The sequence below is a fragment of the Cupressus sempervirens genome, chromosome 2 (assembly GCF_028749045.1).
Source record: "Cupressus sempervirens isolate cs-2001-9-10 chromosome 2, ASM2874904v1, whole genome shotgun sequence".
Taxonomy (NCBI): Eukaryota; Viridiplantae; Streptophyta; class Pinopsida; order Cupressales; family Cupressaceae; genus Cupressus; species Cupressus sempervirens.
The window spans coordinates 173,667,017-173,739,105 of NC_143119.1; the positions used below are offsets into that span (position 1 = coordinate 173,667,017).

At 35.4% G+C, this 72,089-nt stretch overlaps 2 pseudogenes; both read right to left on the reverse strand.

Moving 5' to 3' along the window:
• Positions 1-18,982: 18,982 nt before the first annotated feature.
• Positions 18,983-27,094, reverse strand: LOC149571615 (uncharacterized; annotated as a pseudogene).
• A 17,949-nt stretch (positions 27,095-45,043) lies between these two features.
• On the reverse strand, positions 45,044-55,118 carry LOC149571616 (LEAF RUST 10 DISEASE-RESISTANCE LOCUS RECEPTOR-LIKE PROTEIN KINASE-like 1.2; annotated as a pseudogene).
• Positions 55,119-72,089: the final 16,971 nt, after the last annotated feature.

Consider the following 72,089-nt stretch of genomic DNA (forward strand, 5'->3'; position numbering starts at 1 on the left):
ATCAATTTATGGTTGAAGAGAAATCAAAACTCTTGCATTGAGATGAGGAAGAGTCTATGGACTCTTGAACTTGCAAAACCGATCCAATAGTTTTAAGAATCAATGGGAGAAAAGGACAAAATTTAGGTTAAGGTTTTTTGACCTCCAAGTAGGTTGAAGAATACCTAGCCAAAACTTGCTCAAAGTCTCCCTTAGGATTCCATAGGGAAGCCCTAACCAATGCATGCCCCACATTTTAAAAGCCCTTCTTAAGATTTTTTTTCCCTACATAGAATGGTTTTCAAGAAACACAACAAACAAACCCTTTTGAATCATTTAGCTAAAACTCACATGAATTCCTAACTTACAACCCCAAGCATTGTTTATCCAATCATCTAAAAATTTATGTGAAAGAAGAATGCATAAAGAAAATATAAACACTTTTCAATCTAGATTGCCCATTCTTAATAGCTCTTACCATATCATTGTAGGGAGAGAGTTTTTAGACCAATAGGGTGAGCCTTACCCTCTTCTTGTTCTCCAAGACTTGCATCTTTGATGTTGTACTTAACTCCCACTCCACATCTATTGGTTATGGCACCCAACTATGCACTTGGTTCCAAATTTGTATCTCTATAGATTCTACCATCAGAGGAATCCATAGGTGGGCACACTAGGATGGAAATATCAGAAACAACTAGCTTATAAGAAAGTTTCTCTTCTACATAAATATTTGAAATATTTTCTATAGCTGGATTGGAATTAATACCTAGCCTTTCTGAATTTTTTAATGGTGTCATAGCCTTCTAAGGAACATAAAGGATTAAACATGGGGGAGAACTAGAAAGTATTTAATAAAGAAATATTAAAGCCATACAATGATCTACTTACTCTATAAAATCAACCTAGTAAAAATATTAAAGCCAATCAAGGGTACCAATATAGATACCTATGAATTGACTTTTTTTAATGAACACTGAGCTTAAATGGAAGGGTCTTTTACTCATAGATAATAAATAAAAACAAAAATGAACCTAAAAATTATTCTTCTAATGGTTATATCTCATTAAGTTTAAAACTATTAGGATAATATAGAAAGTATCTTCGAAGAATTTTAACTTACTAATATTGATCTATATGTTTTAATAAACTGATTTCCATATTTATGTTTTCAAGGAAACTAAAAAATGACCTTGGCCAAAATGATAGAAATGAAGGTTCAATGTTACAAAAAACAACACCTTTCACCACACACTTGGGGAACAAAGAGACATGAAGCCAAAAAAATTTCTAATTGTAAATTACAAACAAATTTAACATGTATTCTCCCTCCATAGGAGAAAGTTATATAAACTATTGATGTAATAGAGTTAGAAGGAATGCCTTCTCAAAGTCCTTTGAATACAAAGGGGCAATTATATACCTTAGATAGGATGCTTACATCATAAGGCTAGATTGGGGGTTTTCTTCCTCATTCTTTTGCCCCATTGCTTGCACATGAATAGGGGAAAAAAGACTTATTTAAAAAAATTATAAGAAATTTAATGAAAAAAATAGACAAATAAAAAAAAGTGCACTTGAAATTTCAAGTGCCAAATAGAAACAAATCCAAAGTTACAAACACAAATAACTTCATTGGTTTCTCTTGATAGGAAAGTAGCAATGAAATGTGGGAGGTAGGTTGAACACAAATATATTTTAATTTAAAATTCCAACATCTATATCTCCTTTTTTGGATGGGGATATAGATCAAAGAGTAACTTATACTTTTGTGCAAATACATTATTTTCTCATATTGTAGGCATCCCCATTCATTTCTTTGATACCATGTTAGAGTTTGCAACTACCTAAGCCCCCTTTCATTGCTTTGATACCATATTAGAGTTTGCAACCACCTAAGCTATGATTGATGGATGTTATACCATACACAAATAGAGATAACTATTGTATCATAAACAAATGAAAATTGATATTTACATGATAGATCAAACAATGACCATTTAATCTCTACTTATTTTGTCAAGATCATATAGGTATAAACACCAAATAGAATTATTTAAAAATATAGATAGTAAAATATTAATAAACTATACTTACTCAACTAGAAGATACAAATCAGAACACATGCCTTGAGTCAAACTTAAGCGAGAGTAAATAATAATTTACTCCAATAATAAGTTCTAATTTGTAAGTAGAAATACATAGTTTTTAAATGATAAATAGATTGTTTAGTACATTTTTATAAAAATGTTGATGTAAGCTCAAAGTTACATAGGATTTAACATTAAAAGATTTGATTAAAAAATTTAATTATTTGATCAAAAATATTAATGTGCAAATTTTTCTAGAATACAATATTTTTTGTTTGATTTAAACTATTCATAAATACAAGATAATAAGTAATATTAATATTCACTGAAGACTTAATTTTCAAAAATAGAAATCTAATTTTAAATAAGAAGTATCAATGAACAATTCTAACTCAATAGTAAAATGAAATATACAATTTTTTAATAAAACTATTATAATAAATATTGATCTAAACAAAATGAAATAAGAAAATAATGATAGTTAACTCTAACTATTCCAATTGTATAAGTCCAATAACCTGATGTAGATGCCTTTACTGCAAGATGATACCGAAAGATGCCCAGTTCCCGGGGTAGACATCCTTGAACTCAATACCAAATTAATGAAATCCTAAGGTCTTTATGAAGAATAATAATAATAGGGACACCCAACTATATTATAAGTTGACATTAGCTTGCTAGCCCTTTAGTAGGGTGGCTTGCTCGTCGATTTTGTTAGGTAGGTGGGGACCTCATGCTCATGTCGAGACCCCCTCGCCTATCAATAAGGGGACAGGTTGTGGCAAGTTGAGACAACTCCTATGGTATATAAAAGATAAAAAATGAAGAGTACATATGTTTCACCTACCTCGACTACACCCTCTTCAATGCTAAAAGGAATATTAATTTTAATATTTCACAAATCTATTTGTCAATATAGATTTTAATATTAAACGTTAAGAACAACTCTCATGAGACTCAGGTTCCTACTTTCATTGAAATGTTTCATCCTTGAATGATACTATAGGTATGCAAGCCACTTGGAAATCCACAAGCTACATTTTTGTGTATTAGCTTGCAGCCTTACAATATAAAACTTTCTTCTATCACATTCGATACCATTAATTTGCAGTCACACATGATACAGGCAATCATGTTTGCAAACGTTATCGTTAAAAATAAATTATTTCATACAAATCAGGCACTTGTTGATTAGACTCCACCAAAGTTGATTTTTCTAACGCATGTTTACAATAAAAATTGGTTTTCATATTCTGTTTGTCTGACAATGGATGTGGACATTGTAGAGCCACACAATATTTATCATACCTACAGATGATCCAAAGACAACTCTTATGTTAGTCTCCCTTTGGTTTCAAGATTCCCCTATGTGTGCCTAAATTATTCAATACATAAATTTTTAAAAGAAGTATATTGTCTAAGTGCTCCATTTGCAAATACATCATTAAAAGGAACTCATGTTTCCCTATCCAAACACCACTGCAAAGCTCTAATTTTGGCCTGGCAAAGATTGTGCAAGTTTAAATTCACAACTGCCAATAACATTTGATTGAGAGTTGTAAAATTATTTTTAGAAAACATGTTTTTTGTGCATATCCTGCAATGAAAGAAATACAAACAGATTTATTTTTGACAGATTCTGTCAAGTAGTTCATGTGCTTTATCTTCACTTCCATGGTTTGTGTAGATGAGTGCGGGAGACTTTCGAACTATAATGTTCACAAAAGTATGATTCAATGAATGCTCGTACCCATTTCTAAATCTCTCATTATTTCCACTGCAATAATGAATCGCCATTCTATGAGAAAAAAAAAAACACCCACATCTCATAATGTTGTACAAAGTGATAGCAGATATAACCTTCATGGAAGCTCTATTTTGAATGAGAGGGTCGATATTGTGTGCATAGACATTATTGATGCAAAATAAAATGAAGGTATAGGGACATCGTCCACCTACTTTCACACGGAAGGAGCTTCAATTTGAAAAGTTAAGGGAGATAATGTTTGGAATGAAAATGGACAGCAAAAGGAAGGAACCCACTTTCACACTCAAAGTGGTCAAATCATGGAGTGTGCTGGTTAAGCCTATTGACCATATCTTTGAAGATGGTAAAGGTGGTAGGAAAGTTTGAAAAAAATAACATGTGGCTTGGAAAAGGTAAATAAAATAGAAAGAAAAGATGACATGGCAATTTTGGTCATTTTGAAAAAGTGGCAAAGAAAATATTTTTGTGTGGTAAGTTAAAAGATAAGGAGAACATATTTGTGTGGTATTAATAGCAAGCACAATTATAATATATGTAGCATTTAATAGAGAATGTTGCATGAAAAAGGGAACTCGCCAAGTGTAAGGATCTGACAACGGATTTGAAACAAAAGTTAAAACAAGTATTGATTGTGGGTGTCTTCTATCCTGCAAATATTATTTTAATTTTGTTTTGTGAAGGATTGTTGAACAATGATTTACCACTATAAAAGGTTTGCTATGAATAATCTTTGGCATACAAATATGGGTTGTTTTGTAAAGGAGTTGTTCTTTTCCTACGAAGGTACAAAAAATTCCGTCGTGTAAGAGGCTTTCCTTTCTACAAACATGAAAAGGTTTGTGATTTGAAAAGATTTTGCTTGAATGTGGGTTGAGCAAAGAATTTCTTGTTGTTTCTTACTTACTTTTTATGCTCCTCTTGTGATAGCATGGCTGGGGGTTTTTGAGGCATAATGAAAGTCTTCAAAATGTGAAAGGTTTTTCAGAAACAATGGAGGTAAATGAACAATTGCAGGTATGTGTGTTTCGGTAAAGATTGATATTCTTTCTTTCAATGACAAAATTTGAAAGTATTGTTATTTAAAGTCTAGTTCCAATTTTCTTAAAAGAAGATGAATATTTTCTCTTCTAGTTCTAAAAAAGGAATACAGTTAGTCTTTGAAAAAGAAAAGGTAAAAAGGAATAAGGGTTTCGAAGACAATTTTTTGTTGTGAAAAATATATGGTAGTTTTTAAAAATCTAGTATTAGTTCTTTAAAAATGGTTTTCGTATTTGGTTTCAAAATAAAATTTTGAATAATCTTCAGAGGCAATTTTTTATATTATAGAAGTTTGATTAAAACCCTAGTGGTTTCAAAATATAAGTTTAGAATAACGAAGGGTTACTAGTTGAACCTTAAATGGCAAACTTTGAAGGGTTCATTTATTTTCAAAGGAAATTTTTTTTAAAGGATTTTATCTATTTCAAATGGCAATTGTTTTCTGAAAAACTTGAAAGGAAAGTGTGAAGTTCTACTTGCACAGTTTTTTGTTTATATGATTGCTGCTTTAAAGGGCATGAAGAAATCCGAGACATAACTAATAGAAGTTGGTTTTTAAAATAGTATTTCATAAGGGAATTTTTGTTGAATGGCCCTAACTAGTTTAGTTTGTTTTGTATAATTGATTCATTTCGAATTCTATCTCTATTTAAAGAAATAATTGTAAAATCTGATATGTGTGAAAAGATCATTGAAAAAGAGACACAAACACATCTAAGAAAATTTGTGAAGATTTGTAATCTGGAAGCTATATTATAAGCTTACCTACATGTATAGATGTAACATATACATGTATATGTGTATGTGAGATTTAAAAATAGCAAAAGATATAAAGGGTTGAACACCTTGAGTAGTTATTGTTGTTGATTGTGAAGGAGTTGAGCTCAATAAAGATTATAGGATCATGGAGTGGTTTTTCTCCCTATGACGAATTCTTTTTGAGGAATTTTGAGGGTTTCCCACTTAGCAAAATATGTGTCTCTATATTTTGTGAGTTGATATTTCTTTCTGTTCATGGTGAATGTTTATATTTTTTAGTACAGTTTTACATTCAGTTATCAATTGTTAAAGGATTGCAATCATTTTTTTGAATTAAATTCATATAGTTCTAATTCACCACCCCTCCTCCCCCCACACCCCCCCCCCCCTTTATAAAAACTCTAATACTTCCAACAAGTGGTATCAGAGCATAGGATTCCTCGTAGGAATTGTTTGGAAGTTATGGCACAAGTTGAAGGGGCTTCCCTTAATAGGGTTCCACTATTTGATGGAAATGATTGTCTTTTAGAAAGTAATGATGGAGGCATTTATACATTATTTAGATGTAAGAATGTGGGATGTTGTTATTACAAATTATACTGTCCCACCAATAGTACCTACTGATGCAAATGATAAATTGACATTTGAGTTGGATAAGAAGGCAAGATATGCCCTTATTTGTAGTCTCACAAAAGACATTTTTATTAAAGTTGTCTATTGCAAATCAAGAAATGACATTTGGGTCAAACTTGAAACAATCTATAAGGGAGATGAAAAAGTAAAAGAATCCAAACTGCTAACTCTCAAAACACAGTTTGATAATCTAAAAATGAATGAAGATGAAACCATTCTTGCATACTTCTTAAGAATTGATGAGGTAGTAAATGCTAGAAAGGGTCCAGGTGAACATATTGAAGAACGCAATATAGTTTCAAAAGTTATTAAGTCAGTATTACCTAAATTTGAAACTAAAATATATGCATTAGAAAAAAAGAAAAGCTTTTCTAAAATGACTCTACATCAATTGCAAGGAACACTAACTGCATATGAAATGAGGATTAGCAGTCAATCTAGTTCCTCATCAAAAGAAATAGCTTTTAACGCTGAAAAACATGATGATAGTGATTCAGACCTAACATATATTTTAGAAGCATTATTGGTTAGAAGAGTGAGAAAGAAGTATAAAGGAAAACCTAAATGTTTCAGCTGTGGTCAGTTAGGACATTTTTTTGCAAAATGTCCAAATGTTGAACTTGAAGACTGTGATGAGAAAACTAAGAAGTTTTCCAAAAAGAAGCCTTGGAATTAAAACAAAAGATTCAAGGACTATAAAAAGAAAAGTCTTCTGTCAAAAGAAGATTCTAGTGAAGAATCTAGTGATGTTAATGAAGAAGGGAAAAGACTATTCATGGCTAAAATAGTCCACACCCCTAAACCTTAATCTAGTGAATTTGAATCTTCATCTGTTTCAGAGGAAAAAATAGATCTTGAAGAAGAACTCCTAAAATCTTTGCAAGAACATAAAAGATTAAAGAAGTTAATTTAAAATCATAAAATTGAAAATCAAAAACTTCAAGAAGAGTTAAAAGAAGCAAATTTTGTTATAGAAAATAAATAATTCATACTTGAAGAAAATAATAAGAAATTAAATGTTTTGCAAAGTTCATCTGAAGAGTCCTCTAAATAGAAAATAAAATTCTTTTTCAATGGTTATTGTTTCAACTGTAGTGTCTTTGGACACAAGACTATTTTTTGTGAAAACAACACCAATCAAAGAAAAAGAAGAATTATCAGGTGTTTTAAATGTTTTCACTGTGGCTATTATGCAAATCAATGCAAATTGAATTTGAGACCTAAATAGATCTAGAAGCAAGTAAAGACAACTGAAAAGTCTTTAATTGTTGAAGGGTAAAAGCACAAACCTGTGTCACCTTTTGTAAAGAAACGTGATATTATAATGTGACAGTTCAACATTAGTGACAAAAAAATGGTATTTGTATTTAAAATATGAAGATGATGTAAACTAATGAAATGTGTAGAATTGGATGAAATTTATGCCTATAATTTTTATAATTTTTTTGAGTAAGAATTTATTCATTTTATTTTATTTTGAAGTCCCTTTTTTAACTGTAAAAAATATAGGGTGTAGTTCCCGTCAAACAAGTATATGCAAATCATCTTTTTTTGTTCCGATTTGAAAATATCTTATAGATGACATGTATAGCTAGTACACAAAAAAAGAAATAATTATTTTTAATGTATATTTTCTTTGTTATAAGTACTCAAGTTCGACCTTATCAGAATCCAACAGTTTTTTCCTCCTGTCAAAACTTTCCTATCAAATCTATACCTTCTTGAAAAAAAGCTACATATTCGTGAAGAGGATTCTCTCCTCTAGAGATAAGTATAATTTTTAAATTTTTTTTATATGATTTACTATTTTTTTTCCTTTTTTGAGGGAGCATCTTCTGAAATGTTGAAAGATCAACTTATAATACTTTGAAATTATAACATATTATAACTAATCAAAACATTCAAAAATTTATACAATGATGAATCTGAGATCTATAAAAGGGTATTTTTAGTTTTTGAAAAAAATTGAGTTTTGATAGAGAAATGAGATTTGACCAAAATAGGTTTTGGTATCACAAACGGTGACACAGATCTGTGCTTTTACCCTGAAACAACCTTATTTGCTCAAAAACCTACAACGTGGGTTTTGGATAGTGGCTACTCACACCATATGACTAGGTGTAAAAGCAAATTCAAAACCCTTGAAGATTTTGATGGAGGGTTTGTATGATTTGGTAGAGCCTATATAATAGGAAGAGACTCAATAATTTTAAACAAGGATACACCAATTCATAATGTATACTTTGTTGAAGGTTTAAAACATAACCTTTTGAGTGTCAGTCAGATTTGTGACAGTGGGTACTCTATTTCTTTTAATGCAAAAGGATGCTATATCAAAAATGGAAGGGATAGTGTCATTGCTAGTAGATTAAGAATAGGTGAAAATATTTATAACCTAATTGATTCTACTATTCAAGAAACTTCATTGATTAATACTTGTCTTATGAGTCAAGTAGAAGAGAATTGGCTATGGCATAAGAGATTGAGACATCTAAACTTGATAATCTTGCTAGAATTAGTAAGAATAAAAAGGTCAGAAGATTACCACAAATAACCAAACCAATAAATATTTGTGGAGAATGTGTAAAAGGAATACAAATGAGAGTATCTTTTAAAAAAAAATAATACTCATCAAATAATCCACTTGAACTAGTACATATTGATCTTTGTGGTCTGACCAAAACTGCATCGTTAAATGGTGAAAAATATTTCATGTTGTTCATAGATGACTATTCAAGGATGGTTTGGGTTACATTTCTGAAACACAAATCAGAAGGCTTTGACCATTTTAAAATTTTTAGAAAAATGGTAGAAAGGGAAACTAACGTAAAACTAAAATGTTTAAGATCAGATAGGGGAGGAGAATTCACCTCTCAGGAATTCATTGAGTATTGTGAAAAATATGGCATAAAAAGACAATACTCTACTACTAGGACACCATAGCAAAATGGTGTTGTAGAAAAGAAAAATAGAACTATCAAAGAAATGGTCAGGAACCATGCTGAATGAAGCAAAAATTCCTAACAAACTATGGAAAGAAGTTATTCATATAGTTGTCTACATTCTAAATAGAGCACAAATTAGAGTTAGAATAGCTCATATGTACTCCATATGAATTATGGAATGGAAAAACAACAAATGTCAAATATTTCAAGTTTTTTGGTTGTAAATGTTTTATAAAAAAGAATGATGATTCTTTAGAGAACTTCAACTCAAGATCTAATGAAGGGATTTTCCTTAGATACTCTACACATAGAAAAGCCTATAAAAACTATAATAAAAGGCTGAATAAAATTGTAGAAGCCATAAATGTTGTATTTGATGAAAATTGTGTGTGCTGCAATAATAAAGAGGATCATGAAGATACATCATTCCCAAAATTAGAAACTTTACATGATGAACATCCTAAAAATGTTGAAACTGGACTTGCTAATGAAATTGAACGAGAAAACTACTCAAGTCCCAAAGTAATAAGTACTGGTTCAAAAATAAAAACATCTTCTAGAATAATTGCTAAGAGACATCTCGAGTCTCAAATTATTGGGGATGTAGAAAAAGGGATCTTAACTAGAAGAAAAGCCAAAACAAATGAACAAACAAATATTGCTGAACATTTTTGCTTGATATCAGATTTTGAACCAAAGAGTGTTGCTAAAGCCTTATCAGACTCCTATTGGCAAAATGCTATGAAGGAAGAAATAAACCAAATAGAGAAAAACAAGACTTGGAAACTTGTTCCTAGACCTAATGACAAAAATGTCATAGGTGGAAAATGGCTATTCCATAACAAACTGAATGAAGATGGAAAAGTGATCAAGAATAAAGCTAAATTTGTATACAAAGGTTATGCTCAACAAGAAGGAGTTGATTTTGGTGAAACCTTTGCACCAGTGGAAAAGATGAAATCAATTAGAATTTTCCTTGCATATGCTAGTTACAAAAAATTTACTGTTTACCAAATGGATGTCAAAATTGCATTCTTGAATGGGTATCTTGAAGAGAAAGTCTATATGGAACAACCAAAAGGTTTTGAATCTTCTAACAAACCCGATCATGTTTACTGACTGAAAAAGGCTTTATATGGCTTAAAACAAGCTCCTAGAGCTTGTTATTCCAGGTTGGATAAACATTTAACTACAAATGGATTTTCTCATGGAAAAGAAAATAGCAGTTTGTATATCAAAGTTATAAATGATGATATTTTGGTAGTAGAAATCTATGTGGATGATATTATTTTTAGGTCTACTAATGATGAATCAGCAAAACATTTTTCAAAGATCATGGAATCTAAGTTTGAAATGTCACTGTTGGGTGTGCTCACATTTTTCCTTAGTTTGCAAGTCTCACAACTTGAACATGGACTATTTCTTTCTTGAACTAAATATGCAAAAGAAATGTTGAGAAAGTTTAATATGGCTGAATGTAAACCAATAAGCACTCCTATGGAGACAAGCTGCAAACTAATAAAGAATGATGACTCACCTTCCATAAATCAAACTCCTTATAGATCCATGATTAGAAGTTTGTTATATATAACTACATCTAGACCTGATATAATGTAAGCAGTTTGTATGGTCTCAAGATTTCAATCTTATCCAAAATAATCTCATCTAAATGTAGTAAATAGAATACTGAAATACATTCAAGGCACACTTGATTATGGTTTATGGTATTCTCATAGCAATGATTTTACACTTTCTGGTTATACTAATGTAGATTGGAGTGGATCTGATAATAAAAAGAGCACTAGTGGTGCAACTTTCTTCCTTGGTGATTTCCTAGTTGCTTGGCATAGTAAGAGACAAGATTGTATTATATTGTCTACTTGTGAATCTAAGTATGTTGTTGCCACAACATGTTGTACTCAGCTGATCTGGATGGATTATCAATTGACTAATTTAGGAATTCAAGTCCCAAAACCTATTTCTATCATGTGTGATAATATGATTACTATTTAATTGAGCAAAAATCTAGTAATGCACTCATGTACAAAACATGTGGCTATTAAACTTCTCTTTTCACATGACAAAGTTCTCAATTATGAATTCAAGCTAATTTATGTGCCCACTCAAGGACAAGTAGCAGACATTTTTACTAAAGCTCTATGTAGGGAATTATTTGAATAGCTAAGAACTGAATTGAGAGTTTTCTCTCAATCAATGCTGACATAAGATTCTTGCAAATAAACATTCTATCTTAAGTTTTTGCTCCTATTCATAGAAATTCTTCTATGAAAAGTAAATGGTCAAATTTTTTGACGCAAATTTTTTTGGGGGAGATTAATCAGTTACTTAGTTGGTTGGCATATTTTTTCATTTTCAGTTGGTTTCAGTTGGCATTTGACATATCATTTTCTATATCAGTTGGCATATTTTTAATCAGCATATTATTAGCTAATTGTTTAATTGTTCAGCATATCAACATTTTTTTTTCATCAGTTGATTGCTAGATTTAGATGGCATATTGATGTTTTAGTTGGTATATTTATTCTTCTTTGTTGCATATGGTGATCTGCACTGCATTTTGTGATCAATATTCTTCAGTGATCAGTTTTGTATTAGCATTGTGTGTTCAACATTGTATTTTTATAGCATACTCATTCTTCATATTTATTCAACGCATATATATATATTAGTTGATGAATTTTTTGCCTCAAAAAATGGGGGAGATTGTTGACCATATCTTTGAAGATGGAAAAGGTGGCAGACAAGTTTGAAAAACATAACATGTGGCTTGGCAAAGGTAAATAAAATAAAAGGCAAAGATGACATGGCAATTTTGGTCATTTCGAAAAGGTGGCAAATAAAATATTTTTGTGTGGTAAGTTAAAAGATAAGTCAAACATATTTGTGCAGTATTAATAGCAAGCACAATTATACTGTACGTAGCATTTAATATAGACTATTGTATGAAAAAGGGAACTCACCAAGTGTAAGGATCTGACAGCGGATTTGAAACAAAAGTTAAAACAAGTTTTGGTTGTGGGTGTCTTCTATCCTACAAATATCATTTTGATTTTCTTTTCTGCATGATTGTTGAACAATGATTTACCACTGTAAAGGTTTACTGTGAATAATCTTTGGCATACGAATATGGGTTGTTTTGAAAAGGAGTTGTTCTTTTTCTACGAAGGTCAAAAAAAATTTGGCTGTGTAAGAGACTTTGCTTTCTAGAAATATGAAAAGGTTTTTGATTTGAAAAGATTTTGTTTGAATGTGGGTTGAGCAAAGAATTTCTTATTGTTTCTTACTTACTTTTTATGCTCCTCTTGTGATTGCATGACTAAGGGTTTTTGAGGCATAATGAAAGTCTTCAAAATGCGAAAGGTTTTTCAGAAACAATGGAGGTAAATAAATAATGGAAGGTATGTGTGTTTTGGCAAAGATTGATATTCTTTCTTTTAGTGACAATATTTGGAAGTATTGTTAGTTAAAGTCTAGTTCTAGTTTTCTTAAAAGAAGATGAATATTTGAAATAACCCTGATAGGATTATTGACTCTTTAAGCACCAAAATCTTAAAACTTCAAGGGTTCGGTCATTTCGTCAAACAGTTAGTCAACAAGCTCAGTCCTTACTGAACTAAGTAACTATACTGGGAAGTGATCAAAGACCAATCCTTATGCAATGGTTAATGACAGAATTCAGAAAGTGATTCTGTTGCAAGTAATATTTAATAACAATCCCATAATTAATTATAGAACCCGGATTGGGTATATATATCTAAAACAATGCCAAAGAGAAAACCTGAATTTTGTCTGAATCTTAATGCCAATCGAACTCCGTCTGATCTGAAAAAAGATTGCATTTGTCACTCCATTAATGAATGGTATTTGCATCATCCAATTCCTAGTCGTAATACCAAACTACTGGGAATTCTTTCTCATCTGCTGGCAGTGTTGTTGGCCACCCAACCTCCCTTAGGAATGCCTCTGCAGAACCCGTAACTTCTGAGCAAGGTTGACACTAATCAAAGGTTATTTTTATGATCTCGACCTGGCTTCTACTGCGCTTGAAACATATCACAACTCCTTGCTAATGGCTCCCATAGTTACCACCTTCAGACTTCACAATGATATTACCTATGAGCGTGAAAATGTGTGACCCGCGGACAATGCCGGTTGAATAACTTCTAATCTGTAGATCATAGTTCTTGGACGTCTGCTGCGAATGGATCTTCAGTCGAATCAAGAAGGGACCTGCCAGCTCGACCAAGCATAACGTCCAACTCCTAATGGAATTATGTCCCTTGTGTTGAATAGCTTGACTGATAACAATCCATACCTCTCCAAAGTCCCGCTCAGTTTCGAGGGCAACAACTCCCAAATTCATGGCTTCCATACATAATGTCGGATTTTTCCATACAAGAAAAATTTTCACTTAGGAAAAAGGTGGTGCAGCCATCTCTATGGGCCACATTGCAATCTAATTTTGGCAAATAGAAGCCCTCGTATCCCTGGCGTGTCAATGCAGTATTGAAGTCAACGTAGTGTTCTTCCTGCACCTCCTGCAGACATATTATATCTGCATTGTATGATATGATTTCAGACACCAACTTCTCCCTGCGGTACTCCCATTTGAGTGCATCACTTGTACAGGCTTTGTGTTTGTTTGAAGATGCCCACTTGTCCGCCAGAGCATTGTATGTTATCACTGTGAATGTTGTATTGCAATCCGGCCTGCCCAAAATTCGCTATGTGCAAACAGCTTCAGACTTCAGCCTTAACCAAATACGGAAATGCTGCTGAAAGTTTGTCTAGGAAACTCGCCTTCTATTCGCGAACTGTTCACACTGCAAGTGATCCTGTAAAAACCTTGTGAATAGATTATATCCTCGAATCCTATTTCTCATAATGATCTTCCAATTTTTTTGGCCTTAAGCCACAAATTATCGTCCAGATGAAATGACTAAATGTCACCTCCAATCTGCAATAATTCAGATGATATTTCACACCCTCAAAATTGCGTACCAATTGAGAGTTATCGTTCTCAATGGCCAACTGTGACAATTGTAGAAATCCTAGGTTCCACAATGCACCTGTGATTGAATCACAATCTGAAAACAAAAGAGATAAAACAACTGCTTGATTCGAATGGAGCCCTGGGGTGCCTATTTATTCTTTCCTCTCCATCTTCTCCAGAGACTTCTAGAAAATTTTTTGATCTTATCTCTTAAGTGACTTTATTAAATATTTTATAATCCAAGTCACTTTATTAAATTAATTAAATATAAAGTTATCTTTTAATATTTATTTATTTGATAACTTTATAAGTAATTAACTTAATATCATTTATTTATTTAATTAAAATGATTAATTAGTAATCCTCATAAAATATTCATTATTTTGGACAACCAAATTAATCAAATTAATTAATTAGACTGCCACCAAAAATTGGGGACATGACAGTCCGCCCTTCCTGAAATTGCTTGTCCCCAAGCAATGGCTGAACCATGAACCAATCAGTCTGCCTGGATCCCAAATGTAAATCTGTGTATTATCCCAATCCGCACCATACTCTCGTGGAGAAAACATTATTACCAATAGCTGAAAAACTGTACTCAATTCCCAAACAACTGACAACTCTGATGAAATCATCTGTAAACCAACTGTAGATGGCGATAGAAGAAACCTTCTTGTAGATCTCAACCCAACTAAAACATCAACTCTATCGGAATTCAAGCCCCTGTCAGAATGACACCTGCACCCAACTGCACTGTAGATATGACAACAGCCATAGGTACTTGAATCACTGCCATCAAATCCAATCTCTAAAAAACTACTCCGAGTGTGTCGATGCTGCAGCCTGAGTAACTTGCTACTACAAATTTTATTTTCAAAAGATGGTGCCAATCTATCCCCTAATGGATGGTAAGAAACTGGAGCCAATCTACATTTGCGTGAAATAAAATCTTCTATCTCCGTATCAAAAGAAAAGTGATGAGCGTACCCTACTGTATAATGCCGGTAAGATCCTCCAAATTCTGCTACTGGCTCTCCATCGCTAAACTGGGAATCAACATATGGCTCCAATCTCTGACTCTGAGTGACTGTAAGTCGGATAGGTCCCTATGCACTCTTCTCAACAAACCCCTCCTCGAGATCCCTGTGAGGTAGCATAGTAGAAAGGACCCCTATAATCTTCTCAACCAATCTGCAAATAACACTAGTATCTTGGATGAGAACACCTTCTGTCACTTTATGCGAGTCCAAATGAACACATGCACTATCCAGCAAATACTCCATGAACGGTTCAATGCAATAAAAATTATATGAGGAAACATTAACATACTCCCCTTTACACCACAACTGGTCCTCCTGTAAGGGTGGCATACTCAACTGTACCACACTATCAACTATCTGAGAAGAATCAATCTGGAGACTTGACTCTACTGGTATCCCAAACTCATTAGGACCAGCTACTTCTAAATCCTGAAAATGTGTGTCAGTTCCAACAATAAGCTCCTCAATAGCAGCTATAGGAGTGTACTTACCACCATCTTCCTTAATAGACAACTGAACTGGGTTTGGGGCTAGGTTTGACCGCAAATGCTCCAACTCCATGGTCACCTCCTTCAACTGAAACTGCAACTTCTGTAGATCTCACTGTGTGTCCTCTAATGCCTCAGTAGTCGCTATGAGCTCCTGGGAAAGCTCACTCATCTCCTCTTCATGATCCAAGAGTGCCTCATATGCTATACTCCCCCACTCAACCAAGTGATCACGATCAGCTACCAATCGTAAGTAATCCTGCTTCAAAATTCGGACAGCTTCACTCAAGGCATGAATTTCTGCCAAAGAAAAGTAACCACCGCTGGACTCATCTGTCATAGAAGAACCCCAACCAGTAATAGCCAACAACTGACGAGCAGTATCAAAATGCTCACAAGCGATAGCAATGTCTCGCTCACTAACTTTCAACTGGCTAATCACATGATGGCTCTGGCTAAACTGTCTTCCACAAACCTTCTCTGTCACATTGTCTAAAGGAGTATCTTCAAGGTTACTGGTTTCTAGAATATTGTCATCCATATCTTGCAAATTTTCTCCAAAACTCATATCCTCATCCGGAGTGTCAAAATCTATAGTACTGCTGTTAAACTCTTCTGTACCCAAAGAATTTGTCAAGGAAGCTGAGTCTACAAAACTGTTCACTTCATCCTCCTGGATGTTATCAAGGTCGAAACAATCCTGGGATTCATCTGTACACACTGTCAAAAAATCTTCAACACCTTCCAGCAAGAACGGTCGTCTGCATATATGAATCAAACCCAATACCGGTGTATAAAAACTAATACCAACATCGGTCAAGCTGCTGGCACAAAGCAAGACAACACCGAGTATTCTGCTAATCCAGTCCATGATAGTATTTAAACAATCGCTGCTACCATTAAGTGTTCTCCAGTCAATCGAATCCCAAACGCTGCGGAAACATTCTTCAGTCCATATCCATAAACAAGGAACAGCTAGTAACTCAAGCAAACTACTTACTTGAGTAATGTGACCAATACCAACTAACTCCTCATATTGGTTTGACATTGTCCTTGTATCCTGGATGTGAATGCAAGATGAACTCGTAGCATTATCAGCAACCTCATATGATCCCTCTCTTTTCAAAAACTGAGTGCAAGATGAACTTAAGCTCAGCTCCATGTCGTGCTCATTCCCATGTCTCTCCCAGTCCTGTAAAGCCAAAGGAGTATTTACCAAGGTTGCTTGATTGTCCTCAAGCTCACGAGAAAGCTTGGAAACTTTCTCCTCCTTCCTCCTCAAGGCATCTGAATAGTCTTTGGTAAGGCTAAGAAGATGGTCATGGTCTGATAGAAGATGTAAATAGCTTGACTTCATGGTTCCCATTCCTTCACTAATTGCCTGTAAGTCAAACCAAGAAGATTTTTCCTGAACTCCCTTATGTCTTCCTTGTAACTGAATCATTTAGATGTGCTCTTCTATCATCTCCCGCATCCTGTCATGATGAGATAAAGAAGCCACAATACTATCTTTGCTTACCTTCAGCTGGCTGGACAAATCATGTGAAGTACTGCCATTCTCATCCTCATGTGACGAAGCATCTAACTGAGCCTGGTACTCTCTCTCAGCAAAATCATGAATACTCAGTGTTTGCTCATCTCTACCTGGTATCTTACCATCAACATCCTTATCATCATCTGAACTCACTTCACTGTAATCATTGATTGTCGGAACCAAACCACCTTGAGTATCTGAGACATCACCCTTGGGAAACCTATATACAACTGTCTTAATTGAAGTATCAAGTTGACAGTTACTATCCATCAGCGTAATATCCTTCACCACTTCTTCTTGTGACCGAACTGAAGCCTCTGACTGGTTGCACACTTGTTCCTCAAATTCCTCATTAAGGTTCCTAGTAACATCTCTCATTGTATCAATCAACGCATTGTGAGAAGATTTGACAAAATGAAATCTGGTTGATTTATTCACCTTAGCTGGGACGAACAACCTGTTAATCATACGGTGGTGCTTAACCAACAGTTTAGACATGTTATGTCTGATTTTTCTGAGCTCATCCTGAATGCCTGAATAGTCCTCCTTTCCACAATTCCAACTCTGAATACTATGTCTATTACTTGTCCAAGATTGTGTCCTCGGAGACTTTGTGTTGTACCTGTCCATCTTGGTTGAAGTAGAGTGTTGATCACTCATGTAATTCGGTTTTCACCCCACAAGATGGCAAGAAAACCACTTTGATACCACTGAAATAACCCCGACAGGATTATTGACTCTTTAAGCACCAAAATCTTAAAACTTCAAGGGTTCGGTCATTTCGTCAAACAGTTAGTCAACAAGCTCAGTCCTTACTGAACTAAGTAACTATACTGGAAAGTGATCAAAGACCAATCCTTATGCAATGGTTAATGAAAGAATTTAGAAAGTGATTCTGTTGCAAGTAATATTTAATAAAAATCCCATAATTGATTATAGAACCTAGATTGGGTATATATATCTAAAACAATGCCAAAGAGAAAACCTGAATTTTGTCTGAAGCTTAATGCCAATCAAACTCCGTCTGATCTGAAAAAAGATCGCATTTGTCACTCCATTAATGAATGGTATTTGCATCATCCAATTCCTGGTCGTAATACCAAACTACTGGGAATTCTTTCTCATCTGCTGGCAGTGTTGTTGGCCACCCAACCTCCCTTAGGAATGCCTCTGCGGAACCCGTAACTTCTGAGCAAGGTTGACACTAATCAAAGGTTATTTTTATGATCTCGACCTGGCTTCTACTGCGCTTGAAACATATCGCAACTCCTTGCTAATGGCTCCCATAGTTACCACCTTCAGACTTCACAATGATATTACCTATGAGCGTGAAAATGTGTGACCTGCGGACAATGCCGGTTGAATAACTTCTAATCTGTAGATCATAGTTCTTGGACGTCTGTTGCGAATGGATCTTCAGTCGAATCAAGAAGGGACCTGCCAGCTCGACCAAGCATAACGTCCAACTCCTGATGGAATTATGTCCCTTGTGTTGAATAGCTTGACTGATAACAATCCATACCTCTCCAAAGTCCCGCTCAGTTTCGAGGGCAACAACTCCCAAATTCATGGCTTCCATACATAATGTCGGATTTTTCCATACAAGAAAAATTTTCACTTAGGAAAAAGGTGGTGTAGCCATCTCTATGGGCCGCATTGCAATCTAATTTTGGCCAATAGAAGCCCTCGTATCCCTAGCGTGTCAATGCAATATTGAAGTCAACGTAGTGTTCTTCCTGCACCTCCTGCAGACATATTATATCTGCATTGTATGATATGATTTCAGACACCAACTTCTCCCTGCGGTACTCCCATTTGAGTGCATCACTTGGACAAGCTTTGTGTTTGTTTGAAGAAGCCCACTTGTCCGCCAGAGTGTTGTATGTTATCACTGTGAATGTTGTATTGCAATCCGGCCTACCCAAAATTCACTATGTGCAAACAGCTTCAGACTTCGGCCTTAACCAAATACGGAAATGCTGCTGAAAGTTTGTCTAGGAAACTCGCCTTCTATTCCCGAACTGTTCACACTGCAATTGATCCTGTAAAAACCTTGTGAATAGATTATATCCTCAAATCCTATTTCTCAGAATGATCTTCCAATTTTTTTGGCCTTAAGCCACAAATTACTGTCCGGATGAAATGACTGAATGTCACCTCCAATTTGCAATAATTCAGATGATATTTCACACCCTCAAAATTGCGTACCAATTGAGAGTTATCGTTCTCAATGGCCAACTGTGACAATTGCAGAAACCCTAGGTTCCACAATGCACCTGTGATTGAATCACAATCTGAAAACAAAAGAGATAAAACAACTGCTTGATTTGAATGGAGCCCCAGGGTGCCTATTTATTCTTTCCTCTCCATCTTCTCCAGAGACTTCTAGAACATTTTTTGATCTTATCTCTTAAGTGACTTTATTAAATATTTTATAATCCAAGTCACTTTATTAAATTAATTAAATATAAAGTTATCTTTTAATATTTATTTATTTGATAACTTTATAAGTAATTAACTTAATATCATTTATTTATTTAATTAAAATGATTAATTAGTCATTCTCATAAAATATTCATTATTTTGGACAACCAAATTAATCAAATTAATTAATCAGACTGCCACCGAAAATTGGGGACATGACAATATTTTCTCTTCCAGTTCCTAAAAAGGAATACAGTTAGTCTTTGAAAAAGAAAAGGTAAAAAGGAATAAGGGTTTTGAAGACAATTTTTTGTCGTGAAAAATATATGGAAGGTTTTTAAAATCTAGTATTATTTCTTAAAATATGGTTTTCGAATCTGGTTTCAAAATAAAATTTTGAATAATTTTCAGAGGCAATTTTTTATATTACAAAAGTTTGATTAAAATCCTAGTGGTTTCAAAATATAAGTTCAGAATAATGAAGGGTTACTATTTGAACCCTAAATGGAAAACTTTGAAGGGTTCATTTATTTTGAATGACAATTTTTTTAAAGGGTTTTATTTGTTTCAAATGACAATTATTTTCTGAAAATTTTGAAAGGAAAGTGTGAAGTTCTACCTGCACAGTTTGTTGTTTATATGACTGTTGCTTCAAAGGGCTTGAAGAAATCTAAGCTATAACTAATAAAAGTTGGTTTTAAAATAGTATTTCATCAAGGCATTTTTGTTGAATGACCCTAATTAGTTTAGTTTGTTTTGTATAACTGATTCATTTCAAATTCTATTAAAGAGATCATTGTAAAATCTGATATGTATGAAAAGATTATTGAAAAAGTGACACAAATACATCTAAAAAAATTTGTGAAGAGTTGTAATCTGGAAGCTATATTATAAGCTTACCTACATGTATAGATGTAGCATATACATTTATATGTGTATGTGAGATTGTAAAAATAGAAAAAGATATAAAGGTTTGAACACCTTGAGCAGTTATTGCTACTGATTGTAAAGGAGTTGAAGCTCAATAAAGATTACAGGTTCATGGAGTGGTTTTTCTCCCTATGAAGAATCCTTTTTGAGGAATTTTGAGTGTTTTCCACTCGACAAAATACGTGTCTATATTTTGTGAGTTGATATTTCTTTTTGTTCATGGTAAATGTTTATATTTTTTAGTACAATTTTATATTTAGTTATGAATTTTAATTGTAATTAATTTTTTGAATTAAATTCATATAGTTTTGATTCACCCCCCCTCTAAGAACTCTAATACTTCCAACAAAGCTAGGTCAAAATTTGTTGTCCATTTAAGTTCTTCATATGAACATATGGTCAAATTAGCATACTGTTGCTGGTATACTTCCAATTCATTTCTCTCATAATCTCTGAGATCTCCAGGAAGGCCCCACCTAGGATAGTGCCTCCTCTTTATATAAACTAGTAGCAGTACCATTGTTGCTACCAGGGCAGCTCCTCAAATGGAAAAACCTGTATAACAATTGCATAAATCAATGACTTTTAAGTAGTTTATTTTGAGATTGATTTTGGAAGAGAGATGCAAGCAATCGTTGGGCTCAATATAAATTTGTATAGAACTTATGCGAACTAAAGAGAACGCATATGCATACTCACCTAGAATTAGACCAATGGAACTCTTATTATCTGCAATGATTCATTCACAAATTCCATAAGTAATAGATATTTGAGCTGTTAATCTTACTGTAGAATCTCGAAAATAGGGCAAAACAGAGAGATATAAAAATATATAGAGAACGAGTTCATTGTTTCATAGTGTGTAAAAATATGTGTGTTCTTAGTGGTTTTTTATATCTCTGTGTCTACTTCTCTACTTCAGTTGTATTTTCTAGATTCTACACTTATAAAGATCAACATTTCATGATTTATATGCAATATTAGAGAAACAGAGAGTAGTATGTTCACCTACGGGGCATATGTTGGCATATGGGAAGTGCCTATGCTAGCACTTGCAATGAAACTACATTGAGATGCCATAACCACAATACCCACCACTTGACATGCAATCTCTGGAACGTTCACTGACATTCCATTTAATTGGGAAACCTCCACACAAGATTTGGTGGTCATCCAACGGTCCACCTAAGCTATTAACTGGAAAAACAACTTGTGCTTTACATAATTCAGCCCAATTAACGGCTGTTGTAAAATTGTAGTGCCAATGACGGTTACAAAATAATGGAGCTATTTGATTGGGAAAATCTATCCATCCTAGTTTGCAATGGGTTCCAAGGCTTATGTCTATGTGTGTAGATCAGAAATATGAAATTGAGAGCTAGACCTTAATTCTGTGTAGTTATTGGAAGATGGATCGCAATTATCTCTTAGCTCCTTGTCGATAATTGTCATGGTACCTCCCATTATATGTTTGAAGAAATAAGCTTTTGGAAGCAGTAAGTAATATTTCTTACCACTGATATCAAGCATGGGCTTTGGCAATATATGACCATAATTGAAGGAGGTGGATAGAGTGGATCAAAGACAAACACGAAGACATCAAGTTGTGCTACAGCACTTCGTACTCATTAACATATTTGAAATCTATTACGAATCCTTAGAATGTTACAACATTTCATCCACTCATGATCCACAATGAGAAACCCAAAATGGCTCTACTGATCCACCATGATCAGATAAACATCTGATGCTAAAATCCTTACATAATGCCTCTATTTATAGAGATCTAAGAACTCACAAAACATTTTACACATGTTACATTATATTAAATATGGAACTAAATATGGACTGTTATTTTGTGGGCTGAGACGGCTCATTGTCTGCAATTTATTGTGGAAGGTGGATGGACGGCTAAGTTGGGCTGGATGGTGGACTGTTGTACAGCTATGGACGGTGGGAGAAATTACTCCTGCCAACACTCCCCCTTAATTTCTATCACTAATGCTACTGCATTTATATTGTTTTCCCTCATTATAATTACTTCGGTTTTTACGGCTTACCCCTAACCAATGCAATTCTGAAGTGGTTTAAAGTTCACTACAAACTTCTCCAACATTACACAAATGGTTTCAAGATCACCATAAACTTTGCACTCCAATGGTTTACAAACCAAGCATTCATTGGTTCTACTGACCATGAATCATCACTATGGGGAAATTATCATCACTTTGGCTTTTCTCCTTCTTGACCTGCATCAAACTAATTATTGAGTCCATATAAAAAGAAATCCATCTACCGAGATACATGGGTACCCAGCCACTGTACTCGCTAGTTCTATAGGAATCCTTTTCAGATACATGGTTCATCAATACATTCAGTCAAACTCTAGGGTGTCGGGTACAATCGATAATGCACCCCTTACAATAGATTATTAACAAGCAATTCTCATTCAATCTACATCACTTGATTGGGGGATATCAATTCAAAAATCTACTATTACAAGACCACATTTGATATGACAAAGCCTTAATCATTTTCTCATCCAGATTTCAACACTTAAACTCCAAATCAGCACACACAGAGACCTTTGCACTATAACAACGAGCTTTAGCACACCATCTCACCTTTTATTCAACATGTTACACCTAAGATAACCAACTTAACTTTAACAACTAATGCATAACAATTGACACACATATTTCAAACACAAACATAATAAAAATTTCCAATGAATATTAAGTCATCAACATACAAGCATACAATCAAAATCTGACCTTCCTTATTAGTCTTAACATATAACATGGGCTCATTGTTACTTCTATTGAATTGATTACTTATCATGTATGAATCAATCCTCTTATACCAAGCCCTAGGAGCTTGTTTCAAACCATAAAGTGCCTTGTTTAGTTTATATACCTTGTTTTCATGCCCACTAACCTCATAACCAAGTGGTTGTTTAATATATACCTCTTCATCAAGAAAACCATTCAAAAAAGCTGATTTTACATCCATTTGATACACTTTCCAATAATTTTGTGTTGCTATTGCTAAAATAGTTTGAACTGTGTCAAGTCTAGCAACTGGAGCAAATGTTTCATTATAATCAACTCCATATTGTTGTGAAAAACCTTTAGCAACTAGTCTTGCCTTGTGCTTGACAATTTCACCTTTTTCATCAAATTTAGTTTTGTAAACCCATTTGACTCCTATACATTCTTTTCCTTTAGGTAAATCCATTAATTCCCATGTGTTATTTCTTTCAATAGAGTTAATTTCTTCATCCATTGCCTTGATCCATTTATCTTCTTTAATTGCTTCATCAAAATACAATGGATCACAAGAAAATAAAGCAAAATTTGAGTAAATATCTATATTCTCTTCTTCTTGATCATATATTTCTTTTAAGCTTCTTGTCTTCTTACCTTTGTAACCTAGTGTTGAGAATGTTGAATCAGATTTATCACTTACATTTGAACTTGGAGGTGAGGCACCTTGCACAAAGTTCCTTGGTGGAGTATTGGGTGTTGATTGAGTCCCTTGTTCCTTTAATTTATCATCACCTTGTAATATTGGTTCTCCTCTTGTGACTTGTTTGTTATCATTTTCATGCCATGAATCTTCTTCTTCAAATTTAACATCCCTGCTAATGATCAATTTCTTTGAAATAGGATTATACAATCTATAAGCCTTTGATTCTTCACTATAGCCAATAAAGATGCATTTTTCACTTTTATCATCCAATTTCTTTCTCAATTTAGATGGAACTAATGAATAAGCAACATAGCCAAAAAACTCTAAAATGGGATACTGTATGTTTCTTACCATTCCATGCTTCTTGTGGAATTGTGTTCTTAACACTCTTTGTAGGACTCCTGTTCAAAATGTATACATCACATGCTAGTACTTCTGCCCAAAACTCATTGAATAGATTTTTGGCCTTCAACATACTCCTTGCCATTTCCATTATGGTTCTATTCTTCCTTTCTGCTACACCATTTTGTTGTGGTGTGTACCTTGTGGTAAACTGCTTCTTAATTCCATGAAATCTGCAAAATTCTAGAAAATCATTAGAACTAAATTCACCACCTCTATCAGATCGCAATACCTTGATGTAGTGACCACTTTGTTTTTCAACCAAATTTTTGAAATCCTTGAACTTTTCAAAAGCTTCACCTTTTTGTTTGAGAAAGTATATCCAAATCTTCCTACTAAAATCATCAATAAATGTTAGGAAATATATACTTCCTCCTAAAGATGGAGTTTGCATAGGTCCACATATATCAGTGTGAACTAATTCCAATGGTGCTCTTGCTCTATATGAACCTCCTAATGGGAAGCTTTCTCTATGTTGTTTTGCCAAAATATAACTTTCACATGAACTTGGTGGTTTCAATATTTGCGGCAATCCTTTCACCATATTCTTCTTTTTTAATAAGCTTAAAGCATCGAAATGAAGATGACCATACCTCAAATGCCATAGCCACGACTGATCTAAGTATACTGTCTTGAAACTAACTTCTTTTCCTCCTTGAATGCAATGAATTTGAAGGGGGAACATTCAATTTTGTGTCATGTTGACCCTTGCAATTAACCTGCCACTAGGATTTCTATCCAAGATTGTGCAAACATCATTATCAAAAGAAACTGTGTAACCTTTTTGTACTAGTTGACCAACACTCATGAGATTGTGTTTTAATCCAGGCACAAAATACACATCAGGAATATATCTTTTTCCTCCATTTTTTGTCAAGACATTTATAACACCTTTTCCCATTACAGAGACTTTACTATCATTTCCTAGCTTTACTTCAGATTTTACAGAATCATCCAAGCTAGCAAACAAATCTTTATTTCCAGTCATATGGTTACTACATCCACTATCTAGGAACCATATATCACTAGAGCTTTGTTGAGCAACATTACAAGTTATAAATAAACTTCCTGAATTGTTATCAGATACATCTAAGTAATTAGCACCATTCTTTTCAATATCCTCTTGTTTCTTTCTACATTCACTTGCAATATGACCAAATCTCTTACAATAATGATACTGAATTCGAGATTTATCAAACCTTAATGATGGGTGTTGGAATGAACTTCTGCCACGTCCTCTATTAGAACTCTGAATGGATTGATTTGTTCTCTCTTCTTGATTTGGACTTCCACGTCCATCTATACTTCTACCTCTTCCTCTTCCTCTGTAGTTTGATCTTCCTCTTCCTCTGCCAAAAGATACCTGCGATCTAAATGCATTCTCCAAAGAAGAATTGTTATTTCTGTTCATTCTTGATTCATGAGATAAAAGTGAGCCCATCAATTCATCAATAGATAGTATTGTCAAATCTTTAGATTCTTCAATGGAAACAAAAATGACATCAAATTTTCTAGGCAAACAACGAAGTATCTTTTCAACAACTTTTTGATCTGTCAAATCATCACCATATGATCTAATTTGATTAACCACATTCATTACTTGATTTAGAAATTGATCAACTGAGTCTGAATCTTTCATACACAAATTTTCAAAATCACGCCTTAAAGTTTGCAATTTAGCAATCTTAACTTTTGATGTCCCTTGATATGTTGTTTCTAAAATATCCCATGCAATTTTAGAATTTTTAGCAGCACAAACTTTAGGAAAAATTGATTCATCTAAAGATTGTTGAATTAGAAACAACGCTTTAGCATCTTTTTTCCTGTTATCTTCTAATTTATCCTTTTCATCTTGTGTTAATGTAGATTCATCTTGTGGTTCAATAAAACCCTTTTCAATAAGATCCCATATGCCTTGAGAACAAAATAGTGTCTTCATTTTTATAGCCCAAAATTCATAATTTTTACCAAAAAATATTGGAATTTGTGGTTGAGCTATACTACTTCCTGAAGCCATATTAATACACAGTTACAATTGCACCTTACAAACACGAAGACATCAAGTTGTGCTACAGCACTTCGTACTCATTAACATATTTGAAATCTATTACAAATCCTTAGAATGTTACAGCATTTCATCCACTCATGATCCACAATGAGAAACCCAAAATGGCTCTACTGATCCACGATGATCAGATAAACATCTGATGCTAAAATCCTTACATAATGCCTCTATTTATAGAGGTCTAAGAACTCACAAAACATTTTACACATGTTACATTATATTAAATATGGAACTAAATATGGACTGTTATTTTGTGGGCTGAGACAGCTCATTGTCTGCAATTTATTGTGGAAGGTGGATGGACGGCTGATTTGGGCTGGACGGTGGACTGTTGTACAGCTATGGATGGTGGGAGAAATTACTCCTGCCAACAATAATCACAGTCGATGTGAAGGCTTATGTCCCCATGGCCTCTATTGTTAAGTCCAAAAGGGTAATCAAAAATATATTCACCACAGGTGAAAGGAAATGGATGAGTGAAAGAGAGAAGAGGAGGTTGTACAAGGAATAACATGAATAATAGTAGAAGACAGATAGTGAAAGAAATGGGAAAATGTGGAGTTTGATGTAGTGCAATAGCTAGAGAAATTGGAGTTGGGAGTTGAATTGCAGTCTCAAATAATATGTTCCGATGAAAGTGGGGTTGGAAGAAGGCAACTGTGGAAAAGCGACCAAATGTGTTGTTGATGCCCATTACTATCCTATCCATAAAAAACATATTTTCTATATTTTATTATTTAAGATTTACTTGACCCATTTGCAGTCAATTGCTATAATTCCCAACAACTTATAGTCTACATTTTAGTTATGGTTTGATTTGACCTTTCTCTAGAAGGTTTTTTTTTTTTTTTAAATTCCTTCTCTTTAACCATTTTCATATTGTTATCATAATTTGATTGTGTCATTATTAAGTCAAATTTATTTATTCATGTTTTATAAGTAATAGTTCCAATGAATCTATTTCTAATAATGAATAGAAATATCACTGATGAGCATACGATATTGGTAAGTGAACATTATATTGTGAAGTTCAAGATTAGATATTATTTTGATGAAGTTTTGTGCAATATTATGTCTATGGATTGTTGTCATATTTTGTTGGGTAGACCTTGGCAATATGATAGATATGCTATACATGATGGAAGATTGAATCAATATACTCTTTGGGTGAATTGGAAGAAGCAAATATTGTTGCCTTTGGTTGAAAGTCTAGATGAGATTAAGTTTACTACTGCAAAAATTTGCATGGTTAGTGGAAAGCAAATTGAAAAAGAAATGAAGAAAATTCAAATCTATTTTTCTATAATCCCTAGGAGACCAAGTTGTGTTAGTCATAACCAAGTATCAAACAATAGTGCTAAACGAGTCTGTGTTAGCAGTAACCAAGTGATAGAAGCTAGTGGTAACTGAGTGACAGTAGAAACTAGTAGTATTGACCAAGTACCTATAGAAATTACACAATTTCTGAATGAGTATAATGATATTATTATAGCTCGGATATACTTGATGGTTTACCACTAGTAAGAAGTATAAGTCATTGTATGGATCTAATACCTGGAGCTAATTTTCTAAATAAAACACCATATAGATTGACACCTACTAAAAATGAAGAACTTAACAGAAAAGTGCATGAGTTGTTGGAGAAAGGTTTGATCAAAGAAAGTTTGAGTCCATGTGTTGTACCTATCATATTAGCACCTAAGAAGAAAGAAGAATAGAGTCTGTGTATTGATTTCAAAGTTATTAACAAGATCACAATAAAATATAGGTTTCCTATGCTAAGGATGGATGACATAATGGATTGTTTAAGTGGAGCAAATTATTTTATCAAGATTGATTTGAAGAGTGGCTATCATCATATCAGAATCAAAGAAGGTGATGAATGGAAGATTGCTTTTAAGACAAAACACGATTTGTATGAATGGTTGGCAATGCCTTTTGGTTTGATTAATGCACCTAGTACTTTCATGAGGTTGATGAATGAAGTTCTAAAAATATTCTTGGGTAAGTTCATGACTATTTATTTGGACAATATTCTGATATTCAGTAAGACTAAGCAAGAACATCCTAAGCATGTTAGACAAGTGTTGCAGAGATTGAAAGAGGAGAAGTTGATGATTGATCTGAAGATGTGTTCTTTTATGCAAGAGGAGAATGTGTATTTGGGATTTGTAATTACATATGATGGTTTGAAGATAGATCCTAAGAAGGTTAAAGAAATTTTTGAATCACCTACACCTGAGAATGTAGGTGAGGTTAGATCATTTCACGATATGGCTAGTTCTTATAGAAAGTTTATAAGGAATTTGAATTCTATTTGTAATGCTATGACTAAGACAATGAGAGAAGATAAAAATAAATTCAAGTGGATACATGGAGCTTACAATATTTTTGAAACTTTGAAACAAAAGGTTGGTGAGTTATCTATATTGGCTTTGCCTGGTTTCAGTAAGGTATTTCAAGTTGAATGTGATGCAAGTGGTAGTGCAATAGGAGATATATTGAGTCAAGAAGGTAAACTTGTTGCTTTCTTTAGTGAGAAGTTGAATGATGCTAAAAGAAAGTATTCTATGTATGATCAAGAGTTTTATGCTATTGTTCAAGCATTAAAGAAGTGGAGACATTATTTGATTCTTAAGGAGTTTGTGTTGTATACTGATCATAAAGGTTTACAATACTTGGGAAGTCAACATAAGTTGAATCAAAGACACATAAAGTGGGTTGAGTATTTGCAGAGTTTTACATTTGTCATTAAGAATAAGAGTGGAGTGACTAATTGAGTTGTTGATGCATTGAGTAGAAGACATTCTTTATTGACAGAGATGAAGATTAAAGTTCTTGGTTTTGACGAGATGGAGTTGTACGATACTGATCTTAATTTTTATGCAATGTGGAGAGAGTGCAAAGCACCTAGTTTGATAGAACAACCAAGTAAGTTTAATGACTATTTTATTCAAGAAGGTATGTTGTTTAAGGATATTCAGTTGTGTATTCCTAAGAGTTCTATGAGATTGAATTTGATTAAGGAAAAGCATAGTGGTGGATTGGTTGGACTTTTTGGAATCGATAAGACACTGAGTTTGTTGAAGAAGTATTATTGGCCTTAGATGGATAAAGATGTTTAGAAGTTTGTAAAGAGTTGTGGAGTTTGTCAAGTTGCAAAAGGAGTGAGTCAGAATACTAGTTTGTATACACCTATTTCTGTTCCTGAGAAACCTTGGAGCCGTGCATCAGTATGGATTTTGTTTTTGGATTGCCTAAGACAATGAAGGGGTATGATTTTATATTTGTTGTTGTGGATTGATTTTCTAAGATGGCTCATTTTATACCTTGGAAGAAGACATCAGTTGCCAAGCATGTTGCTAAGATTTTTGTTAAAGAGATTGTGAGATTGCATGGATTACCAAGAAATATCATTTCTGACAGAGGCAATAAATTTGTTAGTTGTTTTTGGATGACTTTATGGAAGAAGAGGGGTACTAAGTTAAATTTTAGTTATACTTTCCATCCACAAAAAAAATGGACAAAAAGAGGTTGTGAATAGAAACTTGGGTAATTTGTTTAGATGCTTACTTGGAAATGAATTGCATAATTGGGAGATGATACTAGCACAAGCTGAGTTTGCATATAATAATTATCTGAATAGGAGTATAGGGAAGACACCTTTTGAGATTGTTATTGGAATGTAGCCTAGAGGAGTGTCAAATTTAAGGAATATTTCTCGTGAAGAGGAGAGAAGTGATGCAGGAGAAGAGTTTTATGATTTCATGGAGTCCTTCCATAAGGAAGTCAAGCTGAAGTTGGAACAAAGTACAAGACGAATGTTGATAAATCTAGAAGACATCATGTTTTTGAAGTTGGTGATGAGATGATGGTTCATTTAAAGAAGGGAATATTTCCTATTGGGACATATAATAAGTTGGAAATGAAGAAGTTTGGACCTTGTAAGATCTTGAAGAAATTTGATAGTGGTAATGCTTATGAAGTTGAGTTACCTAATGACATAGATATATCTCCTATATTCAATGTTGTTGAGTTGTATAAGTATCATAAGTCAGATGATGAAGTTGTTGCATTAGATAATTATCCTAAGAAGTAGATTGAAGAGGTTGAATAGGTATTTGATCAAAGAGCTAGTAAGAGCACAAGAGGAAAAGACTACTATGAATATTTGGTGAAGTGGAAGAATAGACCTAATAAAGATGGAACATGGATTTCTCAATCTGCATTGGATACATCTCAAGTTTTAACATCTCAGTTGTCTAATGCAAGAGCATCCTAGGTTGCTTAGCTATCTTACATGTTTATCAAATTTCTTAGTTTCTACCGAGTTGCAATACCTTGCATTGCCGAGTGTTCTTTGGTTCATTAGTCATCTTGTAGTTACCAAGTGTTCTTTGGTTGTTGAGTTATCTAATGGTTGCCAAGTTCATTAGTGTGTTGAGTTCCTTTGGTTGTCGAGCTTGTTTGGATGTCAAGTTCTTTTGGTTTCCGAGCATTGTTCAATTTTCTGAGTTGCAACATTTTTCCTTGTCCTTTGTTTGCCAAGCTATCTATGTGTGGTTTCTTATGGGAGCCAACCTTTATATTTAATTTAGTGATAGGTATCTGTTGTGAGACAACTTGTGGCTTATTCTAGCATTTAATATGAGAGTTTATTTTGGTTGTATTTGCAAAAGCCCAACTTGTGGTTGTGCATATATTTAAAGAGGTCACTGGTAGTGATGTAGGAGCATCCTGGGTTGATGTGTTATCCTTCTCATTTTTATTCATTCTACTAGTTGTTGTTGAGTTACAATCATTATTGAGTTGTAGCAATTGTCTAGTACTAGCAATTTTGCAGTATAAGCAAAGTTGAAGTTATCCCACATCACGTTAACACTAAGATTAGTGTGTTATCCTATCTCACTCTGCAGTATGTACTGAGTTCCATAGTGTGTGCCGAGTGATCCTTCATGTGATGAGTGTTCTTGTTAATGCCGAGTGTCAGCATTTTGGATGCGCTTTCTAAGTTTTGATTCTTAATGCAAGCCGACTTGCGAGATTAATTCTGATTGCAACTTTTATGATAAGATCTTATCTTGGGATGTGTGTAGACCATCTTTGGCTCAACCTTTCTAATTTGTAATGTTCTAGAATCTTTTGTAAGCCATTTTTGCAAGTATAAATAGGGTGTATAGGCTTAGAGTTGGAGAAGATTTTTGGAATTTCAGAGGATTGTACAAGTTTGATGCATATGTGTTTAGAAGTACAAATTTGAAGCTAGATCTTGGATCTGGAATATATTTTGTATATGGTCGTAACCTAGAAGGCCTTATTGTTGGGCATGTATGCTAATCATTTGATGAATCAATAAAAGAATATTGTTCTCTCTCTTTGTGGTGTTATTCTCTTTGTGTGCTTGCTTTCGTTGTGTTAACTCTACAAGGTCAATTTGGATTGTTGGGTATGCCTTTGGCCCTAGTTATTCTTGCCCTCTTTGTGTCAAGTAGAGTCTTAGATACAGAATTTAGATGGTAGAAGCATAGTAGGAGTAGAAGCAAGCTGAGATGCGAAGTTTTATCATTGAAGATTAAAATTAAATTGTAATGTTGGTCATAATCCAGAAGGCCTTACAACTGGGCATGTATCTGATATTTTTATGAATATATGAAAGCATTTGTTCCTCTGTCTCCCGAGTTGTTGTTATTTGGTTTTTGTTTTCTATTGTGTTTACTCTCGCAAGTAGTTTGGATAGCTAGGTGTATCTTTGACCTTGGTTATCTCTTGTCTCCTTGTGTCAGTAATTAGTTCAATATATTCTTTGATATTTGAGAGACACATTCTCTCATGTTTTATATTTTAATGTTAAGACTCCCTATATTTGTGGTTATGTTGATTCTGATATGGCTGGAGATTTAGACAAAAGGAGGTCTATCATAGGCTATGTGTTTACTTTTGTTAGAGCAACGATTAGCTAGACTTCTCACAAGAAACAAGTTGTTGATCTTTCCTCTACCAAGGCTAAGTACATTGCTCTTATTGAGTGAGATAAAGAGTTGATACGGGTACAACGATTGTTTGGAGAGCTAAGATTTAAACAATCCAACTTCACTATATTTTTTGACAGCATGAGTGTCATTCATTTGGCTAAAAAATCATCTTTTCAAAGTCGCACAAAGCATATAGAAACCAAATTTCACTTCATATGTCACACTCTTGAAGCATGAAGATCACAGTTAGAGAAGATTGATACAAAAGTTAATCCAACTGATGCATTCACAAAGGTTGTACCCCGAGAGAAGTTCAAGTCCTATAGAGCTTCTCTCGGCTTGTCATGACATAGCCATAAGCATTCCAAGTAGGGGATATCTTTGTTCAGCTTAGATTGGACTGCAAGTGGAATATTGTAATGGTTTTGGAATAAAGAATCTATAACGGCTTTGACTTGTGCGGCCCTATCAGAGTTGTTTATTCTTATTCCTTCTCTTTTCGTCTTTTACTTGAGATAAAGAATGCAATATGTAAAATCAATCATGTAGTTGTTCGTTGTATTGTAAAATTAATTAGAATAGAGATATTGCCCTACTTGAAGAGTGGACATAGTTCAGATTATTTGCATGAACCACTATAAATATGTATTCAACCCTTTGCATTTGGTTGTTTGGTTTAGTTTAGATTTTCTTTTCTTTTTGTATTTTCTTAAGCTCCACAAAAAGACAGAAACATAAAATTAAAATTATGAATAAAAAAAATAGAAAATGGTAGCAACTCGAAGTAAAAAGAAAATTGGAAGGTAGCAAAATAAGGAGGGTTAGTTATAGATGAGGGAGCTTCCATCCAAATGTAATAAACAAAGAAACATTCAACAAAGCATTAAGAAGGGAGAATCTTGTTTCAATGTCCATAGGGGAATGATTCATTTCCAGGACATTATCAACATTTTAGAATTACAAATGGAAGACTTGGTAAACAAATGTCATAAAAATGTGACAAAATGTTTGGAAGATCGGGGGAAATCTCAGCCACATATGCCCAAGTCAATTCAGGATTGTCTCGACTGCTCATACAAAAATGAAGTCAAGTCAAGCTGCAAGACTCCGTGCATATTATAGTAAATATTTGTCTCCCGTAGAGACACAAAGTCATTGTGATTTTGGAAATTTATGCTCGACATTGACCACAAAAGTTTCCTTGTGATAGCAATGTGAAAAATCAACTATTGCAGTCATTGATTATTAATCTCCTATCGTAAACGATTATTAAATTGCTGAAAACAAATTTCCAGCTAATATTGAAAAATAACACAACTGCAACTTCACTTATAAAATATGGAAAGAAATAAACAACACAATGAACACAATATTTTTGGACAAATTGTCCCTGGAAAAACCCCTAAGGGAAAACCAGTTCTATAGATGAGGAATTATATTAAAATTCAGCAAATCAAGGGATACAAAATTCTTTGCTTCTCACTGGCAGAACTCCGACAACCTCCTAATTTCTCCCGCTGATATTCCCCACTACTATCCCCACGCTAACACTGCGCCCTTGCTAACACTACAAGACAATTTGCTATCACTGCAAAATGCTTGTCCAAAACTTGTCTCTCCAAATGACCCAATGACCCCTTTTTATACTACCCTATTGGAAAAACCAACGACTGAGATTAAATCAAACGAACGGCTAAGATTAAGACAACTCGACAGCCAATAATAGAATTGGTTGCGAGGTGTCCAAAAGGGAATCAATAAAATTAGTAAATAATTATCCTTGCAACAACGATTTACTAATTCTTGGCAAGTGGACAAACAGTTGTCCAAACTACCCATAACTAATGCTGCTATACATAGATAAAGATGAACACTGTCCAAGCTACCCATAAATACTACTGCTATTTTCGTGTAAAAAATAACAGCTTTCCAACTAACAATAATTAACAAGAAATGACACGCCAGTCGAGAATATTCACTTTTATGGTGCCTTTTTAACCAGATTTTCGAGGAAGGAAGCTTCCTCAGTTAGGTTTCGAGGAACTGGTTACTCTCAGACAGAATTGACAGAAGCTCCCTTCATCAGGTTTTCGAGGAACTTGTCAACGAGGTTAGCAAGGCCGACTACATGTAATGACTGCCCCTACAAAACAAATGCCACATCATGAATCTCCGTAATATGTGGAAAAGTCAATGAGAGCCAAGGCTTTTGAATATTGACTAGTCAAGATTAGTCGATTAACTATCATTAACTTTAATTAAATTGATACATATACATATATGCTCAAATTTAAAAGAAACTGCAAATTCATTACCAGATTACTAATACCATATACCAGATACTAGGTGGTATAACCATGGCAACCAAGTTGAAAAGAGCTCCAGAGCCTGTCTAAGAACACAAAGGCGAGAATATTGTAGGATTGCTTTACCACCCTACCATGAACCTGTTAAACTTCCCCGGAATCTTTCCTGACATGAAAGATACCCAGCCCTGCAACGAGATAAACTAACTAGGTAAAACCAAGAGAAGTAATGGAAGTGTGCAATGCATTATTTATAACATATTCATAAGATCTCCATCCATCCCGAAAGATAACATAATGCACTCGTTCAACATAAAGCAATTGAACAAATTCATAGTTTTCTCAATATGCACTATCTACACATAGGCATTTCCATTAGTTATTCCAAAAGTAACAATGCATGTAATAATTAAGCTGAACAATAAATAAATAAATAATAAAAATAATAATAATAATCATAGACATCCACTATTCAACCACTTAAACTCGATGCAACAAGATACAATATGCGCAAATTAAGAACAATGAACCACATAAATCCTCAACACTTGCCAGCACAAATGAAAGCTCAATGGCTCTGTTGTCCATCTTCCATCTTCCTTACATAGATGAAATACATGCAGGGCTCCAATAACAATTTATTGAGAATTATCCACATATAATTAATCTCATTTAACAGAATTACTCTCTTTCCAACAGAACTTTTAACAATCAAAAGTACTACTCCTAAAATTTTCCAACATTCTTCAATCATTCATCACATGGTGGCTGAGTAGAAAAGAAAGACCATAATTCTTTGAAATCTTTTCAAAACAGTTATAAATTTGGGTTGATTGTAGCAGAGCTATACATAGTAACTGACTCTTTCTAACAAAATAAAAGAAGAGAACCAAATTTTGTAGCAGACATCGCTACACGAGACAGATACAACAGTTGCTTTGAAATTTCAGAGAACATTGTGGAGAATAATTATAAAAGAATGGGATGCATGTTGAACAATTATTTCCATTAACTCTAAAACACAACTTTTTTTAGTCAACAACTCTGACCGAATTCAAGTAAATCACATTTGCATTATGTTGCTGTAAATAGCATTCAGGAATCTTTGTTAGGCAAGAACAGGTCCACAAATCCACCAAGAAATTCTATATAAATTTCAGGCTATCTACCACTAATTTAAAATCAACATCAAATAGAAGGGGAAAGCTATCCAGTGTAGAGGCTCATAGGTCCACAGAGAAATATACAGAACTTGCGCTCATCTACACTGTGAAAATATTATTATCAATGCACAAGGTGCCACAGAGATTAACCTGGGCAGCCAGATCTCATCATTGGGTTTAAAGTAACAAAGCCTAATGAGGAAATTCATGCAACATGTGGATTATTAACAATGCGTTTTTCTTTTTTTCTTTTTTTCTTTTTTTTTCACACAAACCAACCAAAATGTGCTTTACAAAAGAGACCAAAGAAATGCTCGACTAACCTTTGCCAGCAGTCGGTAGCAATGAAAGACTAAAGGTCTTCACCTACTGAAGCATCTCATCTCTGAGAAACTCACAATACACAATTTCACAATACACAAATCAAGGAGACAAAATGAGACTGCTGAGGTTGAAAGATACGCTTAAGCCAAGTTCCATTTCCTCTGAAAACAAAGTAAATGAATGTTGGAATTGTATGGGCAAACCTCATCTTTTTCCTCTATAGAAACCACATTAAAGACAAAAGGGAAGACATTGAAGCAACAGAAAGATGTTGCATGTTCATGGAATTTCAGAGGTTAAACCGGGGATACCTTAACAATGAAGAAGATGACAGGTTCAAAGCATTTGTAAGTTACTTCAAATTCAAAACAATCCAATGGGTTTTACCTCACTGCAGAATCTCTGTGTAAGATCCTGAGATTGTTGAAAATATCGCCATTGAAAGCTGTGTTTGGGGACTTGAAATTAATGGGGGCCTCATCCAGAAAAAGTTGTAGGTGGCTTTCCTCTTTCTTGTCCCATTCAATCTCTTCCTAATACTCATCATCAGAAATCAATTGTTAAACTTGAAACTGACTGAAATATATACTGCAAGGCAGATTTCCTATAAAAGTTTTGTTCATGGAGGATGTAAAATTAAACTGAACTCAAAATCTGAAACTATAAACTTACCGTTCAAATCCAACAAATAAAACCGAAAAAGAAAGATTTGAACCTAGAAATTTAGGATTTAAATGTATTCGTGAGACCAAAGCAAGAGCTTTGAAAGTCACAGAGGAACTGGACAGGACCATGAATGTTCCGAGAGCAGTGAGAATGCATTGGATGAGGTGTCTGAATACATGCGAGCAAGTGCAGGTTGCAGATATTGGTTTCATGGGTTGCATAACCAGGAATGAGAACAAAAGCCTTGTGAAGGAGTAGATGTTTTCCTTGCCAGAACTTGGAGCCGATCGTTCAAGACATCCTTATCCAACACTTTGGAGCATCTAAGGAAAAAAAATGGTGGTCTGAGCTAATAACGACTACTATTTCCCAAGAAAAACTTCTCAAGATTAGTTGCAAGTTAACAAGGTGCATAACGGACTCAACTAATTTGACACATAAAACCAAACGGCTCCGCATTTCTTTCCTAATTAATGATTTTTCCATTAATGAAATAACAAATTTTTCAACAAAAACCACGTGGCATGCTGTTTCCATTTGTATGGTTTGAGAACAAACGGGTTGTGACATATGGTTTTCGAGGAAGGAAGCTTCCTCAGTCAGGTTTCGAGGAACTGGTTACTCTCAGACAGAATTGACGGAAGCTCCCTTCATCAGGTTTTCGAGGAACTCGTCAACGAGGTTAGCAGGGCCGGCTACATTGTTCAAAACCAATAAAAAAAAAATGGATTGCGTGAGGTGTGGGTTTTAATGTCGCTATCCCTCCTAATGCCACTTCACGAGAGGAACGGGAAAAAATGTCATAAAAATGTGACATAAATTTTGGAAAGATCCGGGGAAATCTGAGCTACCTATGCCCAAGTCAATTCGGGAACGTCTTGACTGCGCATACAAAAATGAAGTCAAGTGAAGATGCAAGACTCCGTGAAATTTATTGTAAACAGCTATCTCCCATAGAGACATAAAGTCATTGTGAATTTGGAAATTTATGCTCGACATTGACCACAAAAGTTGCCCTGTGATAGCAATGACACGCCAGTCGAGAATATCCGCTTTTACGGTGCCTTTTTAACCAGTTTCTAGCTCCCTTTGTCAGGTTTACGAGGAACTCGTCAACGAGGTTAGCAGGGCCGGCTACATTGTTCTAAAATTTTGTAGTCTCTATTCTATTAATATAACGACGACAATTACAATAGAAATTTATTATTTCTTTTTAATTTTCTGATTTTAAATATTGACATTTTTTTTTAATTGGGTAGAATTCTCATTTTCAATCAAATTATATAATCATAATCGATTATAGAATACAATAGACCAAAAAGAACATAAGATGATAGATTGGAGACCTAGCAAACAATAAAAAGGAAAAAGGGCAAGGGGGAGGGAAGAACATAAGATGAGATCCTTCTTATTGTTTGCTAGGTCTACAATCTATACACTTACATTCATTTTACTATGTTGCATCCCAATGATGGATCGTGTAGTTTGATCCAAAAAGTTGATGATAAAAAAATTCTCAACAATAAAATCTGGAAGTTGAGAATACATTAGCATGGATTGTGGAAATCTAATAGATCTGAAATATTGACATTGTAAGCGTTAGTTAAAATATTAAAATTGATTCTATTAGTTTAGGGGAAATGGCCTAGTAGCCACCTAGGCTAACTTCGCGTGCCTATTCCTATGTCGAAATTTGTCGATTTGTTCAGTGAACCTTTGTAGGTGAGTGAAGAGCTTAAAGCTAACTTTTTGGTGTTCCTACATTTACAGGGCTCTCTGTAGAATCATAGAGTGTGAGGTGGTTTAAAATTGTCATTTAAAAATAATCGCATATAACCCACCACCAAGACCCCCCAGTAGCACCTTAGCTCACCTAAAAAATAGTATGTTTTGCACAAATGGACCAATCAACAATCAAAAAACTATGAAATGATCGACTATTAATACATGTGTGATCAATTATTAGTACATGTGCAATCATTTTTGGGGACTTTTTATGAACAGTAATTGGAGGGAAAGGCAATAATAGACGTGGCAGTAATATAAACATAGGCGACAACTGACTCATTTCCCCTACTAAAAACAATTAAATTTCTCATAGTTATAAAAAATAATTGAAACCTCTATTATAATTATAAAAAAAATTAAAATTAAAAAAATTATTCATATAATTAAAAAATGTGCCAAAACTAAAACTATACAAATACAAACAAATGATTTTAATTTGTTCAATGTAATTAGCCAGAGTAACAATAAGTTGTACCAAATCAATACATTGATTGTTGTCTATAAAAAGAATTAATAATATTCTAAATTTTCATACACACATATTACATATTAAATAAGAGATAATAAAAACTTTCTTAGTCCCTTTTAATTTAGTGATATTAAATATTGACATTGTTAGCATTGGTTAAAATATTAATTAGGTTATTATTTAAATAAAAATAATTGATAGTTAAAATCGAAAAAAGATAATTGTAATTTTATTTTGAGAAATAGTGTTGAAGAATTTGTTATGATATCAAATTAAAATATGTTCTGAGATTAAAATTATATTTCATTAGATGACAAATATTAAAATATTATTATAGTATTTAGTCTTTATGTATGAAAATTTCATAATTATAAATTACTTTTGCATACTATAGATCTACCATGCAATTTGGATATGATCTAGTGAAATGCTTTTTCTTTTCTTTTCAGTTTATTATGATCACTGCATTTTACTAATTTATAAATGATAATGAGGATATATATTTTCTCTGGCAAGTCAATTATTAAATTATGATATTGCTACATAGTTGAATTTTCATAGCAATATCATTGATTGTAAAATCTTGAAAATGACTTCATTCAAAAAACTTTTAGTAGTGATCATCACCATGGAAGGGAATTCATTGTAAATGATACAATGTCATTCCCAAATGAGATGTGCAATTATTGTATGTGTTGAAGTCACAATAAAATTCTTTCTTCTCAAATGCTTATAGCTTGTATGTTCATGTAAGCATTGATAAGATGATAAGGGAGGTAACTACTTTCATCTTTGGTAGTGGAGACACATATCATTTCCAAATGTTATCATGACAATGAAGGATATCCACATTGACAATTTCCATTATAATTACTTGAAATTTTTTGTCATATAATTTTGATTTTAATTGCTAAGGTCTCCAATTGTAGTGACAACTAAATTTTTATTTCAGCAAATAGTTGCAATTCTTCAGTATACTTGTTATCAATGTGAATAAATTAGATTTCATTTTAAACAAACAAAAAGAAAAGAATTGAAATAATTAATTCTAGTATGTTCTTGCATAGTAATTTACATAAGTACTACAAAAATGATGATACAACATGGAAAATATGTACTTGTGTAACTTGGATTGAAATTTTAACTATCAAGCTTCATGTACATATTTGTACATACTTATAGTTGATATTATATGTCAAAAGATAATCATCCTTAATTGTCTTTTATTTCTCCAATACCTAATCCAAAAAGTTTAGCCTACTTACTATCCTTGAAAGTATACTCTATTTCCATATATATTTTGTAAAACTTACTAATTCATTTTTTTTCTCATATGTCCATACTCTTTATATTACACAATTTTTGGGATGATGCTAACCATGAGAGTTGTCACATGTTGTACCTGAAACAAAAAAGAAGAAGTATTTAATCTATTCTCTCAAGAAAATGTTAGAATTGAAATCTCTTATTATTAATATATTTTAAACTTTTATAATACACTTGTATAAAATATAATAGAATTTTAAAAAATACTAATTGAATAGTGATCAAACTCTTAGGAAATTCCTATTTACCAATGTACATAGTAGATTTCCAATAATGCTTTCTAATTTAATAATAAATTAATACATTATGAAAAGATATGTAAACATTGCAAATATGACATATTCTAAGATTTTAGAATTCTCATATTTCTATAATCCTAAAGCTTTAATTATGTAAAAAATATTTTTTTTTTTCTCCTCCATAATCTTATAACATTATCTCACTATTAATATTTAATAGAATGTCATAATTCCAATAAACTCTAATCCTAATCAATCACTTCATACATTTGTATCTTGAACTACTTTGTTTCTTAATTTGAATAAGTCAACATCAACTAATTCTATTTTTAAAGTTAACGCATTCAACTAAATAACTAAATTTATTGTAAAGAATATGAGAAGTAACAAATGAATCACCTATCTACCCACATGGGCCTCATGAATAGTTGCTAAGTAGTGACAAAGAGAATTGTTAAATAAATACGACTATAAACTTAGACAAGAAAGTTGATTCATGTATACCCCATTAAAGGAAACTTATATGGATATTATATACTCACAATTAGTCACATGAGATAACCTCAAATGCTTGGATTGTAATATGCTACCCATCATGGGGTTGGATTTATTTCATTCCCAAGTTGAGCCTTCTAACTTAGAATCTCCAACCATGTGTGACACTAGCGATCACTACTTTTGACTCCCCCTTTAGCCCAACCATTTTTCTTTACCCAGACTACATCTTACCCAAAACCTTCATCAAGTGTCCACATGCCTAACTACATAAACATACACTCCTGTAGAATAGAAGTGCATGTCAAACCAACATGGTTCTACTTCCTTTGCTACACCATGCACACATCCTCAAGCCCTAGGCTCTACTCTTCTTTAACCAATGATGAACCCATACTAAATCCCTTTTGTGTCTTCGCCTTAGCATCCCTCATAAGACAACCTTACTCCAACACTCGCCATGTGTGATGTCAACTCCCCCAGTCTAGTGAGTTGTCACTTCTTGAATGCCCAGAACTATGCCAAACAACTCTTACACCACAACTAAAACTTGCCACCATATCCAACCTACAACCCAACTTGTTGCTCCTTAGATTTGTACCAAACAACTCCTATGCCCCACTAGTCCTCACAAACCATCCACACACTGGTCTTCAATTTACCTGATACTACCATCTTCACTTAGATTGCATTCTAATGAACCCACAGTACCTTGTTGTACCACATCCATCTCTACATTATGGCCTTCTGACAACATGCTAGATCTCAACTTCCGAAACCAAGTTCCATTACCAAAACCACTTTTAACAATGTCAATATCAACTCTCCATAAGTTGTATATTAATTTGAGCATGTATCCTTTAATCCTTGATGCCAACCCCCAGAGTTGATTACATAACCCAAAGACAATCTACCAAAGATCTTGCTCCCCTATCCACTCCCCATGAGTTAGAACAACCCAAAGATATACTTTCTCTGGATCACTCTCTGATGCTAATTGTCATGGGGTCAGTTTTAGCTCATACCCAAGTTGATCCTTCTCCTTTAGAATATCTAACCACACATAGCATTGGCGATCAATACTTCTCACTCCCCCTTTGGTCTAGACATTTCATTCACCTAGACTAAACCTTACCTCAAAACTTCATCAAGTGTCTACACACTCAATTGCCTAAACATACACTTTTGCAGAATAGAAGTGCATGCCAAACCACCATGGTTATACTTCCTTTTCTGTACCACGCACACATTCTTGAGCCCTAGGCTCTACTCCTATTCAACACATGTTGAACACCTACTAATTTTTTTTTTTGTCTTTGCTTTAGTGTCCCCCATAAGAAAACCTTACTCTAACACTCACCATGTGTGATCTCAACTTCCCTAGTCTATTAACCACACTTCAACTCTATAATGCCCAAAACTACCACAACTCCTCCTACTCCTCTACATAGGCTACATAAGTCAAGCATTGCACCACTCCATCTAGAATCACCATGACTCTCTCACTAAATATTACATCCACATTGAGTGACTTAGACTCTAAGTCCTCCCTTGCTCACTACACATACTACTAAATAATACTTGGAACTATCAAAGCACCTTGGAACAACCTCAACTCCTCAATTCCAATCTTGCATGCTCCTCTAACATGCACATGTCTCCATGAATCTCCACATCCTGTTGGTCTCCCCTAGCACATAATGAATCTTGAAGACTAGCCCTGGCCTCCATGGAGTTGTTGACTGCCTTTGCCAAACACTAAATCCAAATATTGAGCCTTGACTACTTCGACCCCATGTCTATGTCTACATGCCCTCATTGGTGAACAACTTGTTCTCATTGCATCCACTGCACTCAAACCAACCCTTCATGTATACACACAATATTACTCAACTAGGTTCCTTTTTCATGCATACCTACTTGAGTTGTAAATCCTACCTCCATCATTCATCCAATCCCTTGGACATTGTACCCAATTTCCAACTCAATTATGCCACCATAGCTTCAAGTATGAATTACTTCACCCATTTTAGTCATGCACCCCAAGCCTTTTTTTTCTTTCCTTCCATCATGACACACCTCTTTGAGCCATGTCACACATCTACCTCTTTAGTCACTTTGCACAAATCTACCTCGTGGCCTGGCTCACCATGAGCACTCCTCTAGAATACCATATCTCGATTGCCACATAGGACCACCATAGCCTTTGAGATACCATCCCAATGAAAATCCAATCCACCACATAACATGGATGAACATCTGGTGCCACACCCCTTTGATACCACCTGCATAGACTCTTGATTGTATGATACATCCCCTACATAGCTCACCGTAAGCCTCCAATGCAGAAACTCTTGACTGTATGATACATCCCCTACTTAGACAAATTGTTCTTCTCCTACCATGGGACTAGGTACTCCATTTCCCCATCTTTTAGAACTTAGATAGCTTGCATTGAGTCATCACCAACATTGGTCCAACTACTATGCTTCACTAAGTTAGGGACCCTTGCATTGCCATTGAACCTCACCCTAGTACGATTAGGTGAAGCCACTCTTCTTTGCTCGTAAAACTATGTGTTAACTCTATCTCACTTGGAGACTAGAGGGAAGGACTACTCTTCTTTGTCCCTCTTGAGGGAGTTCGACTACCTAAGCCACCCTAGATGCACATTGACACTTACCCTTTGTGGTTACACCTCAACTCAGCTCCATGTCTCCCCTACACTATAACCATGCTAGTGGGAAGATCACATAGCACAACCCCATGTTACACCTCACCTTTGTTCCACACCCTACCTACACCACAACTATGCTAGAGGGAACGACTTGTAGTATAGCCCCATTGGATACACCTCAAATCCATCCCAAGTCAGGGTCTTACACCACAACTATGTGTTCCTAGCACATGACATAGCTCCATTGCATACACCTTGGATTGATACAAGGCCTCACCTACACTACATTATTCTTCATCTAGATTTGAAGCACAAGCCCATTGAATACTCCTTAGCTTGACACCATGTCTTGCCTAGTTTGCACCTGTGTGCACCCAACTTTCTGCACAAGCCTGTAACCTTAGAGATTCATCTTGTGAATCAACAACCCTTTACACTACCAAATGATTAAGATCCATCGTAAAAGGAAGTGATGCTTACCTAGAATAACATGGAAGATAGAATGTCTACGAACATTTGAATTAGAAAATCCAAACTAATTATCCACCACATCATATTTCTTCCAAGATATTTGTACTTGAAATGGTCGCACCAAAAAGCTAATAAAATAAACAATGCATGTGATCAAATGCTGATTAATTTCAACTATTCAGTTATTGAAATAAAATTTACAATAGCAACGAAATTAGGAGGAAAATTGAAGCTCTTACTAGGATGCATCAACCCAAAGAATGACATCATATTTGAAATGTCGAAAAAACAAGCAATCATTCTTGTCATGCAATTCTCGCAACCTATGCTTAAATTCCACGTCATCTAAAACCCTTATTGTATAATTGGATTCAACATCTCCATTTTAGCATCCCCCTTTAAGTTGATCAATGAACTTGTGATGGGGACGACTTAAACATCACACATTAAGGTTTGCTTCCAAGACTAAAAGTGATAAATTATCAAAGTTGAATTATTTCTTCAAACATAAAATATCTTAATAAATTAAAAAAATTAAAAATTAATTAACATCTAGTCTCCATCGAAAAATTACAAAATCTACCTCTATAATATTCATATAACCATCGGATTCACTGGTCAACGATCTTTCAGGGAAAAGATTAATGGGTAGCTAGCGAAAAAGAACAAGGTTAGTCCTTTTGCCAGCAGGGTCCTTTTTTTTGCACTAACCAGCATCTTTTCCCACGGTAATTCCTTGTGAACAAGGAAGGATTAGCGATTAAACCAAACTTCGTTGATGCTGTTTTATTTCCTCGAGACGAGTAGAAGCTTCCGTCATGTCTGGTCGAACATCCCTGTCTGATGCGAGGCACCTGAACGCCAGTTCGGCAACTGCAGAAACTATGAGCTTTACCTCCTCCCTCATTCCAATCTTCAAATCTGGATCCAAAATTTCATCCAGAGCTCCTCTTCTGATTATGTCAGATGCCATCACTGTGAGGATTATTTTGGCCACCCTTAAACATCACACACTAAGGAAAAAATTAAACTTGAGAAAAATAAGTCAATTTTGACTATTTAACATTTTTGGTCTAGGAATTAAGCTTAATGTGTGATGTTTAAGCAACTCCAATTATTTCATTTCTATTTTGGCTCGTATCCACAGCAACTTTAGCAGAAATGATCTCGATCAAAACAACCCCAAAGCTGTAAACATCAGACTTATCTGTGAGTTGAAAGCATTCGTGGTAATTTGGGTCTATATACCCTGGTGTACCTTGCGGCGCAGTTGTGATATGCGATACATTCACAGGCAAAAACCTGGAAAGCCCCATATCTGCAACTTTTGCACCGAAATTTTCATCCAGAAGAATGTTGGTGGATTTGACATCTCTGTGTAATATGGGCGGATGTAAACTATGCAAGAACGCCAAAGCCTGAGCAGTTCCTACGGCAATGTTCAAACGAGTTTCCCACGGCAAACCCTCTGGAGTTCTTCGGCTCCCGTGAAGATGATCGGCTAAGGTCCCATTCGCCATGAATTCGTAAACCAGCAGTAAAACTGGACTCCCTGGATCGCTACAGCCGTAAAGATCCACAAGATTTGGATGTTTCAGACTTGATAAGATATGTACCTCGTTAATGAATTGCTCCACGCTCTTACAATTTTGCTGATAAAGCTTCTTTACTGCCACATCTCGTCCGCCTCCAAGCTTCCCAAAATACACCGACCCAAATCCTCCATCTCCAACTATGTTTCTCTCGTCGAAGAAATTTGTTGCCCATTTAAGTTCTTCATATGAAAATATGGTCAAATTAACATACTGCTGCCGGTATACTTCCAATTCATTTCTTTCATAATCTCCGAGATCTCCAGGAAGGCCCCGCCTGGGATACTGCCTCGTCTTTATATAAACTAGCAGCAGTACCACTGCTGCTACCAGGGCAGTGCCTCCAATGGAAAAACCTGTATAACAATTGCATAAATCAATGACTTTTAAGTAGTTTATTTTGAGATTGATTTTGGAAGAGAGATGCAAGCAATCGTTGGGCTCAATAGAAATTTGTATAGAACTTATGCGAACTAAAGAGAACGCATATGCATACTCACCTAGAATTAGACCAATGGAACTCTTATTATCTGCAATGATTCGTTCACAAATTCCGTAAGTAATAGATACAAGCTGTTCATCTTACTGTAGAATCTCGAAAACAGGGCAAAACAGAGAGATATAAAAAAGTACAGAGAACGATTTGATTGTTTCATAGTGTGTTAAAATCTGCCTGTTTGTAATATCCTCCCCTGATTTGAACTTTGACTTGTAGAAATTTAACTTAAGGAATATTGTCAAACACTTTGTATGCAAACTCATAAAGCTGATTTCTTCAATAAATTGCTTTCCAATGAGTAGATTTACGAACAACTATGAAGTGACATTAAAATGCATAATACACATCATAACATTTTCACAAACACTTGGCACACATTCAATAGTATATAAAAAATCTGGAAACTCTTTCAATCTACTGATAAAGGGTGATTTTTAAATGTAGATGTGCACTTACAGCTGCCTTAAAGACTGCAACAACTATTCAGACTTGTATTCAACAATTATTATGCAAAGTATCAAAATTTGACAGAAGAAACCTGGAATTAATTGCCGTAGTATTTTGCAGATGTAGTCGGCAGCCCTCCAAACTTCTAATTAGCCGAAAAAATAAGTAAACTTGATACCAACACTGTTCACGCCGTACTGTAGCAAAATACTGTTCATGCCGACTATAGCAAAATACTGTTCATGCGGCACTATAGCAATAACTAACTTCAGATCTGCATTTCAAACTCTTGTAAATTTCTTTATGCAAACGCCCCAAATGAAACCCAGTGTGTCTCCTGAAGTGAAAACACCCTTGATCCTCCTGACTGTGTCTTCCAACAGCGAAGAGAATGCTAGCAAAGAGGGATTCCGTCCTCCAAGCCCGATAATTGGATATCCAGCAATATAACATTAATCTTCATCCAAGCATACAAAAAAAAGCTCTTCCATTTCTTTTATAGTGTTCTCACAAGAGCTCAATCCTTCGTTTTCTCAATGTGGGATAAAACATAACTCCCTTTATGTACCTTATGTCTCCAATGTGTTATAAAAATAAAAGGAACTCTTTTAATTTAAATATTTCCCACAAACTATAGTCTATGCATTAATAAAGTTAAATATTTAAATTTAACTTTATAAAATGGCTTTATCAATGCATAACAAATCTTATCAATGATAAATAAGTTTTTCTGTCGATTTTAAACAATTACCATCGACATACCATTGTGATTGAATGTCCGGCCATGTTCAAGATGACTTACTATAAATAGTAAGTATGCCCAAAGTTGCCCCAGAACCCCTCAGAAAGACTTGCAACTGAAACTGTCTAGGCCAAATGGCCTCTAAGCCCCTTTAATGTCCTAGTTAGCCTACGGGACTGTGGGGAAATAGGCTAACGACAACATCATGCTATGAATGCTAGAAAGGGGACATTACAGTCCACCCTTTCCAAAATTGCTTGTCCTTAAGCAATTTCAGCTCTGGATGCTGCAATATCTGCTCATTTTCCCAAGTAGCATCCTCGACAGGTAGGTTCCTCCACTTTACTAGATACTCCCTAATAGTCCTCCTGCAAAGCACCCTCTCCCTGGAGTCAAGTATGGCCTCGGGAACCAAGATAAGCTTTCCCTCATCATCAAGAGGTGGGAATACTACTGAAGGCACCACATTGGGACCCAATGCCTTCTTAAGGCGTGACACATGGAACACATTATGCACTTTACTGTCTGCAGGCAACTCCAACTCATAAGCTACTTCGCCCACTCTCCTGATTACTTTGAACGGTCCATAGTAGCGTGGTTTCAATTTCTCTGCTCCACTCTTCTTGAGAGAGGACTATCTATACGGCTGTAACATGAGGTACACCATATCTCCCACCTCAAAAGACCTCTCAACCCTGTGCTGATAAGCATATTGCTTCTGCTGATTTTGTGCTTTTTGCAAATTTTCTTTCAAGGATCGCATAATGTCCTGGCACTCCTGCAAAGTATCCTTGGCCTTAGGCACCCTGCTATCCCCAAATAAAAAGTCCAAAAAATTAGGAGCATCATACCCGTACAGTACCATAAAATGGGACATTTGAATAGACATATGGAAAGAGGTATTATAGCAGTACTCCCCTAGATGTAGCCACTTCACCCAAGCCTTCTACTCTCCTGCAATGTAGTTTCGAAGGTACCCCTCAACCCATTTGTTCACTATCTCTGTCTGCCCATCAGTTTGGGGGTGGTAGCTGGTACTCGAAGTGAGCTCTGTTCCACATAACTTGAACAACTCCTGCCAAAAGTGGCTCATAAATCTGATGTCTCTGGCACTGACTATGCTCCGTGGTATCCCATGTAGTCTAAATACCTCTCGAAAAAATAGTTCTGCTATTTGTGCTACTGAATATGTAGACGAAATTGCAAAGAAATGTGCAAATTTCATCAATCTGTCTACCACAACAAAGATACAATCGCGACCCTGTGCCTTGGGGAGGCCTGTGATAAAATCCATGGAAATGCTATTCCACTTCTTCTCTGGTATGGGTAGGGGCTGTAGTAAACCACCTGGAAAAAAATGTTCCTGTTTGTTCTGCTGACACACAGGGCATTCCCTCACAAAATGAAGCACCTCTGATTTGAGTCCTTTCCAAGTGAAGCGCTCTCTCACCTGTCGATATGTCTTAAAGAATCCGGGATGTCCTGCCATTGGTGAATCATGAAATGCCCTCAAAATCTTCTGCTTCATAGCAGACCCGGGTACTAAATAAATCCTTTCCTTGTAGATGATCAGATCATTTACGACAGTGTATCGACTATCTTGAATAGCTCCCTCAATAATGCTAGATGCCCAACTATCCTTAGCATATTCTGCCAAGATCATCTCTCTCTAATCATCCATGACTATCCCAACAACAAACAAATGAGGCCTTCTAGATAAAGCATATGCAACAATATTTTTCTTCCCTTTGACATAGGCTATGTCGAAATCATAGGCCTGTAATTTACTCACCCATTTCTATTGCCTGCCATTAAGGTCCTTCTGTCCAAGGAAATGTTTCAAGCTATTATGATCTATTTTTACTGTGAATTGGCTTCCCACTAAGTAATGCTTGAACTTAGCTAGCGCGTGCATGATTGCTAGCATCTCTTTGTCGTAGATGCTGTAGGTTCTCTCCACACCTCGTAATTTTCTACTCTCATATGCAATGGGATGTTTGTCTTGCATGAGAACAACGCCTATGCCCTCTCCCGAGGCATCACACTACAGCTCAAAGGGCCTGGTGAAATCTGGAATGGCTAAAACAGGACATGTACTCATAAGCTCCTTAAACCTGTCAAAACAATCCTGAGCACTCTCTGACCACTTGAAACTATCTTTCCGTGTCAAATCTGTAAGTGGTGCTACTATCTGTGAAAATCCCTTCACAAATCTGCGGTAGAACCCACAAAGCTCGAGAAATCCCTTGAGTTGTGAAGTGTTCCTCGGTGGTGACCAATCCAGAATGGCCCTAACCTTGTCTGGGTCAACCCGAACACTTCCTGCACTAATAATATGCTCTAGATAGAGCAACTCTGTCATCCCAAACTCACATTTACTCATCTTGGCATATAATGACTCCCTCTCTAGAATACTGAGCACTGTATCAATATGCTTCAAATGTTCCTCCCAAGTACGACTGTATATCAGTATATCATCAAAAAATATCGACACAAACTTCCTCAACTGATCTCTGAACACTCTATTCATACAGGACTGGAAAGTGGCAAGGGCATTTGTCAACCCAAAGGGCATGACTAAGAACTCAAAATGTCCATAGTGGCATCTAAAAGCTGTCTTCTCCACATCCACCTCTCTAACCCGTATCTGATGGTAGCCGGATCTCAAATCAATCTTGGAGAAGTAGCATGCACCATGCAATTCATCAATAAGCTCATCGATGCGCGGGATAGGGTATCGGTTCTTGATTGTCTTCTTGTTTAGCTCCCTATAATCAATGCACATCCTCATTGTACCATCCTTCTTCTTCACCAATACTACTGAAGAAGCGAAAGGACTTTTGCTTGGCCGTATGTGCCCCATATCAATCAACTCCTTAATTGCCTTTTCTATTTCATCCTTACATCTCTTCGGATGGCGGTAAGGTGTGATGATAACTGGCTTAGCCCCTTCCTCTAATTCAATAACATGCTCGATTCCCCTATCCGGGGGTCTCCCTGGAGGTATCTCACAAAACACCTTAGTATGTTTGGTTATTATTTTTTGTACATCTGGTGGATACTCTTGTTTATGCTGCTCTGTCATCTCAGGCATTACTCTAAACTCTGCTGCCCACTGCACCTGATCATGTCTAAAGAAACTCTGCATCCGCTTGAGTGACACCACTCGAAGTCTCCCATCTAACAAACCTCTGAGCACTATCTTCTTACCATTTGCCTCAAACCTCATTTCCATTTTCTCAAGGTTAAATGTAAACTCTACCAGAGACTTCATCCAGTTCATCCCAAGCACCATATCCTGATCACCAATGTTGACCACAAAGAAATCTCCTGTCATGTCATAATATCCCAAACGAAGCTGCAAGTTGGAGATTTTTTTGATACATTCAATTTTGAAGCCATCAGCAACCATCACCTTAAATCCCCTATGCTCCTCTATATGTAGCCCTCTGCGTGTCACAAACTTCTCATCAATGAAGTTATGTGTCGCCCCTGTATCAATGAGTGCCACAACTCTCTGTCCATCCAAGGTTCCCCTAACTTTGAAAGTGACGGCCTCCTGTATACTTGACAACTGAGCTATCGTGCTATCACCATGTGCTTCCTCCTATGAAGAACTATCATCATCTCCATTTGATTCGGATGACTGCTCTGAATCTCCATCTACTGACTCTTCGGCTGAAAAGTACTCCATCTGCTTAGCTTTTGCTTTCAATGGACACTTATGTGACAAATCCCAAGGCTCCCTGCAATGAAAACAAAGCTTCTTCTTCCTGAGATCATTAAGTGTCTCATTGTCCAACCTCTTATTTTCCTCCTTAGCTGGCTGAACCTCTTTATGAAAAGGTTTCCTGTCCTTATCTTTTCTTGAAGGGAAACTCTTTGCCTAGAATTTATTTTTTGAAGATGAAGAGGAATCCATGTCACGAGCTTTCTTAATGGCTTCTTGCAAAGTGGGAGGGTTGAGAGCTTTAATCCACCCTCTCAACGGATCAACTAACCCATCCATAAATAGAACTAGTATCCTCCGTTTAGATACATCTATTACTAACACTGCAAGTTTCTGAAACTCTGAAATGTATGTTTCCAATGATCCCCACTGTTTAAGCTGAGCTAACTCCTTGAAATGGAGTTCTGGATCCTTCCTATCAAAACGTTCAATCAGCCTCTCTGTAAACTCCACATATGAGGTAATGTGTGCATGTCCCATAGTGACTATACCATGATGCCACCACTCGTGTGCTAACCCATCCAGATGAATTGCTGCGTACTTAATAGCTTCTTCCTCGGGCATAGGGTTCAATTGAAAGTATGTGTCAAGCTTTTGAACCCAAGCTCTTGCTGTAGACTTTCCTGACCCATCATAATATGGTAACTCAAGTCTCCCTACTTTCTTCCGTAGCTCATAGCTCTGGTTCCTGTCATGTCCAAATGGCATATGTTTCATCCGCACATCCATATACTCCCTAAAGGTAATTGCAGCAGTAAAATCTGGCCCTCCGATTTCCCAATCTCTCCTCAACTGGTCCTGTATATCAGTAATCTGGGGCTCTGGTACGAGCTGCTCTGGAGCTCTAGGAGGAAATGTAGGAATCATGGCCCTTGAACTCGCTGTCCTAGCTCGCTGGGGTGCATGACCGAAATTGTTCCCAACTTGTTCATCTCCATTATGTGTCCCATCCTGATCATTTCCATTCTGATTGTTACCATTCTGATTATTTCCTCCACCCATGTTAGCATTCAACCCCATTTGACGAGCCATCATCTGCATCATAAGATCCAATCTTTGATTCTGTTCTTGTGCTCTTTGTTCTGCTACTCGTTGACCCTATACCAAGGTCTCTAATAACTATAAGAATCTTTCCTCTCCAGGCTCTGGACCGGGATTCTCGCCTCCACCTAATCTTGTATTCCTGTCATCTCGGTCACCCATATTGCTGTCTTGATTAACGAATACCTCCGCTATGTCTGTATGACTGGATTCTATACCCCCCTATACGGATGAACTAGACTGTTTGCTTTGCAGGTCTGAACTCCTACTTTGTCTTGCTCTGGTATTGTAGAAATTATAAGGCCCCTGTCGCATGCTCAAACATAAATGCTCTGATTTTAGTGTTTTGACATTTCATCAAATATTTTCCCCTCTATTCGCTAGTTCCAAATTTCCTATGAGACCTCCACAGGATGGCAGGACTTATAACGCTGATACCACTGTAATATCCTCCCTTGATTTGAACTTTGACTTGTAGAAATTTAACTTAAGGAATATTGTCAAACACTTTGTATGCAAACTCATAAAGCTAATTTCCTCAATAAATTGCTTTCCAATGAGTAGATTTACAAACAACTATGAAGTGACATTAAAATGCATAATACACATCATAACATTTTCACAAACACTTAGCACACATTCAACAGTATATGAAAAATCTAGAAACTCTTTCAATCTGCTGATAAAGGGTGATTTTTAAATGTAGATGTGCACTTACAGCTGCCTTAAAGGCTGCAACAACTATTCAGACTTGTATTCAACAATTATTATGCAAAGTATCAAAATTTGACAGAAGAAACCTGGAATTAATTGCCGTAGTATTTTGCAGATGTAGTCGGTAGCCCTCCAAACTTCTAATCAGCCGAAAAAACAAGTAAACTTGATACCAACACTGTTCACGCCGTACTGTAGCAAAATACTGTTCATGCCGACTATAGCAAAATACTGTTCATGCGGCACTATAGCAATAACTAACTTCAGATCTACATTTCAAACCCTTGTAAATTTCTTTATGCGAACGCCCCAAATGAAACTCAGTGTGTTTCCTGAAGTGAAAACACCCTTGATACTCCTGACTGTGTCTTCCAACAGCGAAGAGAATGCTAGCAAAGAGGGATTCCGTCCTCCAAGCTCGATAATCAAATATCCAACAACATAACATTAATCTTCATCCAAGCATACAAAAAAAAAGCTCTTCCATTTCTTTTATAGTGTTCTCACAAGAGCTCAATCCTTCGTTTTCTCAATGTGGGATAAAACATAACTCCCTTTATGTACCTTATGTCTCCAATGTGTTATAAAAATAAAGGAAACTCTTTTAATTTAAATATTTCCCACAAACTATAGTCTATGCATTAATAAAGTTAAATATTTAAATTTAACTTTATAAAATGGCTTTATCAATGCATAACAAATCTTATCAATGATAAATAAGTTTTTCTATCGATTTTAAACAATTACCATCGACATACCATTGTGATTGAATGTCTGGCCATGTCCAAGATGACTTACTATAAATAGTAAGTATGCCCAAAGTTGCTCCAGAACCCCTCAGAAAGACCTGCAACTGAAACTGTCTAAGCGAAATGGCCTCTAAGCCCCTTTAATGTCCTAGTTAGCCTACGGGACTGTGGGGAAATAGGCTAACGACAACATCATGCTATGAATGCTAGAAAAGGGACATTACACTATTCTCAGTTGATAAGTAGGAGATTACACTATTCTCAGTGTTTTTTATATCTCTGTGTCTTTTTTATATCTCCATGTCTGTGTCTACTTCCAGCTCTGTTTTCCAGATTCTACACTTCTAAAAATCAACATATATTGGAGAAACAGAGAGCAATATGTTTACCTGCGGGGCATATGTCAGGATATGGAATGTGCCTGCAGTTGCAATGAAACTGCATGGAGATGTTATAACCACAATGGCCAACACTTATCTGGCAGTCTCTGCATCTTTGGCTGAGATTCCATTTAATTGGGAAACCTCCACACAAGATTTGGTGGTCATCCACCGGTCCACCTGAGCTATCAACCGGCAAAAAAACTTGTGCTTTACATAATTCAGCCCAATTAACGGCTGTTGTCAAATTTTAGTGCCAGTCACGGTTGCATATTAACCCAGCCGTTTCATTAGGCAAGTCTATCCATCCTGCTTTGCAATGGCCTCCAAGGCTTATGTCTATGTGTGTCTCGGCAATATGAAATTGAGAGCTGGACCTTAATTCCGTGTAGTTATTGCAAGATGGATCGCAATTATCGCTTAGCTCCTTGTCGATAATTGTCATGGTACCTCCCATTATATGTTTGAAGAAATAAGCTTTCCGAAGCAGTATGTAATATTTCTTACCAGTGATATCAAGCACGGGTTTTGGCAATGTATGACCGTAATCACAGTCGATCTGAAGGCTTAAGTCCTCGTGGCCGCTATTGTTAAATCCAAAAGGGTAATCGAAAACATGTTCACCACAGGTGAAAGGAAATGGATGAGCGAAAGAGAGAAGACGGAGCTGTACAAGGAATATCGTGAACAATAGTAGAAGACAGATAGTGAAAGAAGGGGATAAATCTCGAGTCTGATGCAGCGCCATAGCTGGAGAAGTGGGAGTTGGGAGTTGAATTGCAGTTTCAAATAATATGTACCGATGGAAGAGGAGTTGGAAGAAGGCAACCGTGGCAAAGCGACCAAACGTGATTGTCGACGCCCATTCCTGTCCTGTCCATAAAAAATGTATTTTCTATATTTTATTATTTAAGACGTACTTGACCCGTTTCAGGTCAACGCTATAATTACCATAGAACTCATAATCTACATTTGAGTCATGGTTTCTTTATGAATTTGCTTTGGCGTGATGACCTTTCTCTAGAAGTTTTGTTTTTTGTTTTTTTCTTCTTTTTTATGATTTTCATATTGTTATCATAATTTGATTGTGTCGTAATAAGTCAAATTTATTGATTCATGTTTTATAAGTAATGGTTCTTACGAATCTATTTCTAATGATAACGAATGAAAATATCGCTCAGCACTAAGACTTTCCCTTTGTGAGCATCACCTACATCCAATGAGTGCTATGTGTTCCATTCATTATCATGAGAAATCGATTCGTGCGAACCACCACTCATTAAACATGGATCAATGAGTTTGACTTGCTATGAAAAGTATCTCCTATTTATCTATTTTATGGTTGTTCTTAGTCTTTGCCTTATAGGCATGAGACTATAGCTTTCACCTCACTTTTGCCAATTAATCATCTTTCTTGGAAAACTTGAATACATAGTTTAGACTATAATGTTCGCTAAAAAATATATTACAATTAATTTTTTTAATATTCTATGTTTTTTATTGATTGATCCTTTCAATTTTTCCCAGTGGTTTTAAAGATTTTAATAGGAGAAAAATGGTAAATTTGGGCCCATCATTTCGTAGGTGTACGACAAGCCATTATGGAGTTGCCTTTTGCAAGTGTACGTGTTGTTATAGAGTTCTCTTTAGTAGGTGAGAAACAAAATCTTTGTAGGTGTATGATAGACCACATAAAGTAACCCTTTATTTTCCCACTTCCATGGCTAGGTGTGATATTCAGGTTGTTGATTAGGAGCTTTCATAAGTTACAAGTTTTTATTGCATATGTGTTGCTTCACATATGCTACTACGAATATTGAGGAATGAATTATTTGTGAACATACTAGGTATGAATTCAAAGTTGTACTATTGTTTTAGTAGGGTTTTCCATACACATGCATTTTTCTCTTGATTATTTCATTTGAAATTTCACTCAACTGATTTTTCCTTTGATTTTAGTTGTTAGCAAAGCATTATCTCTATAGATTTGAAAATGGGTTCCTTCTTTTTGTTGTATTTTGATATAAATTGTACTTAGACATGTATTTATGTCCATAACTCATACATCATTGTTTTTCTTTATATTAGTTGGTGTTAAATAATAGGCCCCATGGATGTGTTACTGAGCTAAACCAAAATGTCCATCTGAGGGACACAAAAGCTGTTGCTACACCCCTTTTTCATTTCCCCAATTTAACATAGATTTTGTAGTGTTGTTTGATAAATGAATGAACTAGTGGGGATTATAATACCCAGTTTTGTTGTCACACTTTGTGTCTATAATGGAGCCTTTCTACCTCCTAAAAAATCTAGTCACACCTAAATAAATATGATTTTTTCAAGTCCCTTACATAGGGATTGTAGGCTATGGCGGTCAGAATTCGATGTCTCAACACATTAGCCCAAGTCTTTATGCTCCACATTTGTCAAGAGAAAATCAGCATCGTTTTTCAAAACTATTCTAATTTTCCATTAGCCCTTTAAAATCATTCTTGAAATGGTTGAGGCTAAGCCTGAACCAACCATTGATAACATATATATATAATATTTTTGGCTCATTACCAACCTATCAAAGTTGTCATACCATGAAGTCACTTGTGCTTCCAATTAAATAGATGCAAGATGAAGATAATCACTTGTTGGCTCTATTCTTCTTGGATTGTCCAAACACTTTACCTCATGGACAATGTAATCTTGGACTAGATGACATTCATACATTTAACTCCACCTATGGACAATACATAGAGTTAATTAATCCTCCAAAATGTTTCTTATTGGGTGTGTGCACCAAGATGGTGGATAGAAAAATATACACCACCCTAAAAAATAAATAAATTTCAATAACCTGCTCAAGTGATATTCAAATTCAAATAATTGCTAGGCTTGGCTACCAAACCTAGCAAAAAAATCATAAAATACAACACCCGGTCAAGTTTTGACGGTCTACGAAACCCGATAAGTTTTTAAAAGCATATTATGCTCTATAACCTTTTTTAGTTTCACAAAACCTAATTGGGTTTTGTAGAAGCTATAATGTTTTTGGTTTCCCATAACTTTGGCCATTTCTAATGCCAAAAACTACTGAGCAGTAATAAAGGAAATTAGAAAAGAGTCATAATTCAATCGAGTTTTTCCCAAATAGTTGGTTTTAAAAAAATTTCATCTATTCCACCTTGTAAACATGGTAAGGTTTCAAGTTGTTTTTCATTTTTGTTTTCATTTCTTAAAAAAATTAGGGTTTAGATTTATTTTTTAAATTTCTATCAGATGACTCAAAGAATCATAGAAAATGAAATAGAGATGAAAGACTACCTCCTGCACTTACTCAAATCAAACTATAAAGATACTTCACATGATGAAGCACAAAACCCTTAACTCACTATAGGGCAGCCACAAAACCCTTAAGTCTGTAGTACAACTACTAAATCCTCAAAAACTATCGCCACCTAAAATCCTTAACAAACACTTCCACTTGTAAACCCTATGTCTCCCATTAGATCATTTAAATGCTACACAAGACGATCTTGACATCAACTCCCTTACTTGGTATAGCTCAAATATTTCATAATTGGTCAACTGGATGAAGTCATCTAGTCTTGATCACCACTCAACCCTCAATGATATACTAAAATGGTCAATAATGCAAATGAGATGTCTACAGAGGCTATGAAATAGGATTCATAGAGAGATAGCTGACATGCATTTTATGGGAATGGATATACTATGACCAAGTAAAAATTAAGGGCATACATAAAGGTGATATTGTAGAGCTATTAAACTAGTGTACACAAAACATTAAAAATTAAGATAACATTTGTAAACTAAGTAAACTAGCAATACTTATGATAAGACGAAGGAAACACCTTTAAGGTGAGAAAATGATGAATGGTAAGTTCCCCAAGTGTGACCTTGATGTTATCAATATGTCCGAGTAAGGATGTATGTGTGCTCAAGCATGCTTCAAGTCTTTAATGGATAAGAGTCTTCAAATGGATGAAATGTGGTGTATGGGGTAACTGAGGATTCCTACATAGAAAAGGTATGATTCAGTGATTTATTTTCCTAAGGGACATTATAAGTTTGCATGGGAGTTGAATGAATTGTGAGAGGGGAAGGGTCCAATTTATAGGCTAAGGGGTAGCGAGATGGAGGGCCATGATACAAGGATGGAGGAAGGATGAGGGAGGGCTAGGATGTAAGGAAGGGGGAGCACATGGATTGTGCTTCTTCAAAGCCCTAGCCTTGTGACAAGTGTCATAAAGGGATTGGATGGTCAAAGTGGAGGGTAAAAGGGAGTTATGAGGGAAGAGGAGTGTGGAAGAGGGATACAATAGGAATTTAAGGGCCATTAAGGCATGTAAGAGCCATTAATGCTCTTGGATAGGAATGTAATAGGATGAGGGAAGACTTTGATTTTAGCTTGGGTTAGAAAGTCTCAACCCATGTTTAAGGTTGTCAACATGTTTAGGAGGGGGTTTAGGCTTAGCTTTGGATGGGATTAGGAGACAAATGGGTTGGGGCTTAATGAGGTAGGTTAATTAACTAGATAAGCGGGGTTAGCATGGGTGAATGGGTTGGATTTAGCTAATTATAGGGTTTAAAGATGGTTAGGATTTAGGATTGATTTATTAAATGATTTATTTAATAAGTTGGGAGTGTGAGATTAAATTAAATAGATTTATGAATTTTTGAGTTTAATAGAGGAATGAGAACTTAATTGATAAATTGATTTTGGGTTATCATTTGATTTTATCAATTGGACTATAGCTAATTAATTAAATTAATTAACTAGGGGGTGATAATTAATTAATTAAATATAAAGGATTTAATCAATAATGTCCAAGGAGATGACTAAATAAGATTACCTAGTGGTGCAATATGATTTAGGTGTTTACATTTTACCCCTCTTTCACATAGTATAGGGACAACACTATTTCAAAGAAGTTTGAATATAAACAACACAAGGAATATTTTTACGAAAACAATGTTGCCCCAGTCTTGAGTAGAAGAGGAGATAATGGACTATGTGATGGCCCTTCAAGAAGGTGGTGGGGAGAGAAGGTGACACTCAATGACTTCTTGAAATTGTACAAGTGAGGGTGAGGAACAGGACACATTAGGACTAACAAAAACATAAAAATGACAATTAAATTATAGGAATAATAAGACAGGAGGAAAAATGGGGTCACTGGGGTGTTAGTGAGGGAAGTAGGGCACCATAGGGGGCCTATAAGAGGGTGTATGAGGGATATAAGTGATTATCTACTCTCATATCGATGATGACATATTGCAATTTTTGAGCTTTGAGTTGGAGAATGTGATGGTTATGGAGGGATAGCTAGAGCATTGGGTAGACATGGTATGGTGAGTACTGGCATGGTGGACACCAAACTGATTGGTATGTGCTAAAACCTTTTCTTTCTATTTTTTCTATTACTATTTTAGCATTCTTGAAATTTCAAAACAACATTCTTGCAAGCATGGGTCTAGTGGGAAGGCGCTAGAGATCCATAGGACAGTAATCCTGGGCAAGGGCCAAGGGTAAGGGTTAAAAAAGGGGAGGTGGAAGCCATTTTCATAGTCAAGAAATTTTGGCTCACATTTTCACTAGAATGTGAATTTTCTTGGTAGGTTTTGCAAAAAAGTAAACTAGGACGTACGAATATAGTCTTGTAGAGAAGGGTGGTTTAGGGATAGTCAATGTAGGAACAAGGTTAGATTTAGAAATGAGAACATTGGGGTAAAGAGGGGTCATGGGAATGCAAACCTGCTTGTAGAAATATAGGTAAAGGGTGAATTATTTAGTTGGTGGGAGCGGAAGGGTGATGAAACATAGGTAGAAAGATTTATAAGGAAAGTAGAATTGACATACATGTTATGTGTTGGATGCAATGGTCACTGGATGCATTAGTGTTGCAAGAGTGATGTGTTATAGTTCTTCGTGCTAGGGAGCTATTCACACTAGTAGACTGGGTAAGGATCGACACTACTGGGCTGGGATACCTGGTGAGGTTACCACATACTCACACATATATGGCAATGTTTACAGCGTTATGCAAGTGTTGGCATAGTGCAACAAGTACATTTCATCTACTAACATGCAAGATGATTATGACCCTAGAGAATGTATATAGGATCTTTCAGCTACCAATGGAAGGAATGCCGATGATGGTGACAAGGGAGGTTACAGGAGAAAGGGCTCTACAGTAGCTAGTGGGTCTTAGAGTCTAGTTTTGGATCTAGAAGGACCAATTTTCTTTTGATGAGCACTTGGATTTGGTGGTAGTGCAACAACAAATATATTTTTGTGTGTGGGCTAGTGTTCAGGTATATTTCCCCAGATACGGGTGGTACATGTGTGCAAATTTCACTAGCATTGGTGATCATTTAGATCATGGATGATGGAGTCCCAATGACATGGGGTTCACTGATGTTGGTGGAGTTGTTGTTAGAATTAAAGCATAGGCAGAAATAACAATTACATGCAAATATAACCAATAAAAATAAATAATAGATCACATAGAAAAGAACACAAGGCACCAAGATTTAACACGGTTCACCCAATCTCTGGGCTATGTCCGCCAAACATCAAGTCCAATATTTTTATGATCCAATGATTACAACCTAATTACAATTTGTAATCCCTTACAACTTAGTACCGCTGTAAGAACCAATTTTGCATCACACCTTATGAAACAATCCCTAACCCTAAGCCCTTTTATACAAGTATTTTAATCTCTTTAGGGTTATAATTAATAATTACATGTCGGCCCAAAATCTCAATAAAATAGGGCCCAAAAAATAATAATTTCGGTGCGATGCCCCGAACCCCAAAGAATTTATGAAGTATGTAAAGTACTTTCCTGATCAGTCACCACAATTAAAAAATTTCCCACTTGGGGATTGATTAGGCTCCACACTAATGCTACCACATAGGGCTCCCACTGGATCAAAGCACTCAGGACTCTATAGTTCTTTTATTCATATTTAGTTTAGAAGACCAACTAAAGCTGAAGAGGAGTTCAACTTTTCCCTTGTTACTACCTTTGTCAACATATTTGCTGGATTGTCATTGGTATGTACCTTCTCTAGCTTTAACTGTCCATCCTCCAAAATTGATCGAATGAAATGGTACCACAATTGTATGTGTTTGGTCTTTGAATGCAAAGCTAAATTCTTTGTAAGATGAATGACACTTTGACTATCTGTGAACAAATAATTATCCTTTTGAGGATGTCCCAATTCTTGCAAGAAGAACTAAAGCCATATAATCTCCTTGGCTACCTTTGTAGTAGCTACATACTCTACCTCTATAGTGGATAAAGCATTAACCTTTTGCAATCTAGAAACCCAGCTCATGGCTGCCCCACCAACAATAAAGATGTAACCTGTAGTACTCTGCCTGGTATCAATATCCCCTACCAAATTTGAGTCAACATAGCCCCGTAAATTAGTAGTAGAGCCCCCAAAGTGTAAACACTTATTGGATGTTCCTCTCAAATATCTGACAATCCATTTGACTGCATTCTAATGCTCAATTCCTAGATGATTCATATACCTGCTAACAACTCCCACTACATGTGCAATATCTGGCCTAGTACATACCATAGCATTAATCAAGCTTCCTACAACTGAAGCATAGGGTACCTTTGACATCTTATCCTCCTCTTCTTGTGTCTTGGGACACATCTCCTTAGTCAATTTCAAATGACCAGGTAAAGGTGTGCTAACAGATTTAGCATTCTCCATAGAGAAACATTGCAACACCTTCTCAACATAATCAGCCTGAGATAGCGTCAATGTTCTATTTTTCCTATCTCTACAAATCTTCATACCAAGATTTGTTTTGCTGCTCCCAAATCCTTGATAGCAAATGCATGTGCTGATTGGCTTTTTAGCCCCTTAATGTGATCCATGTTAGACCCAGCTACAAGCATATCATCAACATATAAACATAAAATAATGTAGCTATCATCATCCTACCTCTTAAAGTAGACACAATGATCTAAATGACACCTACTGTAACCATGCTCATGCACAAAACTGTCAAATTTTCGATACCATTGCCGAGGTGCTTGCTTCAAGCCATATAAACTTTTCTTCAATTTGCACACTAAGTTCTCCTTACCTTTTACCGCAAATCCCTGTGGTTGAGCCATATATATCTCTTCATCCAAATCACCATGAAGGAAGGTTGTTTTAACATCCAACTGCTCTAAATGCAAATCTTCAGTAGTCACTAGACTTAAAACAGTACAGATAGAAGTCATTTTAACAATAGGAGAAAATATCTCATCGGAATCAGTTTCCTTTTTTTGTGCACATCCTTTTACAACTAACTTGGCTTTAAATCTTTTCTTACCTCTATTCTCTTCTTTTAACCTATAAACCCACTTATTATGTAAAGCCTTTTTACCTACAGGCAACTTGTACAAATCCCATGTCTTATTCTTTACCAAAGAGTCCATTTCATCTTTCATTGCAGACTCCCACTAAATCTTAGTATCCACCTACATAGCTTCATCATAACTTTCAGGTTCACTAGCATGAGTAAGTAAAATAGAATACAAAGAGCGAGAAAATCTTTACATGGAGGTCTAATTTGCCTTATTGATCTAATTTGCCTTGTTGACCATCTAACATTCATTGATGTATGTGGTATTTTTTGTTGTAGTTGTTGCACATCATGAGGAATGGCTGGAACATTAGTTTTTGGAGTGTCATCCAACACTACATAATCATCTTTTTTCTTCTCATGTTGCTGCAACAGATCTTTGTACAACACTTTCTCATTGAATATGACATCCCTGCTTCTTACAATTTTATGATTTTCAAAATCCCAAAGCCTATAACCAAATTCATTAATGCCATATCCAAAAAATACACATTTCTTTGACTTAGCTTCTAGCTTGGTTCTATTTTCAAAATCTATGGGAGCAAATGCTTCACAACTAAAGGTTTTGAGAAAAGAATAACTCACCTTCTTACCAGTCCATGCATCCTCTGGAATACCATAGCCCAAAGGAGCAGAGGGACCTCTATAAATCAAATATATAGTAGTATTAACAACCTCTACCCACATGTGTAAGGGCACCCCAACATGCAACCTCATGCTCCTTGTGTGTTCCATTATAGTCTTGTTCATGCATTCAACCACTCCATTTTCTTGTAGAGTCCTTGAAATAGTTTTCTATCTATGAATACCATTATTGGAGCAATAATCTTTGAATTTATGATTGCAATACTCACCACCATTATTAGATCTGAGACATTTTAATTTGTTACCAGTCTCATTTTCAACCAAGCATTTTCATTTCTTAAAAGTTTGAAATACATCAAATTTCTATCTAAGAAAATAAACCCATACTTTTCTAGTTGCATCATAAATAAATGTAACATAGTAATGAGAGCCACCAAGGGAAGATACTTGAGCTGGTCCCCATACCTCGGTATGCACAAGCTCTAATTTCTCCTTTTTATTTTTCTTCCCAGTTTTTGCAAAACTCACTCTCTTTTGTTTTCTATACACACAACTTTCATAGAAATCCATATTAACACATTTCAAACCTGGTAAAACTTTCTTTGAATGAAGTACTTTCATACCTTTCTCACTCATGTGCCCAAGTCTGTTGTGCCAGAACGCTGTATCATAATCTACAACAACTATTTGTTCTCCCTGCTCAACTACAACAATTGTTCTTGAACATTCATTTTTCTCTAAAAAAATTAAAGTAGAAGGAACAATATGACCTGTACAAAGATATAAGGTGCCTACTTTCACACCTTTTTCTATTACAAGGGAACCTTTTGAAACCTTCCAATTTTTATCATTAAAGTAACTACACAACGCTCATCATCGAGTTGACCTACTGAAATTAAATTCCTACTCAACCTTGGAACATGTCTTACCTCATATAGTAGCCAATGATTCTCATTCTACAAGTTAATCTTAATTTTTCCCTTTTCAACAATTTGACAGGGTTCATTATCCCCCAAATAAACAAGTCCAAAATCTACTAGGATGTAATCAATTAAATAAGCTCTATGAGATGTAGCATGAAATGAAGCACCAAAATCTAAAACCCATGAATCATCAACACTTTCTAAAGATAGAATCAAAGCATCCTCTTCAAATTTTTTACTTAGCACATTTACCTCCTTGTCTCCATCTGATTTATCTCCTTCATTTTTCTTTCGATTCCAACAATCTTCCTTGTTGTGCCTTGGTTTCCCATAGTACCAGCAATCATTCAGTCCTCTTGATTGAGATATCTTTCCCTTTGAATTTCTTCTTGATTTCCCACAATTTCAAGAATTACTTCCTCTCTTAGTTGTTCTACCCCTTCTTTATGCATTCAAAGCACTTCTTGATGTAGATCCACCTGAGGTTTTCCTACGAGTTTCCTCACTCAAAATAACACCGATCACATCATCATATTTTAGGGTACTAGATCTAGGAACAGAATTACTCATAGCCATTACCAAGCCATTCCACCTTTTAAGAAAAGAACACAAAATCAAGAGAGCCCTAATTTCTTCTTCAAAATTGATACCCATAGAAGATAACTGACTAGTAATAGTATTAAACTCATTTAAATGATCTGTAACAGATCCTCCTTCTGCCATTTTCATATTAAATAAATGCTTCATGAGAAATACCTTGTTTGAAGCCGAGGGCTTTTCATACAGTGTCGCTAAGGTTTTCATCAATTCTTCTATCATCTTTGCTTTTGTAATACTAAATGCCATTGATGGTGCCAAGCATAATCAAATGGTCCTACATGCCTTTCTATCCAAAAGACCCCATTCATCATTTGACATAGAACCCTGATTCTTGGCTTTGCCTTCCAATGACTTCCATAAATCCTTTTGATACAGATAGTCTTCCATTTGCATCTTCCATGACTGGAAGTTCTGCCCATTAAATCTATCAACCCTCAACTGTGAGACTTTCTTGCAGAGGATAACTGAAAAACAACTAGGCTCTGATACCACTTCTTAGGATTAAACCACAGACAAAAATAACAATTACATGCAAATATAACCAATAATAGAAAATAATAGCTCACATAGAAAAGAACACAAGGCAACAAGATTTAATGTGGTTCACCCAACCTCTGGGCTACGTCCACCAAACAACAAGTCCAATATTTTTATGATCCAGTGATTACAACTTGATTATGATCCGTAATCCCTTATAGTTCAGTACCGCTGCAAGAACTAATTTTGCATCACACCTTATGAAACAATCCCTAACCCTAATCCCTTTTATATAAGTATTTTAACCTCTTAAGGGTTATAATTAATAATTACATGTTGGCCCAAAATCTTGATAAAATAGTGTCCAAAAATAATAATTTCGAGGTGATGCCCCAAACCCCAAAGAATTTATGATGTATAGTACTTTCCTGATCAGTCACCACAATCTAACAGTTGTATAGGGATCTACATCAAATAGTCTACCAATGCATGGGGTAGCACCAGGGGAGGATTGTGGGATTTTTGACCCTACTACAGGTGTGGGCTTGGGAGCATATCAAGATGTTTACTATGATTCGCCAAAGAGATAGGTAGCTAGAGGAGCCTATAGTATATGGTTGGGGAGATTCACTCACATACCACCATACAGAGGAGGTGGAATATTGGTAGGTCCAAATCAACAAGATCTAGGTGGTGATATGAAGGTTATACATGGGTCTTCGTTTGTGGGTAGAGGATAGGTAGTAGTTTCCTTATACCATTTTGTCATGCTTTGTTTTTGGGTGATGAGATTTCATAACCGAGCAATATTGATTGGATATGGTGTTGTGATAGTTTGGATGATTTCGGGTCATACTTGGGGATCTTGTATGGTATCAGAGAGTTATAAAAGAAACATTAGCACTATTTGGGCTAGCTATACAGAGAGAGGTCTTGTTTCATACATGGTGAGACCAAGTGCCTTAAGGTTGGAGTTGGTTTGGTAGTGTGATAGATGTGGGGTCAACTCAAGAGTATAAGGATTAGTTCCAACCGTCAAGGAAAGTAGGTAGGGCATGAGTGACCAGGGAGGCTATAGTGACAGGGGAGATCACTTGAGTGGTGAGGAGGGGACAGTTTGAGGTTAGGGGATTGAGACAACTGGCATAGGCTATGGTATAGGGGGTGCCATAGAGGTAGAGATGGAGGGAGGGACATGAGGAGAAGAGGAGACGATAGGATGCAAGGTTGTAGCTAGAGAGAGGAGAGGGTATCCCCACAACACACACACAATTCTACCAGCCAGCTATTGTAGGATCCGCAACAGGAGAGGGACCAACTCTGAGGTAAGTAGGATTAATTTTGACATAAGGATGATGTGGCTCAAGGATAGGTAGATTGAGTGGCAATCGAGCTAGGGGTTTTATAGTTGGAGGCATGATAGTTGGTAGGCTAGATGACTACAATGGAGGCAGAGAGAGGGAGGCTCCACGAGAGGTTGGATACAATACATGAGGAGAGAGATAGGCTGGTGGCAAAGGTGCCAACCTTGCAAGTATAGATGGTGGTGGTGGAGTGTTGGAGGAGTTGAGGCAACTAAGGGGAGAGGTGGAGGATCTATGGGAGAGAGGAGGGTTCTACAGGGGGAGATACCATGCATTTGTATTAGAAGATAAAGTTAAGCATTATAGGTGGCTGACACATTCTAGCATAGCTGGCTCATAGACATGTATGTAGGGTGGTGGAGAGAGTGATGGAGTAGTGGGGGATCTTAGAGGATGGGTGGGTCTTAGAGGGCTAATGGGTCTCAATGGATAGGGTAGAGCCATAGGTCAGGGCATAGCTAAAGATGAGACAAGGGGATAGCGAGGAGGAGGGTTGAGGCAAATATTTTGGGTACTAGACAAGGAAGGATGAGGCCACCACCACCACTAGCAGCAACACAAGATGTAGAGAGGGACCCTTACAAGTCTCAAAAAAAGAAGGTGATGGACGAGGATGAGGATGAACACTGATATGTTGCAACTTTGTGATTGGCAAGATTTTGGTTGATATATAGAGATGTATTTTTCCAGGCATAGAATCAGATGTATTTGAAGTGATAGATATGTATAATTATGGATACTAGATTGGACTATGATGGACATTTGTATTCTTTTATAGATGGGTGATGCATTCTTTATTCATTGATATTATATATATATATATATATATATATATATATATATATATATATATATATATATATATATATATATATATATATATATATATATATATATATATATATATATATATATATATATATATATATATATATATATATATATATATATATATATATATATATATATATATATATATATATATGATTATTCTTTGGGGTGGGATATGTGTACTGAGTACTATGCTTATGTGATTTGTGATTGTATGTTTTGTGAGATGCATGTGGATAGATGTATGAGATGGACTAACATGAGTTATGCAAGATGTGATGGTAGATTGCGAGATATAATATATACATGAGCTGACACTTTTTGGTTCAGGATGGGAAGTTATTTATGAGATGTAGGATGATACTAACATGTTTGATGCAAGATATGATTATGTTTGTGAGATGGATGATAAGTATGATGTTACTAATGCTTTATGATGTAGGATGTAATATTTTTTTTTGATGAATTTGAAAAAGACTATGATGATGCAAGTGATATCTAAAAACGGACCTAAAAACTATGATGATGGAAAAGGATAATTAAAATAAACCTAAAACTATGAGGATGAACATAAAACTATGATGATTAAAAAGGATAAAATGAACCTAAAACTTATGATGATGGAAATGTTAGAAACAATAGTCCACCAAGATAACTGAGAGGGGGGGTGTGAATCAATTATCCAACAATTAAACATTTATTAACCTTAAACAATATTATCCATTCAATCAAAGTAAATAGCAGCCATAACAAGATGCACATAGACAATTACACTAGATATTTTTCCTAGGGAAAGCATTGATTAGAGGGAAAGCCTTGATGGGAATGATGTCCGCAAGATGGTGTACTAATATTAATATTCCTTGTTAGAGGATGAACCCTATTAGGAGTCTATTACAAAATTTAGTACATATGGGTCCCTATTAGGAGACTTTGAATCCCTATTAGGAGTTGTGTCAACCCTATTTTGTAGAAGATAGAAGGATGCACTGTCCAAATAGCTTTTGGGGCAAGATAACCAAACTCACTATCCAACTGATCTCTAACCTATTCCTTGCAAAAAAATTGTATGTACTATACTTTAACTTCTTTCCTCTATCCTGTCAACTAGACCAATCACTATTAAACCTTGTATACTAGGTCATGAACCTTGGATCCAAGTATCCAACTTCGGATGACACAATAAAACCTTGACAATGAAGTTTTCTTCACTTTTGCTTTGCTCTACTCAACTTTGCATTCTTCTCTTTGTGCCACTTACAATCACTTCCCATCCATTCCATTCCATTCCTCATGATAAAAGAAAATCTCCTTCCTTTATATCAAATCCATATAAAAATTCCCTGAGGTGATTGTCACACCTTCTCAATTAATTATTAGGACCATATTAAGAACACATTACAATTAGCGATAACATTAATCTTCTTCCTTGCAACTTGAATATCCTTTCATACACATAACATTATGACTAGTGAACTTAACCAAGTCATCACCAACATGTCTTCTTCACATATTTAACTTTGGCTTCTCAGAATAACAAATCTACTAAGGAATATAACAAGTTTACCAAAACATGTCCATATAAACTCTATCTCAGAATTGTCTTCATCAAAACTTACATAACTTCTTCTAGACTTAGTATCTTATGCTTCCAAGGTTAGCTGCATATACTAGACACTTAGTAGTATCTCCCTTTAACCTCGTTACTAAATTAACTCAATCATGTTTCTGTACCAACTTGATCTTTCTATTGTTCTTCTGTCAGATACCAAAGAAAACTAGTATGCTGACATCAATAACAAATATAGTCATGAATGTAATATATCATCATGATAACATATCTACAATACTCCCCCATATGAACATCATAAACATTCATGCTTCCAACAAGAAAAAAATAAACTTAAAACTATGATGATGGAAAAAGATAAAAGTGAACTAAAAACTATAATGAGGGAAATGATAGCTAAAATGAACCTAAACTATGAGGACAGAAAAGGATAATAAATAAATATAAAACTATGATGATGGAAAAAACATAAAGATGAACCTAAAACTATGGTGATTGAAATGATAACTAAAAGGAGCCTAAAAACTATGATGATGGAAAAAGGATAAAGACGAACCTAAAACTATAATGATGGAAAAGGGACAAAGATGAACCTAAAACTATGATGATGGAAACGATAGCTAGAATGAACCTAAAAACTATCATAATGGAAAAAGGATAAAAATGAACCTAAAACTATAACAATGGAAATGATAGCTATAATGAATCTAAAAACTGTGATAATGGAAATGATAGCTAGAAGGAACCTAAAAACTATGATAATGGAAAAGGATAAAAATAAACCTAAGACTATGATGTTGGAAAATGGTAATAAATGAACCAAAAAATAGGATAATGCAAATGATAACTAAAAGAAACCTAAAAACTATGATAGTGAAAAAGAATGATTAAAAAAGAAAAAGATCATGACAATGAGATGAGAGATGAGTGGATAGAACATGAAATGCAAGTAGGATGATAGGAAAATGCATGTGAGTGTAGGAGGAATTATAGGATGAATCTATAGCATATCACTGATTGACCATAGCTTTGATTTGTGGGGGGGTGGGATAATGTGCACAAAATTGGAATGCAAATGTTTGTAGGAGATCTAGGGGAGAGGATACATGTGGGGATGGGGGAGAGGAAATGGCCATAGGTGTGGATTCAACCCTGGAACAGGAGTGTAGGGTAAGATATGAATGTGTAGGGGGTAGTAGTATGGATGTGGTAATGTGAGATGAGGGATATTCTTTAGGAAATTGAGGGGATGAATCATGCTTGAAGCTTGAGGGTGGGGTACTTTGTAAAGAAGTATGACCATGTAGTTTGAGAGCTTAGTTTTATATAGGAATATTGGGTATATGCCAAGGATACAAAGAACATCAAGGCTTGTACCCCAATACTATGTAGGACTAACTCAAACAAGCACGCAATCATTGCCCCAACATCACTCATGAATCTTAGAGGAATTAGAGTGGAAATGATACTAGGAACCCACAAGAAAATGACATTTACCAAGTGCATCATGTAACTACAAGTGATCACATGTAAAAAAAGACCTTATCAAAACCTTACTCTCTAATTATCCCATTTGTAGTGCACCATGATATAAAAGATTGTGGCTACCTTGAGGAGGGTACACTCAAATTGCTTGGAAGAGATATTTTAAGAATCAAAAGGTGAAATCTAATAGCAAATGAAAGAATAAATCCATGATAAGTAACCTTTTTCCAAAGAGATCAATAGGACTAGATAATGATGGACCAAGGCTAGACATGAGGAAGGATGCACCCTGGAAGAATATCGGTAATATTTTGGGGCTATGACAAAATTTGGCAACTATAACTTTCCTAGGGCAACTTTTTGATGACGAAGGATCTTGTTACATGTCTCAAAGAATGACCTAGTGTAGGAGAAACATGATTTATTATTAAAAAAAAAATGGACTTGAAAGGGAACACAAGGTATGTGTAAAAGGGATTTAGACTATGAGGGACTAGAAATGATGATACACAACAAACTAATCAAGATATGTGAAAGGATTTTCATACAAAAGCATTGTGTAATAGCTTAGTGGTTTATATTTACAATGGGAAAAGCTCAGGATGAGGACATAGTGTGAATGATCTGATATAGTACATTATTTTTATTGGTACAAGTGGTATGATACATGAATATGGCATAGGAGAGAAGTCATGTGTGATATGGTACATGTGATAGGATACATGGATATGATTACATGAGAGATGATACATATGTTTTAGGATACAACTGATAGGATACATGGTAGAGCTACTTTGGGATATATCTTTCAGAGTTTTCACTTGACTAGTTTAACTTTTGGATCTACGACCAAATGATGCACTACTAACTTAGGATCTAATCATGGCATGTCTTGATAGGACCATGGAAAGTGACCAATATTAATTTCTTGAAGCACGTCAATGAGAATTTTTTCTTGTTCTGGTGGCAAAGATGTTGCAATGTATGTGATCTCTTTGGTGTATCTATTAGACTGATGTTGATCAATTTTGTTTTCTCTATCAAAATTGGTGATACTACTAGCCTTTGATCTTGCGGGGGAAGGATGGAATCTCCATCCTAAGGTGCCTTAAAAAGGTTTTCACCGTTGGATACATCCTTTATTTTCATTTCATTTTTTGAGTAATCCGATGGTGCTATAGAAGATTTCTCACCAAGGGAAACTTTTGCTTTGCTTTTTTTTCTTTTTTTTCCCTTTCTTTTGATCATTTTTGTGACCAGAGATTTCCTCCTCCCTAAAGTAACCTTTTGGCTCCAACTTGTAGACATAAGATGACTATGGTGGCGGCTTCTTGTGTGGTATTTCAGCTCCCATGAATTTGAGGAATGCATGCTCCAGAGAACTTGTCAACATGGATAACACTTGGTAAGGCCCAATCAATGAGTTTTGGATGAGAAAGGGGTAAGTATATGAGATTAATGGATAGTTGGTAGAGCACAAAGGCTCCTA